The sequence below is a fragment of the Impatiens glandulifera genome, chromosome 1, assembly GCF_907164915.1.
Source record: "Impatiens glandulifera chromosome 1, dImpGla2.1, whole genome shotgun sequence".
NCBI lineage: Eukaryota > Viridiplantae > Streptophyta > Magnoliopsida > Ericales > Balsaminaceae > Impatiens > Impatiens glandulifera.
The window spans coordinates 159,771,565-159,843,060 of NC_061862.1; the positions used below are offsets into that span (position 1 = coordinate 159,771,565).

At 27.7% G+C, this 71,496-nt stretch overlaps 9 protein-coding genes across 11 annotated transcripts; 4 read left to right on the forward strand and 5 right to left on the reverse strand.

The window, feature by feature from the left end:
- Positions 1-16,928: 16,928 nt before the first annotated feature.
- On the reverse strand, positions 16,929-20,995 carry LOC124920462 (putative glucose-6-phosphate 1-epimerase). The gene is made up of 8 exons (XM_047460955.1): positions 20,797-20,995; positions 20,326-20,400; positions 18,938-18,994; positions 18,696-18,856; positions 17,750-17,890; positions 17,467-17,569; positions 17,287-17,386; positions 16,929-17,199 (listed from the first exon to the last, which is right to left on the reverse strand). Exons 1-8 carry the CDS (start codon positions 20,887-20,889, stop codon positions 16,985-16,987), a joined length of 945 nt encoding a protein of 314 aa, XP_047316911.1. The 5' UTR covers positions 20,890-20,995; the 3' UTR covers positions 16,929-16,984.
- Positions 20,996-24,489: 3,494 nt separating this feature from the next.
- Positions 24,490-26,963, forward strand: LOC124920464 (ABC transporter I family member 17). Its single transcript, XM_047460957.1, has 3 exons — positions 24,490-25,020; positions 25,091-25,278; positions 25,368-26,963. The coding sequence occupies exons 1-3, from the start codon at positions 24,660-24,662 to the stop codon at positions 25,620-25,622; spliced, it is 804 nt and encodes a 267-aa protein (XP_047316913.1). The 5' UTR covers positions 24,490-24,659; the 3' UTR covers positions 25,623-26,963.
- LOC124920463 (fasciclin-like arabinogalactan protein 14) lies at positions 25,383-26,899 on the reverse strand. The gene has a single exon (XM_047460956.1). It carries the CDS (start codon positions 26,897-26,899, stop codon positions 25,889-25,891), a length of 1,011 nt encoding a protein of 336 aa, XP_047316912.1. The 3' UTR covers positions 25,383-25,888.
- Positions 26,964-29,171: 2,208 nt separating the features above from the next.
- Positions 29,172-32,884, forward strand: LOC124920465 (ubiquitin receptor RAD23b-like). Of its 2 annotated transcripts, XM_047460958.1 has the most exons (13): positions 29,172-29,246; positions 29,324-29,397; positions 29,843-30,004; positions 30,101-30,139; positions 30,229-30,368; positions 31,079-31,256; positions 31,337-31,483; positions 31,547-31,612; positions 31,786-31,833; positions 31,917-32,026; positions 32,130-32,211; positions 32,306-32,427; positions 32,503-32,884. In XM_047460958.1, exons 2-12 carry the CDS (start codon positions 29,332-29,334, stop codon positions 32,420-32,422), a joined length of 1,155 nt encoding a protein of 384 aa, XP_047316914.1. In that variant the 5' UTR covers positions 29,172-29,246; positions 29,324-29,331; the 3' UTR covers positions 32,423-32,427; positions 32,503-32,884. The 2 variants fall into 2 exon arrangements, with proteins under 2 accessions (XP_047316914.1, XP_047316915.1); XM_047460959.1 differs by having other exon boundaries at positions 29,174-29,397; positions 30,232-30,368.
- Positions 32,885-34,090: 1,206 nt separating this feature from the next.
- LOC124920467 (nudix hydrolase 3) lies at positions 34,091-42,233 on the forward strand. The gene is made up of 21 exons (XM_047460960.1): positions 34,091-34,264; positions 34,479-34,658; positions 34,742-34,819; positions 35,167-35,263; positions 35,640-35,773; positions 36,349-36,430; positions 37,049-37,135; positions 37,904-38,010; positions 38,430-38,601; positions 38,728-38,975; positions 39,102-39,183; positions 39,334-39,399; positions 39,898-39,975; positions 40,080-40,175; positions 40,440-40,546; positions 40,683-40,851; positions 40,929-41,012; positions 41,127-41,221; positions 41,308-41,398; positions 41,483-41,629; positions 41,723-42,233. Exons 1-21 carry the CDS (start codon positions 34,173-34,175, stop codon positions 41,786-41,788), a joined length of 2,358 nt encoding a protein of 785 aa, XP_047316916.1. The 5' UTR covers positions 34,091-34,172; the 3' UTR covers positions 41,789-42,233.
- A 140-nt stretch (positions 42,234-42,373) lies between these two features.
- On the reverse strand, positions 42,374-44,693 carry LOC124920468 (AP2-like ethylene-responsive transcription factor At1g16060). 2 transcript variants are annotated; one of them, XM_047460961.1, is made up of 8 exons: positions 44,468-44,689; positions 44,310-44,392; positions 44,178-44,186; positions 44,006-44,097; positions 43,857-43,930; positions 43,726-43,776; positions 43,457-43,533; positions 42,374-43,141 (listed from the first exon to the last, which is right to left on the reverse strand). In XM_047460961.1, the coding sequence occupies exons 1-8, from the start codon at positions 44,605-44,607 to the stop codon at positions 42,582-42,584; spliced, it is 1,086 nt and encodes a 361-aa protein (XP_047316917.1). In that variant the 5' UTR covers positions 44,608-44,689; the 3' UTR covers positions 42,374-42,581. The 2 variants fall into 2 exon arrangements, with proteins under 2 accessions (XP_047316917.1, XP_047316918.1); XM_047460962.1 differs by lacking the exon at positions 44,178-44,186 and having other exon boundaries at positions 44,468-44,693.
- An 11,109-nt stretch (positions 44,694-55,802) lies between these two features.
- Positions 55,803-57,747, reverse strand: LOC124920469 (aspartyl protease family protein At5g10770). The gene is made up of 2 exons (XM_047460964.1): positions 57,349-57,747; positions 55,803-57,274 (listed from the first exon to the last, which is right to left on the reverse strand). Exons 1-2 carry the CDS (start codon positions 57,656-57,658, stop codon positions 56,007-56,009), a joined length of 1,578 nt encoding a protein of 525 aa, XP_047316920.1. The 5' UTR covers positions 57,659-57,747; the 3' UTR covers positions 55,803-56,006.
- Positions 57,748-62,278: 4,531 nt separating this feature from the next.
- On the forward strand, positions 62,279-64,745 carry LOC124913449. The gene is made up of 6 exons (XM_047454026.1): positions 62,279-62,371; positions 62,432-62,776; positions 62,854-63,027; positions 63,148-63,254; positions 63,668-63,993; positions 64,080-64,745. Exons 1-6 carry the CDS (start codon positions 62,279-62,281, stop codon positions 64,565-64,567), a joined length of 1,533 nt encoding a protein of 510 aa, XP_047309982.1. The 3' UTR covers positions 64,568-64,745.
- A 297-nt stretch (positions 64,746-65,042) lies between these two features.
- LOC124918671 (protein HEADING DATE REPRESSOR 1-like) lies at positions 65,043-65,966 on the reverse strand. Its single transcript, XM_047458706.1, has 3 exons — positions 65,776-65,966; positions 65,333-65,634; positions 65,043-65,248 (listed from the first exon to the last, which is right to left on the reverse strand). Exons 1-3 carry the CDS (start codon positions 65,873-65,875, stop codon positions 65,063-65,065), a joined length of 588 nt encoding a protein of 195 aa, XP_047314662.1. The 5' UTR covers positions 65,876-65,966; the 3' UTR covers positions 65,043-65,062.
- Between the last annotated feature and the right edge of the window lie 5,530 nt (positions 65,967-71,496).

Sequence of the window (71,496 nt, forward strand, 5' to 3'; positions counted from 1 at the left end):
ATATAATTTATACATAAAAATTTTGAGTCCCTAAATTATTTGAATAGGTGAGAAGGAAATCGGAATATAGACTCTATACGAACTTACTATCTTTTTTCGGTTTAATGTTTTTTTATCCATAACATATTTGGAATCATACAATTCTGAATGTTATTTAAAACTTGGGGGTGAAGTATTAAGAAATGAATGAGAAAAAAATAATAATTTTAAAAAAAAAATTGTTAGAATAGTCACTAAAGTATTATTATCTTAAAAAAAGTGATATTATTTTTAAAAAGTTACTATTTAAATATTATTTTTAAAAAGTTGAGGTATATATTGATTGATAATTAAAAGATTTTACTAAAACTTATGTATATTAGTGTATATTAGGTTGTACATCAATCAACAATTATAAATTTATTTTTTTTTAAATTGACACATATGCATGGTTTCAAAATTAGATATTAAAAATTGACACATACGCATAGTTAATAAATAAATAAAAATAATAATAAAATGAAATATATATGATCATTTTAAAAATAATAATAAAATGAAATTTATATGATAATTTTAAAATTTTACAACATATATATATATATATAACCTATAATCTTATGAAATATTTATTTTGAGGAAACATATATTGTTTGTGTCTAAGAAAGATTTATATATATTAAAATATAAAATTAATAATTAATATCGAATTTTATAGTAGAAGTTATTTTTTATTTATAAAGAATAAATAATATAGAAATTATTATTTAAAATTAATTTTATGTATTTAAAATTTTTAATTTAGGTATAAAATAATTATGATAAAATATTTTTTATTTAATTTATTTTTTTAAAACATAATATTTATTAACTAATTATATAATATAATTATTTTAATTTATTTATATTTTTTGAATCAAATATTTTATAATATTAGTTCATTTAAAAATTTAAAAAGAATTAAAATATAATAATAAAAATTAAAATTTTAAAACATTAATTTAATAACTATTTAATAATAATATATTTTTTTAATTATTATACAATTTTTATTTATTATTATTTTTTAATTCTCAAAACATAGTTATTAAATATTTATTATATATTATTATTACTTTAAAACATAAGATTTAATAGCGATATATATTTATTATCAAATATAAATATTTAAATTCAAATTAAATATATTTTATTTAATAAATATTTATTTCAAATATAAATGAAATTAATAATAAATAATTTATTTATTTATAATTAATTTAATATTAGAGGTAAAAATATGTAAAAAGTAATAAAATTGGGTTTTAAAAACATATTTTAAAATATAATATTAAATATTAATTTAAGATTCTAAATAAAAATAACTTTTTAAATATTATTTTATTAGGAATTTATTAAAATATTTAACTTAGTTTGAATTCTTTATAATATTATTATTTTATTTTAATTTATTTATATTTTTTAAATAAAATATTTTATAATATTAGTTATTTTGATAAGAATTAAGATATAATAAAAAAATTAAAATATTATTTTTTTTAAACTTTAATTTAATACTTATTTATTATTATTATTTTTGTTTAATTATTATAAAATTCTAATTTTATATTTACTTTTTCATTTTCAAAAATTAATCTAATATATTAAATAGATATTGTTTTAAATAAATTAAAATTTTTAAATATTTTAATTTAAATAAAGTATAATTTATTTTTGTAATATTTTGTAAAAATAAAACTAATTAATAAATATCTTTAAAATGAAATATTATATAAATATAGAATTTTAAAATTAAAGTTATTAATATAAATAAAAAATAATATATATATATATATATTTAGTTACTAAATATATAGTTTATCTACTATACTTATTTTTTCATTTTCTATAATATTATTATATAAAATTAATTTTGTTATATAGTTATTAATAAATAAAAATATATATTAATACTGGATAAAAAAGAATATTAATATATATATTTAAATTAAATTATAATTAATTTAAAACGTTGTATTTTAATTAATATTAAGATTTAGTTTTAACAAATATTTAAATATGAAAAATTTAAATTTAAGATAGATAAGTAAATTTAAAATAAGATAAACTACATATATTATTAAATTAATTAATTACAAAATATTATATAATTAAATTAATATAAACTTAAAAAATATATATTATATTATTATTTATTTATTAAATAAAAATATTTAAATAATTAATAAATATTTTGAAATATTTAATTTTAATTCTATTGTAAATTTTGTAACTTTAGTAATATAAATATTGTTTTTTAATATTTTATCACCTAATAATTCAATTACTAATTCTATTTATTTATTTATATTTTGTTATAAATTTCTGAATTAATAATAATATGGTTTAAAAAATAATTTTAAATTATAATATAATATTAAATTAAAATAAATAATTTAAATAAAATAGAAAATAAAATTATATATATTATTATATTTTTTAATAATAAAAATAAAATTTATAAATTTATAAAATTTATACAAATTAATATATTATTAAATGTATTTTGTTATAAATAAAATTAATTAAATTTTATATAAAAATAAATAAACCATTCATATGAAATATATATAATATTATTATTAGTTATTTATTTCAAATATATTAATTATTAAGTATTTTTAAATTTATTAATTATTTTATTATACTTTTTATAATATTAGTTTATTTAATTATTTTTCTAAAATATTATTTTTTTTCTAATTTTTTCAAACTTAATAAAATAATAATATTATTATTGTTTTCTTTTTTATATTATTAGTTTATGTAATTTATTTTTTTTGTTTAATATATTGTTTTTGTTTATAATATTTATTTGAATTATTTAATTTAGAATATTAAGTTTTAATTATATATAATATATTTATAAAAAACAATATATACGTTATTTTCATATTTATTTAATAATATTATTTTAATATTTTTAATTAAGATTATTTAAATAATAAATAAATAGGTTATAATATTTGTTTTTAATTTCAAGATAAATTAATATAAAGATTTTATTAAAAATATTATTTATAAAAATAAATTAACATATAAACGTGTTAACATTATTAAATAAAATTCAAATTAAAAATTTATTTATTATTTTGAAATATAAATTAATTAAAACATAATATTAATTTTTTTTTTAAAAATCTTCCTTATTTAAAAATACTGTTTTTATTTTATAACTTTAATTAAATTAACATTTAATAACAAATTTATGATCTAACAATTTTATTTTAAAATATTGATAATTTTATTTTTTTTATTTTAAATTAAATAAATTTATTAAAGTTTGAAAAAAAATGTTAAATATATAATTTTATTATTTATATTTTGTTATAAATACTTGAATTAATAATAAATTTGGTTTAAAAAAAATAAAAAAATATAATATTAAAAAATAAATTATAATAAATATTTTATTTCAAATATTTTATAGACTAAATAATTTTAAAAGAATAATATTTTCTATTATATTATATAATTCATATATATTTTAATTAAGTAAGGTTATTTAAAAAAATAAATAAATATATTTTCTAGTTTTTAATAATTAAAATGATTTAATTTTTAAATTAAGTTATTGTTTTTATAATAAAATATTAATTTTCTTATAAATAAAATAATAAGTATTATTATTGTTATTATTATATTTTAATAGTATATATTTTTTTCAAATATAAAGTTTAATAATTTTCTCTTTTTTAAAATGATTGTTATTTTTTATTTTATTTCATAATCTTTTATTATATATTTGTAGTATAAATAAAATTTAATTAATTATATTTTACAGAATTTGTTTTTTAAAATATATTTTTAAATTTTATAAAATATAATCATAATTAATATTTTTAAATATATAAAATAATAATAATAACCTAAATTTATGATATTTTTAACTTTTTATAATATTAGTTTTTATAAGTAATTTTATAAGATATTATTTTTTTCCTAAATTTTTTCAAACTTAATAATATTATTATTATCTTTTTATTTTTTAAAACCTAAGTTATTATAAATTTTAAAATAAAAACATATTTTTATCGTATTATAATTAATTTATAAAGTATTTTAATATTTTAGTTAAGTAAGGTTATATAAACTTATAAATAACATAAAGTCTTGAATTATTTAAATATTATATATTTTATAATATATTTTAATTAAATATATTAATGATTTAAATTTTTTTTAGTTAGAATTATTTAAATAAATCTTAGTTTACTTAAAGAATATTATCAGATATAATTTTAATGAGGTTGTATTTAAATGGATTAACATAAATAAAAAGGGAGTTATAATCCAAGGAGTTGTCCCTCGTAGCTTAGCACGTGTTTGGATGACACGTGACAATACCGGAAAATCATAGGATGACTTGAGGTTCGATGAGTTTCAATTTTGATTTGCTAGGCATCTTTTTAAATTAAATGAATAATATTTTAAAAAAATTTTAAAATAGAAATTCATCATATAAAAGTAATTAATTTGAATGGTACCAAATAATAATTTAATTCAAATCCGATTTAAATTAATCAAACATAATTAATTTAAAAGATTATTTATTTGAAAAAGAATCGTTAAATGATTTTAGAAAAATCAATAAAATGTACGTGTAAAGTTTCTATAAGGAGTTCATATTTTGGTTACGCTTGGGAAATGACTTTCAAGTTGTCTTATATGCCCGTCAAAATACGGTTTTATTTTTTAAGTAAAAGTCTGGCTATCGAAAAATTTATTTATAACATTTATTTCCTTTAATTAGTAGTCCAAGGGTCCTAAACAAGGATATGTTTAGATTACGTAAATAATTGTACAAAATTATTTAATAGGGCGTACATATGATTGCGATGATATAAGATTAAGTATAATACCTGAAATGTATCAGAAAAGTGTTAGAATTTAAAAAATAAATTTCAAACGGAGTGTTAGTCAAAATATTTATTTGGGAAATATCCCCAAAATATTTAAATATCATTTTCTGACCTTTTCGGGATTATTTGAAAATGAATTAGGGTTCCAAAATTACTAAAATAATTTTGAATTTTAAAAAGTAGAACCAAACAGGCCTTAGGACTGGAGTCCTAGGGCTTGGGTCCATTTTTACCGATATGGGCTTAGACGGGCTCGGTCTAGACCAGGGGTGGTCTGGATTAGGGCTCGGGATGCTCGTTTGAGGGGCCGGAGGGCTTGGTCCTAGGGTTTAGGAGGCTCGGTCCTAAATTTAGGAGGCTCGGTCCCAGGTCTAGCTTCCTCGGTCATAGGACTTAGGAGTCTCGGTCCTAGGTTAGGATCCTCGGTCAGATTTTTTGGTCCTTTCTCAAGAACACCGGTCCTAGGGCTCGGTTCTATGTCAATTTTATCGGTTCTTGGTCTCGGTCAAGACCGATGATTCTTGGTCCTATTTCTCGGTCATGATCCTATAGGACTCGGTCGTTGTGGACCGAGTGTTCTTCATTTGGTAGGAAGAATTTCAGGTTTTACCTTTTAATACAAATAATGAAAACATGATTGGTAAGTTGCAAACAACTCATATGAATGTAAGGATCATAATCACCCTAAAGACGATCATAACCTTTTGATACCAATAATTTTAAAAGATTAATATTTTCTATTATATTATATAATTCATATATATTTTAATTAAGTAAGGTTATTTAAATAAATAAATAAATAAATATATTTTCTAGTTTTTAATAATTAAAATGATTTAATTTTTAAATTAAGTTATTATTTTTATAATAAAATATTAATTTTCTTATAAATAAAATAATAAGTATTATTATTTTTATTATTATTATATTTTAATAGTATATATTTTTTTCAAATATAAAGTTTAATAATTTTCTATATATATATATATATTAGAAACTCAACATGTCCGATGCGAGATAATACTGGTCCGCTATATATATATATATATTAGAAACTCGATAAATTAATACTCGATTATTTAATAAACTCTCTAAGATAATATTTTTGGTCGAGTCCGACGGGATAGGGTGCTAAATTAATAATTCGCTAAAATTATAAGATAATACATTTTTGATAATTTCTTTAGAACCCCGTATAAATTATAAATCAATAATTCCTTATATATAACATATTACATGAATGATTTATGAAGGTTTCTTGAAAAATGATTCAATTGTATTTGTTTTTTTTGTTGAAATCAATTTTCCCTTGAATGTCGTCTCTAATTTTACTTAGCATAGTAAAAACTTCTGGTGTTGTTTTTTCATAGCTCAACAAGAAATTGTTGAAGGGGGCTCCATTGTAGAACTTTCATCATCTTCTTTATCGATATCATCTTTATTAATTCTAATAACGCTTTCAAATTGGTCATTCATTTGATATATAATACATGCATTGTAAACAATAATTAAGTGAAAGATTAAAGGTGTTTGTAAACTATGTATTTTCTTATAAATTAATAAAATATTAATTAATATATAAATTAATAATTATTAATTTATAGATTAATTAATAACTCTTTTAATTAATAAATTTTAGTCATCCTAAATGTATTATTTTATAGAGTTTCTATTTTATAGTATGTACACAATCAACAATTATATATATATTTTTATAAATCGACACATATACATGGTTCAAAAATTAGACCTTTTATACAAATAAATATTTAATAAGTAAATCAAAATAATAATTAATTTAAATATATATAATATTTTTAAAATTTTATAACACATATTATGGAATATATATATATATATATATATATATATATATATATATTATAATTTGAGTCTATACTATAATAATAAATATATATAACCTATAATCTTATGAAATAATTATTTTGAGGAATTATATAATATATGGTGACGTACTTTGAGGAATTATATAATATATGGTGACGTATATTGAGGAATTATATAATTATTTTGAGGAATTTATAAAAGAAGTTATTTTTTATTTATAAAAATATATAATATAAAAAATATTATTTAATATTAATTTTATGTATTTAAAATTTTAATTTAGTTATATAATAATTACGATAACAAAAAAAATTCAAAACATAATATTTATTAACTAATTAACTAATTTTATTATTTTAATTTATTTATATTTTTTAAATCAAATATTTTATAATATTAATTCATTTAAAAAGAATTAATATAATAATAAAATTTAATTTTTTTTTAAACTTTAATTTAATAACCATTTAATAATATAATTTTTTTTATAATTATTATACAATTTTAATTTAATATTATTATTTTTTAATTTTCAAAACTTAATTATTTAATATTTATTATATATTATTATTATTTTAAAACATAAGATTTAATAACAATATATATTTATTATAAATTAAATATATTTTATTTAATTAATATTTATTTCAAATATAAATAATATTAATAATAAAATGTTTATTTATTTATTTATAATTAATCTAATATTAGAAGTAAAAATATGTTAAAAGTAATAAATTTTGTTTTTAGAAACTTATTTTAAAATTTAATATTAAAAAATTAAATTAAGATTCTAAATAAATTTTATTTTTAAAATAAATTTAATTTTTTTAAAATATTTTAAATTAAATAAAGTATTATTTATTTTTTAATATTTTTGTAAAAATAAAACTATGAAATATCTTTAAAATGAAATAATATATAAATATAGAATTTAAAAATTAAAGTTATTATTAAAATTAAAGTTTTATGGAATTTTTTATTTTTAAAAATTATTTTAATGGAAATTTATAAAATAATATTTTAAAATATAAATTAATAAATCAAATATATATATATATATATATGTATACATAGTTTTTATATATATAATATAATTATATATATATATATATATATTATAATTAATTACTAAATATAATATACTATATTTATTTTTTCATTTTCAATTATTATATTATTATATATAATTAATTTTTTTATATCATTATTAATAAAAACAATATTATTATTATTATATATATATATAAATTAAATTAAAATTAATTTAAAACGTATAAAAACTATTTTAATAAGTATTAAGATTTAGTTTTAACAAATATTTAAATATAAAGAATCAAAATATAAATTAGATATATTATTAATTTAAAAGAAATTTAAAATAAAATAAAAAATATATATTAATAAATAAATTAAACACAAATTATTATATAATTAAATTATTATAAACTTAAAAAATATATTGTATTATTATTTATTTATAAAATAAAATAAAAAAATATTTTTAATCAAGAGTATTTAAATAATAAATATGTTTTAATATTTATTTTTTATTTTCAAGATAAATTAATATAAAGATTTTGTTTAAAAAACATTATATATAAAAATAAATTAACATATAAATGTGTTAACATTATTAAATCAAATTTAAAAAAAATACTTATTATTTGAAATATTAATTGATTACAACATAATATTAATTTAAAATAATTTTTTTTATAATATTAATTATTTAAAAATAGTATTTTTATTTTATAAATTTAATTTAATAACAAATATAAACATATATTTCTTATTAAAAAATATATAAAAATTCAAAATATATTTATTTAATATTTATATAAATATTTTTTAAATTTTATAAAAGTTTAATACATTTATCACTTAACAAAGAAAGAAGTTGAAATAATAAATATTTTTTATAGTTTTTTTTATAATTAAAATGATTTAATTTTTAAATTAGTTTATTGTTTTTATAATAAAATGTTAATTTTTTTCATAAATAAAATAATAAGTATTATTATTTTTATTATTATATATATTTTAAAAATATAATAAGTATTATTATTTTTATTATTATATATATTTTAAAAATATAATATTTTTTAAATATAAATTTAATAATTTTATATTTATAATGGTTGTTATTTTTATATTATTCTATAATATTTTATTATATATATATATATCATTTTAATATAAATAAAATTTAATTAATAACAGAAATTATTTTTTAATTCTTTTAAAATATATTTTTATATAATCATAAATAATATTTTAAATTATTAAATAATTAATTAAAACTGTAAAATATATTTATTTAAAATATTACTAATAATATAATAATATCATATTAATCAACTTACTTTCTATATTACAGAATAATATAGATTCTCAAAAATAATCTTGTTAATTTTTTATTTAACTTTCTATAATATTAGTTTTTTTCTAATTTTTTTTAAATTATTAAAATAATATTTTTTTTAAAAAAACTCAATTATAAAAAATTTTAATATAATCTAAAATAAATAAATAAATTAACAAAATAAATTAAATAAATTATTAGTGTGTGAAATAATTGTTAACAAATATAATTTTATTATTTATATTTTATTATATAATAAAAAAAATTATTTATTTTAAATATTTATATACTATATTATAATAAAATTAAAAATAATAACATATTTTTATTAATTATAATTAATTTATAAAAATAGTTTAAAAAAATAATATTTTATTTTATTTATAAATAGAAGATTTGAAAGGTTGGATGAAAAGGATGACTAAATTCACTTATAATTATGAGCATGGACAATGCACGAAATTCAATGTTCTTGTTGTCAACTATTGATGAAGATATATAAAAGAGCCAATGTTGAAGGAGTCGTTGAAGTGCGGTGTTTGATATACAGACGACAATTTGTAAGATACCGATGAAGGAAATTTTAGAAATCTTTTTTAAACTAATACCAGCCCCACTCGTGATAAATTGTTTACGGAGTTCCATTTTTGACGAATCAAGAATATTATCAATTTGTTATTTTTTATATTAAATATTATAAACATAATAATATATAAAATTAGATAATAATAATTATTTTATTATTATATAAAAATAATTCTATTATATTATTATTGATAAATTATATTAAATAAATTAATATGAGAAAAATGTATTAATATAAATATTTATATATATTTAGAATAAAATTATAATTAATTTAAAACATTTATAAAAATATTTTAAATAATATAAAGAATTATTTTAAAAGAAATATCTTTATAAATATAAAAAATATATAATTGTAAGATTAAATAATATGTTCTTTAGTAAAAATAAATAAATATAGAAATTTAATTAATAAAATATTACAGAATCATAATTAATAATTTAAATTATTAAATAATTAATTAAAACTGTAAAATATATTTATTTAAAATATTATTAAGTATATAATAATATCATATTAATCTAGTTCTTAGTATTTACTTAAAAATAATATATTTTTTAATTTAAGTAAGGTTATTTTTAAATATTTTTTTATATAGATTTTTAATAATTAAAATGATTAAAATTTTAAATTAAGATATTATTTTTTATAATAAATAAAATAATAAGTATTATTATTTTTATTATTATATATATCAATAATATAATTTTTTTTCAAATATAAAATTTAATAATTTATCTTTTTTATAATTATTTTTATTTTTTATAATATTATTATTATTGTAATTTCTTAAACTTAGATTGACTGAAAAAATATTTTTAGTATTTTATTTTGGAGCTATGAATAAAATTTAATTAACTATAGTTATATATTACATAAATTTTTTTTTGAAATTCTTTTTACTATATTAAAAACATAATTTTGTAAATAAAGTCTAAGTTATTAAAATTAAAATTTATAAATATAAGTTTAAAAAATAATTAATTTTTTTCAAAAAAAAAAATAAAGTGAAATGATTTTTATTTAGTTATGTAATTTTAATATTTTATTAAATTATTACTTTGTGTTAAAATTAAATTAAATATCATAAATTAAGTATTTTCAAATATATTTGTTAAAAATTTGTTTTTTATATCTACTCTTTTTAATGTGATGGGCATGCGTGATAAACTTGTGATTTTCTAGAAAAAATAAATTTTTATAAAGTTATTAATTTTTTTTATTTTTTATAATATTAAGTTTTTTTTTAATATAATATTAAAAATAAGTAAATTAAATTAATTTATTGCTTTAATATTTTAATTTAAATAAAGTATAAGTTTATTTTTAATATTTTTTTAAAAAAAGTAAATATTTTTAAATCAAAATAATATATAAATATACAATTTCAAATAAAAATTATTATTAAATTGAGTTTTAAAAATTGGTAGAGAATATTATATCATATATTTCTTTTAAATTATTTATCAAAAAAATTTATATGATGTTATTGGATTTTATAAATTTTATTATTTTTAGAAATCTTATAATTATAATAAAATTTGGTTTTAATAAATTAATTTTTAAAATATAATATTAATCAAAACAAATTAAAATAAATTCTAAATAATTTTAATAATTATTTTTTAAAAAAATATATTTTTATTAAATATTTTAATTTTAATAAAGTATAATTTTTTATAATATATTTATACAAATAATTTCAAAAAACAATATTATATAAATATAGAATTTAAAAATAAAAGTTAATATTTTTAAAAAATTTATAAAGTTATTAATTTCGTTAATATTAATTATTTTTTAAATATAATATTTAAAAGTTATACATTATAATTATGTTTTAATATTTTTTTTTGTAAATAAATAAATAATTTTAAATCGAAGTAATATATATAAAAAATTAAAATAATAATTATTAATAAATTAAAGTTTAAAATTTAATTACATTTTTTCAAAAAAATAATCTTTTTTTACTTATTTTTATTTAAATATGTAATTTTAATATTTTTATTAAGTTATTAATTTGTGTTAATATTAAGTATTTTCAAATATATTTGTTTTTATAGAATATTTTGCTTATTATAAAATTTAAAATAAAAACATGTTTTTATATTATAATTTATTTATATATATATATATATTAAAATATTTCATATTTTATTTTAGTTAAATTAAGGTTATTTAAATAATTAATAGGTAATTTATATATTTTTTAATAATCAAAATATTTAATTTTTAAATTAGTATTATATTTTTATATAAAATTTATTTTTTTTAATAAATAAAATAATAATAATTAATATATATATATTATTCACTACTATATTTTCTTTCAAATATAAAATTTAATAATTTAGTTGTTATTTTTTATATTATTATTTTTTTTAATCTCTTATTATATATTACATCCAATTTTCTTTTTCTAAACTTTTTTTTAATATATATTTTTTATATTTAAACAAATATTCATAATTAATATTTTAAATTATTAAATCTGTAAAATATATTTATTAAAATTTTATGTATTAATTTAAAATAAAATAATTTTATAATAAATATAATTATTTATATTATTAAAAAGTGTTCTTCACTTTTTAATATCTTGTAATAAATTTTAATTTTAAAGTTGAAATATCACTTATATAAAAAATTTTCGTATTAAATATTATAAGGATAATAGTATATAAAATTAGTTTTATTATATTATTATTAACTGTAAATATATATTAAGTAAATTAATATGAGAAAAAATTTATTGGAAGTAAAATATAGAAAAATATTTTTTTTAATAAAATTTTAACTAATTTAAAATGTATATAAAAACATTTTAATTATTATAAAGATGTGATATTGAAGAAAATGAGAATAAGAAGTTAAAAAATTAAACTAAAGATTTAATTAGATGAATTTAATTTTTACTATAATTTTTTAAGTTGTTGTATTAACTTTTTATAATATTAGTTTTTCTTTAATGTTTTTCTAAATTATTACTTGTTTTTGTTATAATATTTTTCCAAACTTAATAATATAACATTATTTTGATTTTTATTTTTTTCAACAATTATAAATTTTAAAAAGTTATAATTATTTTTTATAAGAAACTAAATAAAAAAGTTAAATTTAAAAAATATTATATTTTTTTACGTTTATATTTATTTATTTTATTATGTTTTATTATATGAAACTAAAATAAAATGTTAAATTTTAAAAATAACGTTTATATTTATTTATTTTATTAGGTTTTACTTGTATGAAACTAAAATAAAAAGTTAAATTTAATAAAAATTTATTTTATTAAAGACTATGCCATTAAAGAAACCCACTTAGTCTCTTAGTTTTCATATTCCATCTACTAAGTGTATTTTAAAACCTTTACACATTCTAACCTTTTAGTTTCCCTTATTTTTGTATAAATTCATATTCTTGTAATTGTAATAACACACATAAATAAATTCTTAATCTACAGCAAGTTCTTCTTTACTTATCTTTTAACTTGGTATCAGAGCCATTATTCGGTTTTAACAAACCTCTGTATCCATGGCCTCTTCTTCATCTTCTTCCGTTTCAACCACTCATCTCTTCCACAATCTCACATCCATTAAACTCGATCACAAAAACTTTCTTATTTGGAAATCTCAAATCTTACCTACCCTTAAAGGTTATGTTCTCTATCCATTTGTTACTGGAACTAATTCTGTCCCTAAAGCTTTTCTCCAAGTCGATGCTGCTGACGGATCTAGTGTCCTCACTCCAAATCCTGCTTTTACCATCTGGGAGGAGCAAGATCAGAGAATCCTTTCATGGCTTCTCTCCACCCTTTCAGAATCCATCCTAGCCCAAGTGGTTGGTGAATAATGCACTACATCTAAAGCCCTTTGGTCTGCTTTAGAACGCACATTCGCCTCTCAATCTCAAGCTCGTCTAATGCAGCTTCGTCTTCAACTTCAGACGGTAAAAAAGGGCTCACTCCCCCGATGGCCGAATATTTACAGAAAATAAAATCAATCATCGATAGTCTCGCTGGTGCTGGACAAAACATATCTCAACAAGATTTCAACAAGATTATTTAAATAATAAATAAATATTTTTTTTTATAGTTTTTTAATAATTAAAATGATTTAATTTTTAAATTATGTTATTGTTTTTATAATAAAATATTAATTTTTCTTCATAAATAAAATAATTATTATTATTATTTTTATTATTATATATTTTAATAATATAACTTTTTTCAAATATAAAATTTTATAATTTTCTCTTTTTTATATTTTTTACAACGGTTGTTATTTTTTATATTATTTTATAATCTTTTATTTTATATATATTATTTTTTTAGTATAAATAAAATTTAATTAATTATATATTACAGAATTTATTTAATATGTTATTAAATATATAATAATACACATTAATCAGTGGAAATTTGGTGATTCATTAATATACGAATTCTCATTCTATTTAAAATAACAGAAATTTAATCGTAATTTTATAATGGTTGATTTTTTGTTGTGAATTTCTTATTTATTTATTTTTCTAAATTTTTTCAAATTAATAAAATAATATTATCATTATTCTTTTTATATTTTTTCATAATTATAAATTTTATTATATTATACTTATTTTTATATAAATTAAAATAAATAAATAAATAAATTTTACCAAAATAAATTATTATTTTTAAGTTTATATAATAAAAGTCAATTATAAATTTATTATATTGTGAAATAATTACTAATAAATATAATTTTATTATTTATATTTGAACTAATAATAAATTTGGTTTCAAAAATAATTTTAAAATATAATATTAAAAAATAAATAATTTATTTATTTTAAATATGTATACTATATTATTATAAAATTAAAAATAATAACATCTTTTATTAATTATAATTAATTTATAAAGAAGACTTTTAAAAAATAATATTTTATTTTATTTTTTTTAAGTATAAGTAAGGTTATTTAAATATATATTTTTTATAATTTTTTAATAATTAAAATGAGTTAATAGATATTATTTTTTGTAATAAAATATTATTTTTCTTAATAAATAAAATAATAAGTATTATTATTTTTATTATTATTTTTATTATTATATATATTAGAATAATATTTTTTCAAATATAAAATTTAATAAAAAAAATTTATAATGATGGTTATTTTTTATATTATTATTATTATAATTTCTTAAACTTTTATTATATATATATATATATATATATATATATATATATATTATTTTTATTAATCCATTTAAAATGTCTGAAAAAAATATTATTTTTGTTTTTGGGTACTTAATTCCAAAAAAAATTATTTTTGGTATGAATAATTTTTAATAAGAAAATTTAATATTTTAATTTAAATAAAGTATAAGTTATTTTTTTTAATATTGTTATTTTCTTTAAATGATACATAAATATACAATTTAAAAATAAATGTTATTATTAAAATTATATATTATAAATTTAAGTTTAAAAATTAATTATATTTTTTCAAAAAAATAAATTGTCTTAACTGATTTTAATTTAGTTATGTAATTTTAATATTTTATTAAATTATTAATTTGGGTTAAAATTAAATTAAATATTATAAATTAAGTATTTTTCAAATATATTTATCTCTATAATAGACTAAATTATTATAACTTTTAAAATAAAAATATTTATTATCATTTTATAATTAATTTATAAAAATTATAAAATATTTTAATATTTTAGTTAAGTAAGGTTATTTAAATAATATATAAATATATTTTTAATTTTTTTAATAATTAGAATGATTTAATTTTTAAATAAGGATATTAATTTATAATAAAAATAAAATTTCTTAATAAATACTTATTATTTTTATTATTATATATATTTCAATAAAAAAAATTCAAATATAAAATTTTATAATTTATTCTCTTTTTCTATACAATTATTAATTTGATTGTTATTTTTATATTACTATAATTATCTTTTAATATATATATATATATATATATATATATATTTATATATATATTATTTTTGGTAAGAATAAAATTTATTTAATTATAGTTATAATTTACATAAAGTCTTGAATTATTTAAATATTATATATTTTATAATATATTTTAATTAAATATAATTAATGACATAAAAAATTAGTTTAAATTATTTAAATAAATCTTAATTTATTTATAAAAAAAATATTATGTGATGTAATTTTAATGAGGTTGTATTTCAAAGTAGTAATAGAAATAAAGAGAATTTAAAGACAAGCAGCACACATATAATATATAAAGATATTCTACTAATGATATATAAAATTTTAGAATATAAATAAATAAAAAAATACTTGATATTGTAATGATTAATGTAGGAAAAGAAAAAGTGAAAGATTAGACTTAATATTAAATCGGTGTAAATGATATTATATATTTTATTTAAATATAATTAATGATTTAAACTTTGTTTTAGTTTGAATTATTTAAATAAATTTTATTTATTTAAAAATATGCAGTGACTGTAATTTTGAGCAAGTATATATTTTTTGGAAAAAGAAATGTAAAGATTATTGATATATATGATGATAAAATGTATTTTGTTAATTAAATTAAATCATGTGAATAATGAGAGTGAATGAAATTATTCAACCTTTTTAAAGGAAAATTGGTTCAGTAACTATAAATGAATATATGTATGTGACTTTTGATCTCTTTAAAAAATAAATGAATATAAAATACTAGCAACCATTATATCTATTTAATAGTTCGTAAATACACTCGAACTCAGGGTTAACTCAGGAAAGGAGGCCAAGATATCCACTTAATTTTGCCAAACTAGAAGAGTTATATTTTTTTTTTTTATGTGAAGTGAAAATAGCATTAGGACCACAATATTTCATTCTGTTATAAGAATAGGAATATGTGATGATAAATAGGAGCTGGATTGACATTTTCATTCTCGTTTGTATATATTTAATAAATTATAACATTTCATAAGTTTAGTTTGTAGCTTGACCAATGTCCTATTCGATTACCAAGTTGTATTTCAAAGTAGTAACAGAAATAAAGGGAGTCTAAAGAGAAAGAGCACACATATAATATATCATAAGATATTCTGCTAATGAATGAATTTCTGCCTCCTTTCAAAAACCATGGCCAGAATTCACCTCTCAGCATAGCAGTTCAGATCATGAACAACCAGGCCTGTCAAATTTGAAATGGCTAATATAAGAAAAATGGGAGGGTGGGTGGTTTCAGCATTATATAATATACCTGTACATGTGCGCAATATTAATAATAATGTCACCGGCTGCCAAGGAAGAAGAATAAAATTAGCCACCCAAAAGCACTTTCCTCGGATCAAGTTGTCCGCTACAGTAGCTGGAAGGAACTGCCGAAAGCTCTTGCCTGCCTTTCCATTCTTCACCCGGTTTTAAAGTGATTGTCTTTTCTATTGCAGCCGCTTCCACACACAGCATGTGCTTGTATTCTTCGTCCCCAAGATCTGCAATTGCCTTCGCCTTCTTATCCCAAGGATTCCACACAACTGTACATCAAATTTCACACAAAACAAAAAGTAATATATATTTGTCTTACAGTTACTGAATCCTAAATGTTTCAAAATCTCTCTTACCTGCATCGGGAAGACCGTCTTTCCGCAGTACAAATGTTCTTTTCTTCTCATGATCCAAAATTGCAATCTTTGTTGGTGTGCGGACATATATTTTGTCCACCTTTTTCCACCATGAGAAATAGTTAGTTTATTACACTCAAAATATCAAGGAAGAAACCAGTATATAATTATTATACTAACTTCTGATTCGAAAGTAATCGCATCCCCCTGCTCTGTGAATCGTTGCCTATCCTTCAGATTATCCAGATAATCAACTGTCTCCAGCCCCTCTATGCGTACTTCGCTGATCATAACAACACATCTTAATATTAAGGACATCAATTTTGTCAAGTGATATCAGGTTTTAATATGGTCTCTATTTCATTCAACTATTTTTATCATCTTTTTCTTGCAAGTAAAATAAAAAAAATAACATCCAAGACTCCAAGTAATAGAAGTTTTGAATATAAGAATTTTGTAGAACCTTATATCAGAAACCAAGAAGTAGTTGTGATAGGCAAAAGTGAATGAAAATGATTTTCCATCACTGTTGGTATTTCTTATTCGAGATGTTAGCATGAGATCCCCTCCAGGTCCAAGAGTGACTCTCAGGCGATATTCATATCTGCGTGCAAACATTTCGATCATACAAGCAGTGTTAGACTACTAACAAATGGAAAACAACAGGGAAGAGCAGCAATAAATGGGAAATTTCAGTATAAATCAGGAAGGAAATCCAGTGAAATCCAACAAGCAGAAAAGACAAGCTTCCAGTTCTGCCAATAAATAACCAAACAAGGAGAATGCTAAATATTTGTAGAAAATGTTGAGTATATCTGATTTGCAAGTGTCTCGTGCATTTTTTTCATTCAATTTAACTAAATGAATTGCCTTTCCCAAAAAAAATATGCTTGATAAATAAAAGTGGCTTCACAAATGACTCAATTACGACATAATAAAAAGATAAGCTTAGAAGTAACCATTCTAATGCTAGCACCCATCTTCACGTGGACCAGACCACTTGCGAGATTCCAAAGATGGATCTGTATAAGACGATTCTTTAGCTGGTATATTTGAGTGGTTTTTGTTTCTTGCTGCATACACTTATATGTTTCTAAGCGTGTAACTTATGAAAAACACTGTCAAGAGATGTTTTAGCTGGTTTTGTTACGCATGGATGATGCTGCTTTTACTTTTGACTGAGGTGGTAATGATAATTTTCGTTTAAAATATATATATATATATATATATATATATTATACAGATGCTAGGATTTCTAAAACATATGGTGCTATAACTAAAGTTCTCCTTTCACCCAACAAAAGAGAAATGGGGAACCCAATTGCAATAGATAAATAAAATGCATTCTAATGTAAACTGTAACGGCTGTGTATCTGGATTTAACAGAATTAAAAGATCATATTTCACACCTGTGAGGCCATGTTTTGACATCTTCATCAGAAGGTTTAAGTATTAAATCAATGAAAGCCTTATTGGTGCTGCTTGTTGGGAAAGGTTGTGGATCGGGATCTTCAACCCAAATCTTATTCCTTGCAAATCCATGTGCTTCAAGAGGGCCAAGATTCGAGAACTGCAGAAGCACAATAGCACCTCTAATATAATGCTATCAGTGAAATGTTAATATGGAACAAAAACAGAAGCTTGCACGTGCCTGAGGAAAACAGATAGGAATACCTCCACGTATTGCTTTTGGAGGCTGAAAAATAGCCTGTGTCAAACAGAAAATGTCATGGTAAGAGAAAATGACAAATTGATTTGTGGTCAGCAGTATAATCATATGTACAACATGTATGCCCTTTTAAGTAAGAGTAGATATAGTCCTTCACAAATTGTTAATTCAGATATTGGAACATGTGCTTCCTCCTAATGAATTCTAGTTTATGATAACCTTGATCTCCATTTTCTATATAAAACAGGCATCCTATCAGTTTCACTAATGTTAGTTGTTAACCGTCTCCATCCTCTAATGCATTGAATTCTCTTGTTCTGACATCAAAATTTGGAAAATGTGCTTCCTCCTAATGAATTCTAGTTTATGATAACCTTGATCTCCATTTTCTATTTAAAACAGGCATCCTATCAGTTTCACTAATGTTAGTTGTTAACCGTCTCCATCATCTAATGCATTGAATTCTCTTGTTCTGACATCAAAATTTCTTACCATGGTTTTTTTTATTCCTATTCTTATTTCCCATTTCTTTGGGACAACCCTATGGTGCATTAATATGTCCACTATAAATTTTGTTTATTTCTTACATCTTATGAGCCCAACATTTCTGTTCATGAAGTACTATCTAAGAGTGAAAAAGTGCGCATTAAAGCATCTATGGATCACAAAACCACAATTATACCCTTAAACCATTACTCTCCCGCCAATATGGGAGACTCACAATTCTCTACATTTAGCGCATGTTGAAGGATTTTTGTGTAATACCAGTTTTATATCCCCATACCTGCAAAAACCAAGAAGCATATGCAAATGGAATCCATAGACACCTCTTACAGTAATCACTTGTACCTCTTAAGAAGCATATCCCTCATGAACACAAACATACAACTCAATAACTAGGCTTCTATATCACTATTCCTTTCTTCCACTTGTGTGCTAGACTTGGCAGAAATCTTTCATCAAAATAGAACTGTCACTAAGTTGTTCCTTTTCTCTCATCTCACTTCTATTGGTTGATCTAACACATAAAAATGTCCCTTGCAAGAGTTGCCAATTCTAAAAAGTATACACCATAATTCATATGTTGATACATTTTAAAGGAATCAAAGTTTGGCTCTAATTGTTATCTCACATGTAACTCCCCTGCACTAGTCCATAGTTGAATATCATTAATAAATAACACTCCTACTGACTGACTGGCATACTCTTTCGTTATTTCATCCATAAGTAGGACACTGTATATCACCACACCGCATTGTGTTACCTTGTATGGTATTCTTATTATGGAAACAACAATGTACATCTTTGCCACATTCAGCATACCTATTGCTACAAATTTTCCTTCTAATACCAAGTTGAGAAGAAAATACCTTGCTACTAAGAAAGAGCAACTCTTCCCCATGATCATTTTTCCATGAAGTAACATGACCACCATAAAAATACACCTGTTTAAGAGTGACATAACTTATTAGTTTTCTACATCATGTATACATTATCAAGTATAGAACAAATCCATGAAAAAGAAGCAGCAGTGTAGATCAAAGAAATGTCATTAAACAAAGAAAGAACAACCGATCAATAACCCTGTAATGACAAATCAATCAAGTCTCGAATCTATCGCTCTCTGATTACAATGTTGAATCGGCGCCTCATGATTTACCTTAAAGAATCTGTTAATCATTCAATTCAAGTGAAATTTCTAACTTTACAAATGCAATTATCCGTATTGTACGGCTCATTTTCAACCAATCTGACTACATCGCGTATGAAATAAAGGTATGATCGAAATCAGATAGATGTAGCCATGTAAGATCGAAATGGGTTACATCTAGGATGCATACCTCGGCAGAACTACCGCGAACCTCTCTTAAGATCACCTTTTCGAGTCCATTAACGCCCTTACGGCGTTCAACGTATACTATCTCGGTCGACATCGCATCACCTCAAGCAAGTGGTACGCCGAATATTTCTTCCAATTTCTCTCTCTTCTCTCTCTCTCCTCACTCTCTTTATGTGTGTAATTGAATCGAATGGGAATCCTAAACCTCCGTTTCTGTCCGTTTATACCGATAGGGTCCCGACCAGGAAAAAGACTGCCACTTTTTTGGCATCTCAAAGCTAAGGTGGATCATTTTGTTTATTTATCTTCTTTAAGGGTATCATTTTACATTTTACATTACTTTGGGTACTCATTTCATTAAATTTACCTTCTAGCTTTTAAAAACAATGAATAATTTTATTTATTTATTTAACCAAATATCTCTAAATCTTATTTTCTAGATCGTGTTAGGGATGGGTGAAATATGAACATACATATATGGAAATCAGTAATATATGCGGAAACGTTTTATCATTTATAAAGAAGTGGTGCTACAAAATTCGGTCTTTTAAAAACAAGATACGGTCCTTTACTACAAAAATACGGTCTTTCAGACTAAGTCTCTACATTTACTCGGTCTTTACATGATACGGTCCTTCAATCTCGGTCCCTCCTTCCACACACATCCCCTAAGCTACACCTTGCCCCATTTCAAGTCTTCTTTCACCTGTCAATTAAAAACTATTATTATATACCTACACCACACAAGCATAGTGAATCTAATGACTCAACAAACAATTAATATTTCAAAAACCTGGTGTGGTAAAGTACATGCATAAAAAGTTTATATAAAAGACATTTAAAAACTTCTTTGAATCCATGTGTGGGTTTATAAAGTATATCATCATTAGTGAAGGTACGGTAACATCTTGAGCACATATTTGGTCATTGACCTTGAGAGTTGATCCTAAGGTGAGAAATTCGTTTTGAGCACATATTTGGAAAGACACTCTTCGGAGTTAATCTCTAAACTCCATAACCTATTTAGACATTTTTCTGTGTGGGTAAGATCTTCCAGAGCTCATCTCAGAAGTCCAGTCCCATATAACCCAACCCATATTTTGGAATTAGACTACTAGAGATCAGCTTAGTTAGCCGTCCTTCCATATCCGTCAATTCCTTCATCAGTATGTACTATGATTCCATAAAAAAAATTCATACTTTGGAAAACAGATCATACTTTAGAAAACAGATCATACTTTGGAAAACATGGTTTCATCTTTGTTCATCATTAAAAACATGGATATACAATGAAATCATACTTTAAAAACAGTATGCATCATTCATAGAATATACATGAATTTGAATTATATAGTCTTGTGTGAGTTTTTAAAGATTGGTTTAGAAAAGAGTTTGTCTTAGGTTGATCTTGCTATAAGGTTGAATGTTCTTTAATGGCTTCTAAAGTATGACTTCTATTTCTTAGTAAAGAGGGAGATGGATATCATGAAATGAATGAGTTGGTGAATTATATATATGATTCAGGTAGGGTCGATTGAGGTAGCATGAGGTGGGTTTCTTACTATTTAAGATAGTTGGTCATAGTATAGGTATAGCATGAGATGGATAACTTAATAGTTAAGAAAGTTGGTCATAGCATAACCAATTTATAGCATGAGGTGGATAACCTTATTACTTTAAGATAGCAAGGCATGGGCAGATCCTAGTATGAGGTGGTAAGAAGCATGAGGTGGTGAGAAACATGAGCAAGACATATTATCCTCGGTCGGACCTCTCGGTCCTACACGGATTTCCTCAGTCCTAATTCTCGAATTTCCCTTGGTCTTGATTTTCTGATTTTCCTCGGTCCTTGGTTTTGTCCAGGATCGAAGATACTTGGTCAAAGATGAATTTTAGGGTGTGACAATTTATTTTTGTTTAAGAAAAAAATAAAAACAATTTAAGCCGGACTCACACATTTCCAATAACAAATCTCATAATTTTTTTTAAAGGAAATCAATGGTCAATACAAGTAGGTCTTCGTCCATTTACGGATATCACTCCATTCATTAATCGAAATACTAAAATATTCTTATTAATTTTTTTTAGTATTATCATAAGTATAAATGTAATTGACATAAACCAGTTACATTTTAACTATGTGAAAAAAAAATTAAGTTATATAATAAACATGAATATTGCACCAGACAAATAATAACATTTTTTATTGAATTATAAATACTTAATAAATAAATAAAAAGCATGGTTGCACATAATACCCAAAAAAAAAAAAAAAAAAAAAAGTAATATCATCAAAAGTATTTGACAAATTCAATTAAATGTTATTTTTTTCAAGCATAGTTAAAATCAATGAATCTTTTAATCTGACCCTTAACCTTATTTTCTTATTCATTTATTTTATCTTGCTACACGGATGATCTCTTTGTCGTTACAAAAATAGACATAGAAGTTTGACGTAGCAACTCTATTACCTCTCGCAGTCAAAGTGCTCAAAATCTTGCTCAACATCTGTGTCAAGATAACAACCAACTGTTGGCTTCAATCCGACATATGAGTTCTTGTATCATCAAAAAGTATCCATTTTGAGTGTACACCTTGCTCGTTCGTGTAAGATTTTTTTTCATTATCGTTTTTATTGAGAACCTTTTTCATAGGGTTAGATGCACCATTGAGAATTGAAAAAAAAAACAATATACCAAGTAATTGGAAGCTGTGAAAACAACATTAGCAGCATCTACAGTTGCGAAGAGGTTGGGATATCCTTCAAAATCAGTGTATTTTAAAAATAAAAAATATATGTGATCTTCATGTAAGTTTTTAAAATACACTAATTCTAATTTTAATTTTGAAAATGACTCAGTCTTTGGAACATCATTCGAGACAGTTGATTCTCCGCCAAACAACATGGACCGGATCTGCTGTTCTAAAGATGATCAAAGGTTAGGTCATCCTTCAAAATCAGTATATTTTAAAAACTAATTAAAATAAATTGATTTTTGAAGGAGTGAACTACTTGATTTGTAACTAGTGTTTTATGAGTTTTGATTTCAAGAATCGAGTTCTCTATTGCTAGGACCGAGTGAAAATATATAGTCAAAGTGCAACGGAAGAGTTTTGTAACGAAGAATTTGAGATGAGAGGAAAAGAAGAATCAAAGATGAGAAGAGAATATTATTGGTCTATACCAAACAATCCAAACAAAGGTTCAAAACATAAAATAAAACAGGGTGAAAACTTTCACAAGGGATTTCATATATTCATTCATTAACAGGTCCTTGGGGAATAGAGATTAGCCTTATATAAGTGCTGATTTACCCTAGAATATTCGGTTACAACAACTATTAGGAAAAACAGGAAAAAATACAAATTAAAATATTAAAACAAAAAACAGAAATTTAACCAAGTGTACACCAAGAACTTAGAGCTTAGAGGATAGAAATTTAACCAAGTGTACACAAGAACTTGGAGGGTGCTGAAATTATACTGAGATAGTGATATTTATTTCTTTACCGTATTACGAAACTGAGGGTAGAATTTGATATTTTTAGGATATTTGGCTTATTTGAAAATAGACAAAAAGAAAATCTTCATGCATCATCTGGTCTGATCTGATCCGCGTTCACTCCATCAGCCAAGTTGTTCTTTGAGTGGCCACGTTTTATAGAATAATGAAGTAAGTACCTTTTCAATGGGTCGAATCAGCCATGGGAGAGAGAAAGAAAGAAACATCATTTTCATGTTTTCTTCAACTGGGCAGCTATTTACCAGCCATAACTATCTGGTGAAGGCATTTATGTTTCCGTCTCTGTATACAAGCAAGCAAGGTGAGACAACAATCATAATCTACCCAGTTTCAGTTCCTTCATGGGTTCTCTAGAAACAGATGGACTGCAGGAGCATCTGCTGATGGTAGATGAAGATAAAGAAGAAAATGGTTTTGATCATGAAAAGAACTCCAAAATTCGGATTAGGGAATTGAAGAGATCTTCAGACAAGGGAATACCAATTCTAACCAAAATCAACCTGGATATACCCAAAGGAATAATCATGGGTATAATCGGCCCGAGCGGGAGCGGCAAGTCAACCTTGCTCAGAGCACTCAACCGGCTCTGGGAACCGGCCGCCGGCACCGTCTTCTTGGACGGCGACGACATATGCGATCTCGACGTTCTCAGCCTGCGACGGAAAGTCGGGATGCTGTTCCAATTACCTTCTCTATTTGAAGGTATGCCAAATTTCCTCAAACCCAGAGGACCCAGATCCCAGTTTTCTCAGAATGGAAAATTATTTTGCAGGAAGTGTTGCAGAGAATGTAAAATATGGTCCACAACTGAGAGGGAAGAAGCTTAGTGACGAACAGGTGCATCAGCTGCTTAGTCTCGCAGATCTCGACCCATCATTTTTCAGTAAACCGGGTCGCGAGTTATCGGTTGGTCAAGCGCAGAGAGTGGCCTTGGCTAGAACTCTAGCAAACGAACCGGAGGTAATGAAATCACTATAAACTAAAAAAATCATGCAAATAAAGAAAGACCCAGATGAAACCCATGTTTATTGTGCTTTGTGTTGAATTAGGTTTTGTTGTTGGACGAACCCACAAGCGCTTTGGATCCAATATCAACGCAGAACATAGAAGACGTTCTTGTGAAGCTAAAGAATAACAGAGGGATCACCATTGTCATCGTCTCCCACAGCATCAAGCAAATCCAGAGGATCGCTGATCAGGTGGCGCTTGTTGTCAATGGAGAGATCGTTGAAGTTCTTAAACCTAATCATCTCTCTCAGGCTAAACATCCCATGGCTCAAAGATTCCTTGAGCTCAGCTCTTAAAATTGCATTTTAATGAAATGAAAGTTACAATTTTTATAAGATAGATAATTCGTGTAAATCTGCTTCTCATTAATTATTGTAATTGTTGATGTTCAACAAATGGAATTTCTCTACAACATTGTCCGATCGGTTCGATGGACATGACATGACAGACTTATCGTCAATTGAAAAATTGAAAGAATAAACAGTTTCACCTACAAAAGATGCCCTGAATACTTCCAATCTGTTGGAAGGGGAGGCCTTATTCCGGCAAATCCTAGCTCAGATCAACCCAGAGTTAGCCACGTGCTGATCGCTACAACCGTCAGGATTAAGCCACCGCCGAACCGGACAGTAGAGCTACCCGCTTTATCATCAGCTGCCACTGGCCCATCTGCTAAGGGTCCTGGAGCCGGTGCGCTACCCAATGACGGTGTGGCAATTGGACTTTTTGATGGTGCGGTTTTAGATCCAAACGGGGACGGGGCCTTGCCTGGTCTACCCGGACTGGGTGCTGGAGATTTCGATTTGGTTGGAGGGCTTGCAGTTGTTGGTGAAGGTGGGCTAGTTATTATTGATGGTGATGGTGGGCTTGTTGAATTTGTTGCTGTCGGTGGGCTTGTTGTGTTTGTTGCTGTCGGTGGGGTTGTTGTGTTTGTTGCTGTCGGCGGGGTTGCGGTCGTCGGTGGTGGTAGTACGCCTGGTGATGATGGTGGTGGTGGGGGTGGCGGCGGTGGGGGTGGTGGTGTTGAAGTAGCGCCATTCCCATTCTGAATACCGTTAGGAATTATGAATCCACTAACTTGCAAAACCGAAACATTGTAAGGCTGAGCGACAACAGTCTTAACCAAACTAGCACGTCCAGACCCTTCAGCACCGGAGGCAAAAAGAACAGCACCGCCGGTTGTGATGGTCATGTTGATAAAACCCTGTTGGTTCATCGCCCTGCCGGTTGTCTGAAACAGAGTCGGTGTCAGAGTGCTACCACCAGCCATACTCCTAAGCTTGGCAACATCAAAGTAATCAAGAAGGACATGAATAGACATGATTGTACGAACATAGTCGGTTGATTGGCCGGAAAGTGAGCCGGTGCCGCCGTTATCAACAGCCAAAATGGTGATTGATTGTCGGGAGTTAATGTCGTTTACCAATTGGGTTTGGGTTAGGTAGTTACTGAAGGTGCTTAAATCTGAGTAACTAGAAAGTATGTCGGTGATGTTCATGGCTTGAGATTGTTGGTAACAGAAACAGAACATGAAGATGAAAGAAAGGATCAAACTGTTCTTGATGAAATCCATTGTTTGTTTGTTTTTTGAAGTGAAGTGGGATATTGTATATGAAATGTGATTTGTGTTCTTCAAATGGTTGGAAATGTGGTGAATTTAAATCAAAATTAGTGGAGAGTAGATAGAGGAGTGTTTGTGGGTGATGATCAATTATGTTCCTCATTGAAAGGAGAAGTGTTTGTTTCTAATATTTTTCAACACTTGTATCTCCAAATAGTAATTTCATCCTATTCTTATGCTTCTTTCTATTTTAATACTTCATTCTGTAACTGTTTGTGATCTCAATTATGATTTTATATCAAATCAAAATATTAACTAAAATCAAATCAAAATGATATTATAAAGGCTTTTGTTTGTATATAATAAACAATGAATTTCTAGTATACAAACAAGTTATTTCAAGATAATAGTTTTAAAATAATCATGTTTATTTTCAAAAAGATAATATGTATAACATAATGCATTTGATCTTAGGGAAACCAAATAATGTAGAGTAATCAAAAATAGTACAAAAATCTAAAATTTAATCTACTCTAAGTCAAATTTGAGGGATCAAGTCACCTCTCCTTTAATTAGCTATTCACATGTTAAACCAATTAGAAATATACAAATGAGTTTATTTTATTTTTTTCTAAATTTTAATATTATAATACTATATATCTTAATTTTAATTTTAAAAACTTAAAAAATATATTAAAAATATATATTCATGTATTCTATTTGTGATTGGATCTATTAAGAACTTTAACCCGCCTCGAATATATATATATTACGCTAAAATATGATATAATTCTTAATCTTATTTTTTTTTATTTACTTATTTAATTTAAAAGGTAAACCTTATATTTATTCACTCCTTTAATTTATAATTTTTCTCTCATCATTTTAAAACCTACTCAATCTTTTTTAAGCCACCCAAACTCTAAAATGTAGAGATTAATAAAAATTTGAAAAAAAATAGAAGGACATGTTACCATCTTTAAATATGTATATTGTAAAATACAATGTTAAGTTCTCAATTTTAGTTAGGATTCGTCTAGACTTGCAATTAGGGTTGTGCAAAAATTCGGAAAACCGATAATCGAACCGAATTGATAGTTTACCGTTTTATTTTATCAATTTTTTACCGGTTAAACAGTTCGATTTATGAATAACTATTTTTTAACTGTATAATTTAATTATATATTTATATTTTATAATCTATATGTGTTATTTTGTAAATATTAGATATATTATAAATAATATTTAATAATATATATTTTATTTTTAAATTTTAAATTATAATTTATATAGAATTGTTTTTAAAAAAATCTAATTTATATAGTTATTAACTTAAAAATGAAACTCTTCAAAAATATATTATATTGTTACAATAATATAATAAAACAATATAATATAATAATATATTTCTAAATATATTATAATATATTATATTATAACATAAAAAAAAGGAAAAATAACCAAAATAGAACCGCGCAAATAAGGATTTTGAAAAAAAAAAATTATTTAAAAGTTTTAATACTTAATATAAATAATTGAATTATCGATTCTCGGTTAAATCTGGTTAACTGATCGGAACAAATTGAATCAGAACCGGTTTTGATATCATTATCGGTCGATTAATCGATTTGTAATATAAGAGGTAAAATCGAATTTAACCTAAGCAATTAACTAACCGGTTGAACACCCTACCCACCACCATAATAAAATAATAAAAGTTATTACAATTATATTGAATTATATATATATAGTTTGTTAATTATAATACAAAATTATTATATGTTTATAATATAACATAAATATATTAAGATAAATAAAAAATAAAAATATGTATTTTTGTTTCCCAAATAAATTCAAATTCAACTAAGCAACAAATTTTTTTTATTGATTATAAACAATTTGAGGTTACATTAAATTCATATAAGATGACAAGTGAGAATCAAAATTAGCAACTAAAAAATTAGTTATAAACATTTCAAGAAGTTATTAAATTTTATGGTTAGTCACTTAAAAAAAATATATATTTGATTTAAACAAGGATTGTAATAATGTAAAAAAAGGGTCAAATTTTACATTTAGTTCTTTGGGGACAAAATTATACATGAAGTGGATTTATAAAAATAAAATATAATAAAATAATATATGTGGTGGATTTATAAAAATAAAATAAAATAAAAGGGATAATTAAGAATTTAAAATTTATTGATTCCTCTCGTATATTCTATCACGTGCTCTTCACGCACTATTGCAACATACACTTTGAAAGGCCCAAACCTGCATCATACAAAACACAGCCTTTCGCCCTTGTCTCGCTTTCTCTATCTCTGAGAGATCGAGAATTCGAGATTCATCTGCAAAAGTAATTTAAGGGTTTTTCTCTTCTTCACACTATATCTTCTATCTATCATCGATTGGAGACTGGAAGCCATTTTACAGATCGAACAATGAAGCTCACTGTGAAGACTTTGAAAGGGAGCCATTTCGAAATCAAGGTTCAACCCACCGACACGGTATTCCCCTAATATTTACATACGGAATTAGCGAATATACCCTGTATCTTGTTGCTATCAACTTTCTTTTCTAGTGTTATAACCTATTTGCGCCGTTTCTTGTGTTTCTTTAAGGACTAGGAATTGTTTCTAAGTATTCAGATTTTGGAGAACCCAGAATCATAGGGTTTGGAAAGGGTAAACAGAAACTATATGATTACAATTTTGGGTTTGATTCAAATTTCTTGAATTTAGGTTTTTGGACAAACTTTTATTGGAAAAAGGCCATGTTTAAGTTCTTTGAATTTTCATATTTTATGGGGGGATGTTAGGAGCCATGGAATTTTTGTTTGGTTGCACTCAAAATTTATATTTACTGTTCTCCCACATTGTACACACATATGTTATAATTCTATGAAGAACTAAAGGCGAAAACTGATTAAAATCATGAGCTGTATTTTCTTAGGTGATGGCAGTTAAGAAAAGTATTGAAGATGTGCAAGGAAAAGACAATTACCCATGTGGACAGCAATTGCTAATTCATAATGGGAAGGTTTTGAAAGATCAAAGTACTTTGGTGGAGAATAAGGTTTCTGAAGATGGTTTTCTTGTAGTAATGTTAAGCAAGGTTGGGCCTTTTTAATTCAGAGAGTTTTATTTATAATGACTTTGTCTTTGTCTTTGTTTATGATGTGCTTAATTGTTATTTTTGTTATCTTGGCAGAGTAAAACTTCAGGTGCAAGTGGATCCTCTTCAGCTCAGGTATTTTTTATACAACTTTTGCTGTTTAGCTGGTATAGTTTTTCCTTTGCCTTTATCTGGTGATTATAGTAACTTTGTCTGTCTTTTAGCAGCCTGCATCTGCAGCTCCACCGCAATCTAGCCTCCCTCCCGTATCTGCAACTCAACCACAGTCTAGTCTCCCTCTTGCATCTGCAGCTCAACCACAATCTATTCTCACGTCTGCATCTGAAGCACCAAATCAAGCAATGTGAGTAAATAATCTCGAGTTCTCCCCTAAATTCATTGAGAAATCGTCAAATATTGTGCTGTACTTTTTTTCCCTATTTGGTAAAAAGTAGTTGGGTAGGATCACAACTTTATTTGGCAATAATCCATCTTACCGTATTCATGTGCCAAATACAATTTGAATCCAGATAAAAAAAATTGATACCTCAAAGGGCCAATAAGAAGTGTTCCCCCAAAAAGCAGGTTCCCAAAAATCTCTTATCAAATGCAGCATGTTCCTAGTATGTTCTGCTTGTGTAGCATTGGAAAAGTTATTTCTTGAGCTTTGTGTTCCCATCTTAACCTTGATATTAAGTAGTTCGATGTTTAACTAGTGTTTATACAAAATTCACTTTTCTTTCATATCTTTGGAGGCAGTTTTCTTCCTTTCGGACCTGTATGTGATCTTTATGCATCCCAACTAAGTTACTGTATCCCTAAACCCTAAATCTTTAACTTTTGGGGATACAACTGACCTTCAACCACATGTTGTCTGTTCTATTTTGAAAATGAATTATACAGAAGACAACTGTATTGGTCATAAGAAACATTAGTAGGATACACAGTATGTCTACACAGTTTCTTATGATTTGTTTATGCATTTAATGGTGGTTATTTTTCTCATTTCAAGTTCTGCAACTGCAGAAAGCATGCTTACATGCATTTATAATTGCAGTTACTTTGTTCTTGCAGTGATTCATCAAATACTTATGCACAAGCTGCTTCGAATTTAGTTGCTGGTACTAATCTTGATCCGATCATTCAACAAATAATGGACATGGGTGGTGGAAGCTGGGATAGAGAAACTGTCTCTCGTGCACTTCGAGCTGCTTACAACAATCCTGAACGAGCTGTGGATTACTTATATTCAGTATGAAACACTATTCCCTAGATACACGTGTCATGTTCCTTCACAATTCAATCATTTATGATGTATATCATGTTTTCCAGGGTATTCCAGAAACAACTGAAGTTGCTGTGCAAGTGCCTCAGTTTCCTACTAGTCAAGTTGGCTCAGAGGGGACTGGAATAGGTGCAGATGCCAATGCTCCTGCCTCTGGAGCACCCAATTCATCCCCTTTGAACTTGTTTCCACAGGTTTAACATTTTTTCAGATTCTTCATTTTCTTTTTCATTTCTTATATGGTCCAAATTAAACAGGAAGCAACACATGGTGGAGGGAGTGGTGCACTTGGTTCTCTTGATTTCCTCAGAAATAGCCAACAGGTTAGTTCTTTTTATATTGCTCAATTAATTAAAAGTATGTATTTGAGAGGTCAACAAGGTTTAGCACTTGAATTTGAATGCATTCACCAAACTTTCCTTCTATAATAACTTTAGATAACAATTCAGTGAAGATTTTATTTTATATCACATTTCTTTATGTAATTTATTTTCAGTTCCAAGCATTGCGCTCCATGGTGCAATCAAATCCACAGATTTTACAGGTTTGTGAGATTTCATTTGCTTTATTATTCTTTTTGCTTGGATTCTAGGTGGTTTTGAAAAAACCATATGATTTTTTTGGCAGCCTATGCTTCAGGAGCTTGGGAAGCAAAATCCTCAACTATTAAGACTCATACAAGAGCATAACGCGGAGTTTCTTCAATTGATAAATGAACCCCTTGAGGGTTCTGAGGGGTCAGTATGTTATCTTAAGTAGTTTAATCCTTCCAATCTTACTGAATCTATAAAGTAATTCTTGCTGGCCTTGTTCATGCTGAACGTGATGTTTTTGTCTCAGGGATATATTTGATCAGCCTGAGCAGGAGGACATGCCACATGCTATTAGTGTTACACCAGCAGAGCAGGAAGCCATTTCTCGTGTATGGATTATTTCCCAAATTTGATGCTGGTCCGTTTCCTGTAGTATATATGTCAAAATGTTTTCTAACTTGAGATTTTCCTCTATTTGCCCAGCTTGAGGCAATGGGATTTGAAAGAGGGCTTGTAATTGAAGCATTCTTTGCCTGTGACCGCAATGAGGAATTGGCAATCAATTATTTGTTAGAGCATGCTGGAGACTATGAAGATTGAAGAAGGTACACAACCTTAATGAATTGTCCTATTTGTGTGAAATAATATGTTTTAGAATATTTTCTGATTATTCCTTTTAGGAAATCTTGAAGATCATTGCTGCCCTGAGTTTTTAAGCGGCACAGTGTGATCCAAATTTCATGCAAAATGGATTTATGCTTTTTATCTGAATGGTCATTCCGCCAGCCTGGTTGTTATGGATATTGAAGGAGGTTATTGATTGGTTTGATGGTTTTTTCCTAACAGAGATTAATTAGTTTAGAACTTTTACTACTTTTGTGGTTACCATTTTTATTGCCTCCCAGTTTGTTCATATACATATATTTAATGGTTTTGAGTCATTTCATGTATGATTCTTGGGTTTGGTTGTTTTACCTTTTGTGTCCATTCCTTCATGATGTTTCGTGTTAACTAAAAATGTTATTGAGCCAGACATTCAGTGTTGTGGTTTCTCTTTTTGTTCCTCTTTCGGGTCTTTTTTCTCATATGTTTCATTCGTATTGATCTTGGTCTATCGAAGAAGATTCCACAAATTTAGTCGACAAAAGATTCAAACAAATTATTGACAGTTTGTATCTAGATACAAAGGCTTATCTCCTGGCTATTTTAACATAATTTAATTGTTCATTATTTAAGTACCAAATTACAAATATTAGCCAAAAAAATTGTAATATTTTTAACATAAGTTTATTAATTACATGTGATTGTATTGTTTGTATTATTATACAATAATTTTATTAAATTTATATTTTTATTAGCTTTTATGCTGTCAGACATTGTTTTGCAAGATTTACTGAGATGGTTATAATTTTATATAACATTAGGAACTCTAATTATCTTGCATTATTTTTAGAATTTAAAAAAAAATTGATTCATAAAATAATGGGTTTTTAAGATTTAGTTAAAATAAAGTATTAAAATATTTTTAATATTTAAAATTTAAATTTAATAAGAGTATTTTAATTATAAATTAGGTAATTTGATAAAAAAAAAATGAGTTATATGATAAAATAAATAAAAAAAAGAATAAAAACTAAAGTACCTGACATCAAATTTTTGATCTAGTATTTTGTAAATTATTTTAAGTTAAAAAAAGGGTAATGACTTATTGTTTTTTTTAGAATCGTTTTTACTATCATTTTTTATATATCATATTATCTGAAATTCTATTATAAATTTATATAATTATTTTCTATATAATATATGGTAATATATTAAAATTTTATATTATTATAAAATTAAATTTAAAATTATTATATATTTAATTTTATTTATTAATGTTGGAGATGAGAAGAAATAGAATGATTCTGGTGAACAAAATACCATATATATTCCATGTCAGATTAAATACAGGTCAAATCATAGAAAAATTGTCCAAAACGAAACTAAACCATTCATATCAAAAACTTCTTATCAAAAACTGCGAAACAATTTATAATTGTTGTCCTAAATTTTAAGTATCAAATTACTCAATAAATTAATTAAAATATTTTTACTTTATTTTTATTAAATTTTAATTTTAAATATAAAATAATATTTTAATAATTCATCTTATAATAATCATCTATTTATTTTTATAAAATAATTAAAATAAAAAAAATTCAAAGTACCACTTTAATAATGCGAAAGAATATATCCCAACTATGAATAATAGGTTGCTAATATTCCGATTAGCTGCTAAACAAAGTCAAGGATTGCTCCAAAAATCCTCTCTTTTCTCTTTTGTAGTTTACAGATTATCGAACCCATCATGGCGAAATCGGAGACTGATCACCTCAAGGAAGTAGAATACTTCGACATTCTTAACAAAGCAGGTCAGAAAACCGGCATAGCCAAACCAAGGTAACCTAGTAGTATTATTCAATCACTGCTCCTCACGGTCATCTTCATTCCATACATTACTTATTTCCTCAATAAACTTTATAATGAGAATTCGTTCTGATTTGAAACTGGGTTTGGGGGAACTCTTCTTAATTCTTATGCATGGCAAATCATTCTGACCTTCCAGTGTGTTTTTTCTTTCTTTCTTTCTTTCTATTCCTTGTGCATAATTTAGGGAAGTTGTTCACAGAGAAGGGGATTACCATCGGGCTGTTCATGTCTGGATTTATTCAGAGAGCACACAAGAACTTCTTGTTCAGCAACGTTCTGATGGCAAAGATTCGTGGCCTGGGCTGTGGGACATCTCCAGTGCTGGCCATATTTCTGCTGGCGATTCATCTCTTGTCACGGCCAGGTAGTTTGATTTAGGAACTTTCTCACAATTTTGGTTGATTGGAGAAGTTGGATTCTGACTAAAATATATGTTTTTACTTACAGGAGGGAGCTCCATGAGGAACTTGGTATAAATCTCCCAAAGGATGCATTTGAACTCATATTCACCTTCTTGCAGGAGTGGTTGGTATCTGTCCATTAGGCTCTGATTTATGTAATAGAACTAGGTTTTCTCTGTTCACCTATTTGTTGTTTTCTGGATGTGTATGGTCTCATGTTGGAATCATTTTTCCAACTATTTTTAGCTGTCCTTTTTACTTGATCTGTAGCTTTTATTGAATATAAAATGAATATCAGTTTCCATTCTTGTTTGTTTTCTTTGACCTGGTCTTGCATCTTATTGCATGAGTTTTTCTTTTTATTTTAACTATCAAAATGATAACTGAGCTTTAGTTTATCTGCCTCATTCTTAGCAGCTTTATTGCAATTTCTTTTAGTGCATTTACATGTCATTATTATATTGGTTGCAGTGTTACAAACAACGGAAAATTCATCAACAATGAATTCGAGGATGTATATTTGGTAACTACTCTAGCTCCAATTCCTTTGGAGGCTTTTACTCTGCAGGTGCGGACTACATTTTGAATGTGCTTTTTATCTTTTTTAAACTAATGTTTGCTTTTGTCCTTTCAAGGTAATGCACTTAAGGCCAGTGCTAACAGATTGTGAATCAGTTTAATGTCAAGATAGTTTTTCTTGTAGTTTAGTTTTGCTTACCAAACATCTTAGTTGCACAAACTCTGATGTTCCTGAAACTACTTTGACTTTTCTTTTCAATTGCCAGAAATGATGGAAATCTATTGCTTTTCAATAACTTGGAATTTTTTTTGCATTCTAAGATACCTCACTGTGTGTAATCTCTATTAAAGCAATAATTTTATAGGAAGTGTTAGGTAAATGTCTTTGAAGGTATGATGTTTATATTGATCATTCATCTCTGTAGGAATCAGAAGTCTCTCATGTCAAATATATTCATTTTGAGGAGTACAAGAGTTTTCTTGAAAAAGAGGATGCGAATTATGTTCCTTATGACGTGCATGGACCATATCGCCAACTTTTTGAAATTATTGCGAAAAGGTATGGCTTTTATTTACAGTTATCAAAACATATGCCTTTCACAAGTGGAGTGATGCATACCTTGGCTATTGAACAGAAAGAACTATCATGAGAGACTTTTGAGAAAATTCATCATTTATGTCTTCCAATTGGTTTTTGTTACTTAAGTTCCTGAAGTTATAACTTTTTTATTGAGTGACATTATACTGTATTTAATTTGACAAATACTGAGTATTTTGACAAATACATGTTCCAGTCTAGTGAAAATGGGGACATAGCATGATTTTTTTTTTTTTTGTAGAAAAGGAAATTCTTTTTATTAAAATTAGCAGTAACAAATGTATCTGAAACATATGAACATGAAGCTATTACTTCTAGTTACATCCACAAAGACTATGTATTTAGCACTCTACTTCTTCATTCCTCAAATCAACTACTTTATCATCATTCTCGAAGGATCAATACTTCATTCCTTGCATAGTAACTCATTTTTGAACGAGTTTGCTTCTATGCTCTGAGTTCCACTTTGAGAATAACACATTCTTGTACCTCTCTCCATATTTCTTCATGCTAATATAACCTGTTCTATTTTGAAGGTATACTGAAAAAACGGAGGCACGGAGTAGGGCTCTAACAAAGCAGCTTTCTCGCTATGCACCCATCTCTCTTGAGGCTGAGGTTGACATCTTCTTTTCCATTATATTAAATTAATCTTGTGGTTTTATGTCTTGCAATACTTTGTTTGTAACCTTAGAAATGAACAAGTGATAATCTAACCTAGTAATCATATATGCTTGCGGTTGCTGTCTGACATTGGATTGAAATGCAAAGCTTCCTTTTGTCAATCCAAGTTCAGTTGTCATTATGAGCCAGATAAATTTTTTCAAACTTCCGTTTCTTTTAATGTTTACTAATCAAATTCAGACTTCATGATATAGAAAGTTTCTTTAATATATCACATATGAGTTAGGCTGATATATTTTTCTACTAATAAGAGATAAATAGTAATGGCCTAAAGAAAGCTTTTATAATGACTAGATTACTTTAGTTATTGCATACAAATTGAAGCAAATATTTTCCCTTTCTTTTATCTGGGAGAAATGAAGAAGATCTTGACAATGTTGTGTCCTTGAGTTCAAGCTACTGGCACTTCATTTGTATCATTAATAGTCAGTAAGAGGAGATCTATGTTCTAGATATTTATCAAATTTTAATGTAATGGACGAAGGGTTGTATGATATTGATTACCATCCTTACTAATGAAGTTGGCACTGATAATTTCTTTATGTTATGCAGTTGGCAGGGCTTACTGATGCAGACATAGAAGCCTTGGCACTTCTTGTGAAAGCTGGGACTATCATTGATGAAAATTATCACTTGCAGGTTTGTGCAGAAAGAGTTCTCAGTTTACCTTCTCCATATATAGTTTAATAATCTTCAGATATGCTATTGTATTTGATCATTATTCAACTTTTTCCCGTAGTTTAGTATATGCCACTCCTGAATCTTCTTATGTTAATTTAGGTGTAGGGTAGAATGTCAAGTCCTTATGTAATACTGAAACATGGATAGAAGTTGCGTGGAAAGATTTGCTATATTTTTTATGCCTTGAGCTTGTTTGATGCAGTTTTTTTCTTTTTAAAATAATCCATTTTTTTTAAGCTTTGTTTGATGGAAAGTGGATTATTTGGGTTAATGACTAAACTATCCTTCGTATTTAATATTTAAATTTTTATAAAGAATAAAGTATTCTTGGTATTTTAGTTGATGATGGGATAAGGATAACCTTCATCAAACAAGGTCCTTTTATGCTCATATACATAGCTTTAGGGCTGGGACAAGTAAGGCGGAACAATCAAGGATACACTGATACAGAACGTGTATTTGATATATAAGTTCCCTAGAATTTTGATGGAATTCAGTGGGTACATGTCATGAATATTAAAAGCTTTTACTTTGGGATCCAAAAGTTTTCCACTTACATAACTTCTGTTCTTTGCCAGTAGAAGGTATAAGTGTAAGACATGTTTGGTTCTATTCTATTTGAGATATAGGTTTAGGTATTTTTGTTAGCTTCACATCTAGGTCTTAAATCATTATCTGCTTTCTTTATTATGTTGGTTCTTCATCTCATTATCATTCCATTATTAGGTCTGGTGCTGCAATCCTTCCTTAAGGGATTGGTTGAAGCAGCATGCAGAAACATCTCAATTAGACAAGTTAAAGTGGTTGTACTATAGCATCAACAAATGCCCATGGTAAGTATAAGTATTTATGGTTTCTGGCAATCTATTTTGGCGATTTTTTCTTTCTCCCTTCTATCACTTTTCTAAATCTTTCTCGATGTATTTTTATCTAGAAATTGATTTGTAAGGAATTTAGTTGGAGGAAAAAGGGCATCATGCAAACTGTTCATCTACTGTTAATTGATTTAAGCAAAACAGGGACAAGGGCAGCAGCTATAGATCTTTGATGTGCTGCTTTTATAAATATATGTGCTAAGTGAAACATTCTTTGTTCATCTGAATAGTTAAATAAGCATATTATGGAAGGAAGCATAATGCCTTAACCTTTCCTACCTTTTGCACACACTCGCTGATTCTGAGTTCTCTCAAGTATTTCTCTTACATATCCCTACTGGATTCCCTAGCTATATAATGTTTGCTGAAACCCTCAGGTCTTGCCTGGATGAAAATGAGGCATTTTTGACAACTGCAGACTCAGCTGTTAAGTTACTGTCTAAGGCTACAAAGCCAGTTTTAGGATGGAAGGGAATCGAATATAAAGCTGCTTTTCCTGTAACAAAACCACCGACTGCAAATTTTTATCCTCCTGATATGGATAAAACGGTATAGGATCTAAAATTTCCACATCACTATTATTCCAGGAAAAAAAATGATTTCCTCCTGGGTAGGCTTATTTATGTTTTATTTCTTTTCCCTTCAGACTAAGATTGACAAATTGTTTCTCTTTAGGAATTCGAATTATGGGCTAAAAGTCTTGGAGAGGATCAGGAGCAAGATGCAAAGGGATTCTTTAGTGTCATCAAAAGACATAGCGAATCCATCTTAGACAATGTGGCCCCTATTAAGGGAGATGGCGCTAGTGTGAGCAGGGTCACTCATGACCTTTACTCTTCTCCTTATTCTCACGAGTATGCAAATTTCCTTGGGAGAATTGCTGAGCTATTACATAAAGCAGGAGAACTGACAAGCTCACCTAGGTATATACTTCATGTAGTTCCTGTTGTTTGATAATAATGTGTTTGCTTTTAGGCGGTCATAGTTGATATTTAAAGACTTCATGGAGAAACCTCACCTGCTGACTTGATGTTATTTTTCTTGTATAGTTTGAAGAAGTTGTTACATAGCAAAGCTGATGCCTTCCTGTCAAATGAATACTATGATTCAGATATTGCATGGATGGACTTGGTTCGTATGTTATTAATTATGTCTTTTCCAGTTGTTTTCTAGTATGTATTGCCTTTCTTGCATGGATGGACTAGGGATCAATTATTTTTGCATTTATGTGAAAAGCATCATTCATTAATAATTATAATCTTTGTCTTTCTGTTTGTCTAGGATTCGAAGTTGGATGTTACGATTGGTCCATATGAGACTTATGAAGACTCGCTTTTTGGATACAAGGTAGTGGTTCTGTGAACTTGCATTCTCCGTGTAGCTTATCTCACCACCTATCTGTCTAGGTTACATGATGGCTATTTGACTGGACCTGCAGTTTCTATAGACACTTCTTGGATGCACTTTATAACCATTTTTGGATACTAATGTGGCCAAATGTCCATGTTAAATTCCCCCTAGCTTAAATTAGTCATCAAATATCCTTATCAATAGTGATGCTTTCTAAATGAGGTCGTAAACATGAACATTCTTTGCATATGTATCTTCTTAGTCTTGTTTGATGAAGGGTTATTTGGATTTAATCCCCAACCCCATCATCAATCAAAATACCAAATTACCCATACTTTCTCTTATAACATTTTAAATATTAAATACAAAGGACATTTTAGTCATTTAACCCAAATACACTTTTTCATCAAACATTTATTTTCCACAAAAAATTGTATTATTTATAAAAAAAAAATCCATCGAACAAGCCCTGACTGTGAAGCATTTGTGTCGCAGGCAACTTTCGAGATGTTTGTTGGAGTTAGGGATGACAAATCCACAGCTGACGTTAAGCTTTTTGGTGATAACTTGAAGGTCTGTTTCCAGATTCATACTTAGTCAACTTATGTTTGCTCCTTCCACCGTTTTCTAATCTCTCTATATATCAAACCTTTCCTTCTCTTCTAAAATTGTTACAGGTTTTGGAACAAAATCTTCCAATGGATGACAAATATAAATCAGAAACTGTGATTGCTGCTCCTATTCGTGTAATTCAGCTGATTTACAATTCAGGGGTGAGTCCTTGAATAGATTTAAACATTCTGGTTTGCAAATTAATTACCTAATTTTACTTCCTGATTGACAATTTGAATTTAAGAGAGGAATGGTGATAATCACCCCTAATTCTAAGCAAAAACTCAACTGGAACCTAATTAAGTCTTTTCAATAGATTAACTACCATTTTCAAGAAGATCATGAAACTAAAAATGTTGCAATGCAACGGAATTTCCAAAAGTTCGAAAAATATGGAATTACTTATTTGGGACTTCAACTTGCAGGATGTAAAAGGTCCTCAAACAGTTGCATTTAATCTCCCAAATGATGAGCGAATAGTGAAAGATCGTGGAACATCAATGGTCATTCTCAAGAATGTCTCAGAGGCAAAGTACTGTATTTCTCTCAGCCCATGAACAAGTGTTTATATTAAAATTTTGATCTCTCAGCAAAACATCTATTTATATATATACATACACATATACATGTTCATAGCATTTGATTCTGTTATCCTTTGTTTCAAACAGATTCAAACATATTCTCCAACCTATAGCTAGCGTATGTATTACGAAAGAGCAATTCCAATATGTAGACTTTGACTCTTTCTTCACTCACACAATTTGCCACGAGTGCTGCCATGGAATCGGACCACACTCCATAACTCTTCCAAATGGTGAACAGTCTACCGTCAGATTGGTAGGTTTCAATTTTAGCCTTTTTCTCTCATTTTTTTTCTTTTTACTTGCTTTTCTAACTGTTCATTAAGAATGTAGGAGCTGCAAGAGCTACATTCAGCATTAGAAGAAGCTAAGGCTGATATTGTTGGTCTATGGGCTCTAGAATTTCTTATAACCCAGGTCTGTCGCGAACTCAACTTGTATATATTATATGCGTTTTTCTTAAAATTGGTTTTGGTTTGTATATTCTCTTTGTATGGTCAACATATTTATCGTTTTCTCGATGGATCCCAGAAATTGATTCCCAACGACTTAATCAAGTCTATGTATGTTTCATTCCTTGCGGGATGCTTCCGATCAATTCGTTTTGGATTAGAGGAAGCTCATGGGTGAGTTTGAGAGCTTTTGCAATGACTTTTTTCTTTCTTTAACTAACGAACCAACCTGATTTGTTTTTACTGATGATCATTATCAGGAAAGGACAAGCACTGCAGTTTAATTGGCTATTTGAGAAAGGTGCCTTTATTTTGCATCCAGATGACACATTTTCAGTTGACTTTGATAAGGTATATATTATTATCTTGTTTAAAATCTTCTGCATTAAACTTAACTGGATTTGAAAAATGATAAATGGATGATTTTGTTGAAAGGTTGGTGAAGCTACCAAGAGCCTGAGCAGGGAGATATTGACAATACAGGCAAAAGGCGATAAAGCAGGTGCAACTGCTCTTCTTGAAAAGTATTGCACAATATCTCAACCATTGAAAATTGCGTTAGAAAAACTGGAAAACGTTCAGGTACGATATCTATCCATATTAAAATGAAGATACTTCTTCGGTTAGACACTGTTTGTCTTATCAATGGTTATATGTCATAAAATAATTTTCCAGGTTCCAGTTGATATAGCTCCAAAATTCCCAATTGCTGAGAAATTTCTGGGAGGAGCAGGCATCTGAGATTTGGTTCTAGCAATTTCTCATAAATTATTTTGGTAAACTAGTTTTTTTTTTCCCCAAATAATGAATTTGAGTTTTAAAATGTAAAAGTTTGAATTCAAAAGTATTTAATTTTGAATTGTTTTCAAATAAAACTTAACGATGTTCTGCTTAGGAAACATTGACTTAAGCTAGCACGAATCGCTTCAGTCATGCACCCCACTTCAATTTAAGGTATTCATCGAATCCGAGACTTTTGATTTCGTAGTCAAGACTATTGAGTTAGGAAACATTACAATAGAAACAACTTTTAAGCCTGCTTCCAAACAGGTTTTGTAAATTAATGATGAAAAATGGGGCAGTGACCAACTACTAGCGGTCGCCCCCACCTTCCATTAAAAATGACTTATTGATTGTGATGTATTCCTTATCCTCTTTTATATTAATACCATTTTGCTTTCTATCATTTTTAGTTTGGGACAGCTGCTAGGTAATAGGTATAGAATTCCTTTATCTTTATTTATTTTTATAAAAAAAAACTATTATCTAGATGATGCTTATTAGATTTTGCATACATTGACTAATCCTTATATCATCAAATAAAAGGGGAATTCAATGTTATTATCTATTCATATTTGGAGAAGGAAATTGAAAATACATGATAAAAAATATGCTAAGGAAAACAAATTTAATGTAGAATGCCCCCTTTCCAACTTGTTGTATATGGTCTTGGTCTTCTTCTATACCCCTTTAATTAATTACTCACCATAAAAGAATGTACTATCATATATATAAGTATTTTTTTGACGTACCATTATGCATCTAGTAATTCATAGTGAAACAAGGGCGATGCTAATGAGTTTAACTCGCCGAAGATGCTGATGTCATCTCCCTCGGTGTAGTTGTCGGAGTTCAAACATTCAAAAACTGTTTGTATCTCGTGAGGAAAGCTGCTCTTTCGTGGGTCTGAGTTTGATGGAGTTGTAGGAAAGTCGTCAGTGAATGAAGTCCTCTCGAGCATTTCCTTGAACTTCGAGGATTGCAGAAGAAGGCCTAAAGCTGATGATGTTGTGCCATCGTGAGGTGGAGTTGTAACCGGCTCTTCATTTATACTAGAGCTAATTGCGGTTGGTTGTTGTAATTGGAGGCGACGTTGGTGAATGAAACTAAAGTCCAACTCTTGTCTAGGGTTTACAACTTCACTATCATTAGGGGTATGATTTATTATTTCATGATCAATGTTTGTGTCGTTTTGGTTCTGATCGGGTCTTAGCCACTTGATGTAACGATTGAGATCAAAGTTTGTGACAGCATTGACCCCGCGATATTCTATAGCCGCCATATCGTATGCAATTGCTGCCTCTTCTTGAGTGGCTGCAACGATGTAAATAGTGAGGGTTTTTAGGGGCAAATTCAAAATCCTAAAAAGATATAACATTTAAATTTGCTTGAAGAATTGGTTAGTGATTAATGTTTGAAAATATGAATGGGGGAGGCGTGGTAGTTATGGTTTGGTCATCCATAAATCCACCTAGAAACAACCAACTATATCTTAGGTTTTAATATGGCACATGATAACTGTCCTAGGGGTATTTTAGTCCAAAATACTTTCATGCAAAAATTATTCAAATTTTTCATACAATAGGAACAAGAGCAAATAAATTAACGAGCCTCTAAACGAGATATTACCGAATGTTCCGAGATATAGATATTTGTTACCAAACACCCTTCCAATTCTTGCTTCCCACCTTCCATTGTGATGGTGCCTACTAATAACAAGCAAATTAATAATGTTGCTATGGGAAAATGAGTAATTGACCACAATTATCTAATATGGTGAGTTAATTTAATCCTATTAAAATAAAAATCCATTTAATTCTATAAGGATTTGAAAATAAGCCTAACTTAATCAGTTACACATTTATTAAATAGGCTACCAATTAATTAATAGAGTATACCTTGCCACCCCCCTATATTTAGATACACCTCTTGAGAAGCCACTACTTTTTCTGCATTATATATATAATTTAATTAATATATTACTTTTAAAATAATAATAAATAAAGATTTATATTTAATTAATTAATACCTCCTCAAGGATCCAATATATTCTTCTTTAGATTGATCCTCCATTTCTTTTAGTTCCCTCTCATAAGTTGAAACCTACAATATAAAGTTTTTTTTTATAATTAAAATTAGAAATAATTAATAAAAAAATGAAAAAAAATATAAATTTACAGGAAAATTGAGGATGGTGTCTTGTTGTCCCCAGTACTTCAATGCAGCCAAGTCATAAGCATGTGCAGCTGCTTCTTCATCATCATATGCCCCTAAGAAATTAAAATAAAATCAATTAATTTGTTAAATTAATTAATTAATTAACAAAGTATAATAAATTTGAATTAATTACCTAAATATACTGAATGAGTTGATGAATTCCCCAATATAGCCATGCATTTTTTTAACAAATAAATTTAACTATTAAATCACTTAAATTATGAATTGATTAGAATTAATAATAAGTTCATAACTAATAACTAACCTTGTCTTCCTTTCTTGTTCTGAGATTGATTCCAACAATTCTTATCCCATAAATGTGCTTCATATCTTCCGGTCCATCTATGTCTAATGTAATACAATAAAAACGAGATTCGTTTAAGCATAAAACACGAGAAAAAGTGATATAAAAGAAGCTTATACCTGGTAACACCTCTAAAGATGGAACTGCGTTGGATAGGAGAATCCCTTGGAACTGTTTTCCGAGTCCTCTTTTGAATGATCTTCTTCTTTTTCTCATCCTTATCGATCTTAGCATGGGTTTTTTCTGAGATTTTCGCCATTAATAATGGACACCAAGCTCAAGTTGAATTGGGTATTATTGGATCGATCTTAATTTATTAGAGAATTGAAAGAGAGAGAAAGGTAATATGATCAATGGGGGGTGGGAAATTTAAAGGAAGATATGAGCCGGCGGATAGTAGAAGAAGGGCCATCTGCAAAATGGATTTGTACTTTCTTCCAACTGTTTCCTTTCTGCTGTTTATTTTATAAGAGAATTAATGTCAATCTTTTACGTAATAATTCACAATAGTAATTTTGTGTAATAAACTAACGTAAAAAAAAAACAGAATACGGGGTCTATGTAATATACCTTAATATAAGCTAAATCAAATTTATCGATCTGATATACCTTTAATACCCCTTATTAGTAAAGGATTTTTCTCTTGAGGCTTGATTGAAAAAATGATTTTTATTTTTTTTTTAAAATAAATTGTTTGATAATAGTTTTAAAAAATTGATTTTTTTTGTTTAAATTACTAAAATATCTTTATATTTTAATTTTCTATCTCCTTTTTAAGTTAATAAAAGGTAATTTTGATATTTAAATATATAAAAAAAGTGATTATATAATTAAAATAATAGACGAAAAGATTGTTAAGTTTTGAGATAAAATTCGAAAACAAAAAAACACTAATCAAAGCCAGCATCTCAATTTTGTCCTCCATATCTAACTTCCACCCTATTTATATTTTTTTTAAATAAAAAAAAACTCATTATTAATTTTAACACAATAGCTTTTGAATGAAACTATGAAAGATGGGTAAGAGTGCATGGAGTGGATATATTTTTGATCAATAATATGAACCTCTAACACTTATTATGGGTAAGGATCACAAATATGTAATCCATTCAGCATAGATGTTTGATCCATTTGAGGTTTTTTTTGGTTTGATTATTAGAGCATCTCCAACGCATGACCTGTGCCCGCATCGGACAGCGTGGAAAAGGGCAGGTCATTGATTTTTTTCATTTTTTGCATTGTAGATAAAAGGAAAAAGAGGGCAGTGCCCTCTATGCCGGTCATGCCCACTTCTGACTTTTTTTCTACTACATTATAATAACATTAAATAAATATATATTTTAAAGTTTACTATAAAATAGGAATATTAATTATATATTAAATTATAATAATATTAATTATATATTAAATTATAATAATATTATAATATATTTTAAATTATAAAAATATTTTATATTTTATTATAATATAAAAATATTAGTTATATATTCTCAAATTTTTCTATAATATAGTAATATTATTTATATTTTATTTATGTATGTCATTTTCAGTTTTTATGTAGGTCATTTTCAGTTTTTAATATTATAATATATTTTAAATTATAAAAATATTTTAAATTAAATTACTTATATATTTAATTAATAAATATATATTTTAAATAAATTAATATTTTTTTTATTAATTATATTAATACGTTTTAAATTTAAATTCTTAAATTTTCCTATAATATAGGAATATTAGTTATAATAGTATAAATTAGTTATTTATTTAAAACACCTTTAAATTATTTAGATAAGAGGGCGGGCAGAAGCATTGGAGTGTTTTGCCCAAGTTCAATATGTGCCCGCTTTATGCTGAGGTGGAACATTAATTTGACAAAATAAGAGGGCAGAGGTCATTTGCGCTGCTGATGCTCTTAGTTTATCAGGGATGGGGTTGGGTTTATCGGGAATGAGGCAAAGATAATATTTTTTTTTGTGTCCCCTCCCAAAAAGGTATAAATACAATTAGATATATTTATATTCTATCAAAGTTTTAATTTTTAATTTTCATATTAATATGAATTTTCATCGTATTATAGAATATATATAAGATATTACATTATTTTTCTATGATAAAACTATAAAATTCCATTAAAAAAAATTAATTTATATAATTTTGTTCAATTTATTTTTAAAATATGGTATAAACGGTATCCCATAAAAAATTTTCAAAACCGAATTAAACTTGAGTAGTAATAAAAATAAATCTAAAACTAGCTCGCAAACATACTTAACTAGCGCAAAACTTGTCATCTAACTTATAGTTAATATCCACCTGACGGACTCGAATCTAGGAACTTAGAGTTTAGTATCCACCTCTTATTGCCGCTAAACTAAAAGAGAGGATATAAATCTAGAACTAAAACAATACAAAAATTATAAGTCCATTCATCGTCCTCATTCACCACATTGTTATTCTAGTTGAGTTTGGCGGTTACATTAAGAATGTAATAAGTATATATTTGGATCGGTAATATAAATTTTAAGTTTTTCTTAAAAAAGAATAAATTAAGATATCTTAATGATGATGTTTTAATTGGACGAGCAACAATCTCAAGTTAGATTTAAAGTAGAAAAAGACTTGAGGAGAAGTGGATTAAGATAAAAGAGGAAGCAAACAACTAAACCATCTATATTATCTAATTTATACTTAACCCAAAATGATTTTATCGAATCGTTTATCTAATATATTATACACATTATTATGGGTTGAGTATGACTTAAGATATATACGAGTTGAGTAATTCAAACTAATTATAGAAAATATATATAAAGTTTGGACTGTTTTTCTCTTTCAAATTATTTTGACAAATTAATTTAGATTATTTACTTTTACATTTGTTAATCACTTAAAATTTGTATTCAAATTATTTTATTTATTATATTGTTACGAACTGATCATCTAGGTTAGAATCATATAGTATGCAGTTAATACACTTAAACAACATTTAGTTTTAATATTAAAATATTTTATATAACAGCCAAGGTTCAAATCTAATACTGGTGAGATTTTGTTGAACAAATAACTATACAAGCAACTATGCCATAAAATGATCTTATTTGGGCAGTAGTGGATAAGGGTTATTTCAATTATTTGAGAAATAATGATTGGTTGAGGGTAAGAATGACAATTTGAAATAATGATTGGTTGAGGGTAAGAATGACAGTTTGAAATAATGATTGGTTGAGGGTAAGAATGACAATTTGAAACACGGTTATTGAATCGAATTGTCTTGTTTTGGGGCAATTTTTTCAGTTTGACCGGAGATGGGACAGAGATGGTATTTGTGTCCCTCGCCTGGACTCGCTTCGATTTCACCTCAATTCTGTCTCGAACATTATAAACACAATTAAATATATAAAATCACCAATCTATTTATTTATTCATTATATTTTATAAAAATTGCAAGTTATTTCTTTATAATATAAAATTTCAATATATATATATATTATATTAAAAAATTCGTTTATATATTTTTTTTAAATATGGTATAAACGGTGCCTCGCGGGATTTCTCAAAACCGAACGGGACAGGAATGGTATTAAAAGAATTCACGAAGTAAGAAAGGAATGAGAATGGTAAATGCATTCCCTACTTCGAACCCTTTCATTGTCATTCATAGTTTTGAGGTTGTTTGAAAAATAATAATTGGCTGTGTGAGTTTCAAGAGATATATATATATTTTTTTATAATAAAACTTAAAAGATATTAATATGTAATAATAAAATAAAAAATTATAATTTAAAATAAAATGTATTTTAATATTTTAGATGATTAATTTTCAATCGAGTTACTTGAGTGAAATGATGTTTTTTAAATTTAGATTATTAAAATAACTCAAACCAATAAAGGCATTGAGTTATTAGTGTAAAACTTATTTAACCAAATTCAACCTGAGCTTAAATTTACCCTAATCCAAATCGAATTTCTTAATTCAATTTCTTAATTCAAGTTAGGTTAGATTAGGTTAGGATTGGAGATCCAATAAACCCACTTTTTGCTTGAACCCTAGTTAAGCTTTGTGGTGATATGTGACAATTTTTTATTTAAATTTAATTATAATTAAAAATAAGTCAAAGATAAATCAAAATATGGTTGCACCTAAACAAACCAAACTTAGGAACCCATGAATCGTACGAAAATAGCATGTGCTAGTGGGATGGGAAAATATGTAAACCGTTGAAATGATTGGTTTTTTGCATTAATTATTTATAAGCAAATCTTTTTCTAAAGGCTAGCTAGCTACCCTTTATAATTAACTAACAACTAACAAACAACAAAGTACTTGTCTTCAACAATTATTATTTTATAGAAATTATAATATATATAAATTCTACGGAAATTCGGTTGGTGGACAAAATTTATGGAAAGCCCAGCTGTAGCGGGCTCTCATTTAATGGGCCATACATTTAAGACCGCCATCCATGTGATCAGTGAGCCTCGTTGTTAGTTAAAATTCAACTTTGTAATAATATCCCATCATTTTTTAGATAAGTGCTAAAATACCCCCAATAATTATTTTTAACTTTAGTTATGATCATGAATTCATCAATCTCACAATTCTTCTAACATAGAGAAGCATAGAGATATTGTCCCTTAAATTACTCATATTACCTTCAAATCGTGAAGGCAAAGGACCAACAAAATTCTCTAATTTTGAATTGGGTATTCACGTTATAATTTAGAATTTGCTATTATATCTTTACTCTTATTTTTTTATTTTATGTTGAAACGTTTTTATTTATTCATGGGCAATGAATTTCAACATATTGAGTCTATTCGTATTTATAAAGTTTTCATTTTTGTGTTTATCTTAGTTATTGGTTTAGTTTATGCGTGACAAAAAAGAGCATTGAAATGGTCTTGGCCTCTAAATAATAAAACAATAAAAAGTTTTTTTCTTGAGATAGTTTTTCTTTGAGTTTTCTAACTTGATCAAACAACCCAAATTTCAATTATTCCAACTACATTAAATGATATTTTAAATTGATCAAGACTCTCTAGGTTTATGTCCACTTCTCTACTGTACTATTAGTTGTTTGAATATTTAGAGTCACGAGTCATTAGTTAGGAACTCAAAAGTGAAAATGGTTGTAATTGAATATATTAAGTTGTCAAGTTTATGATATATATGAAGAGGAAAGATGAAATATGAATGATGGCCAGTTAATTAGTTATCTTCCTCCAAAGCAAAAGCAGACAAAACATTCGACAAAAAATGTTGGGTGATTTGGTCTTGTCCTTTGAAATTCTCTCAAAGTCATTTGTCCTTGTTCTTATTTATTGTTCAGCTTGGCCTGCCTTTTTATACTCATCCGTACGCTGCTCTATTCCAAATTTTTAACTATCCACCATCCTCACCCCTTCTCTTTCAATCTGTTTTTAATTTGTAGGGTTTAAAGCACCATTCATACCATACCCACTCCACTATATGTGTTTTCATCCTATTCATGTATTCATTCATAATCATCATTGGTTGGTGACTCCAACTTCGATGACATTCCTATTTAAAGATATATTTTCTTTATTTATTTCAATTATATTAATAAATCTTTAAGACTTTATTAATATCATTATTTCATTTAAATTTATTATTTGGTGAGAGAAGTCACCAGATATAACGAGTTCAATTTTAAATTAAAACGACTTATATTAAAAATGAAATTCACCTTCCAACATTAAAAATTAAAAATTAAAATTAAATGGGATTATTATTTTCCAATAAAAAAAGTGTGAAGGGTTCAAGGATACTTAGGTTTATGATACCCGACAAGACCACGGGTTAGGGCAACCCACTCCCTAGAGCAACCCATTTAACAAAACAAATATAATTTTAGTTAAATTTATTAGATTTTTAACATAATAGTGTGTAGCCTAGTGATTTAAGATGAGAAAAAAAGTTGTTATTGGTTATGTGTTCAAATATTACCAAAAATACATTTTTTAATAATTTTTTAAAACTAAAATTAGGACATCAAAAAAAAATTTCACGTTTTTTATATGGGGATGGGGCAGCCCAATTTCCAGGGCTGACACTGGCAGAGTCACACAATATTATTGTTGTGACTGAGGAGGACGATATTAGTATTGTGTCTGAGGAGGACGAGATTGAAGTTGTGGTGGTTGAAGACGATGGAGTTGTGGTGGATGAGGAGGACAAGATTAAAGTTGTGGTGGTTGAAGACGATGGAGTTGTGGTGGATGAGGAGGACAAGATTAAAGTTGTGGTGCCTAGAGTTGTGGTGGCTGAGGAGGACGAGTTTCAAAATCAATTCATAGAATAAACTTATGGACACGAATTAACACGACACGAAATAGTTTGTGAATTATAATATTTTGAGTGGGTCAAGACACGACACGAAACACAAAAGATTAAGACATAATATAGTTTGTAAATGGGGTGGATAGGGTTCAACACTTCCATATGTCTTTTCGTGTCGTCACTAATTATATTGATATATATATAAGTATGAAAATTTGACCCCGTTTGGAATTTATTTTTAGATTCTAATATTTTTCTGATATTTTTTTGGACGGTGTTTGGATTTGTCCAAATATGTGTCTATCTATATTACATGACGCCACTCATACATGTTGTTGGACTTGGTGATCACGGAGGAGTCGCTGATGGGGCCGAGGAGGAGGAGACGATTCATGAAGTTGTGGTGGTGGAGACTGAGAAGGATAAACCAATTCATAAAGTTGTGGTGGTGAAAGCTGAGGAGAAGGAGGAGCCGATTCATGAAGTTGTGGTGATGGCGGCTAAGAGGAGGAGGAGCCGATTCATGAAGTTGTAGTTGAGGTGGCTTAATTAGGTAACCTTATATTACATGACGTTACCCACACATATTGTTGGACTTGTTGATGGAGGAGTCATTGATGGAGTTGTTATGAACGTGGCTGAGGACGACAATATTGTATTTGTGGTTAAAGATGAGAAAAAAATATTTTATTTGGTTATGTGTTCAAATATCATAAAAATATATTATTTAACAATTTTTTAAAACTAAAATTAGGAAATCAAAAAAAAATTCCATGTTATTTTACATTGGGATGGGGCAACCCAATTCCCGGGGTCGTCATTGGCTGAGGATGTCAATATTGTTGTTTTGGCTAAGGAGGACGATATTAGAGTTGTGTCTAAGGAAGACGAGATTGAAGTTGTGGTGGTTGAGGGTGACCGAGTTATGGTGGCTGAGGTCGATGGAGTTGTGGTGGCTAAGGAGGACAAGATTGAAGTTGTGGTGCCTGGAGTTGTGGTGGCTGAGGAGGAAGAGTTTCAAAATCAATTCATAGAATAAACTTGTGGACACGAATTAACAAGACACGAAAGAGTCTGTGAATCATAATATTTTGAGTGGGTCAAGACACGATACGACACACAAAAGATTAAGACATGAAATAGTTTGTAAGTGGGGTGGATAGGGTTCAACACTTCCATATGTCTTTTCGTGTCGCCCCTAATTATATTGATATATATATATATATATATATAAGTATGAAAATTTGACCCCGTTTGGAATTTATTTTTAAATTTTAATATTTTTTGATATTTTCCAGAACGGTGTTTAGATTTGTCCAAATATGTGTCTATCTATATTACATGACGCCACTCATACATGTTGTTGGACTTGGTGATAACGGAGGAGTCGCTGATATCACAAAAATATATTATTTAACAATTTTTTAAAACTAAAATTAGGACATCAAAAAAAATTCCATGTTATTTTACATTGGGATGGGGCAGCCCAATTCCCGGGGTCTTCATTGACTGAGGATGTCAATATTGTTGTTTTGGCTGAGGAGGACGATAATAGAATTGTGTCTGAGTAGGACGAGATTGAAGTTGTGGTGGTTGAGGACGATGGAGTTGTGGTGGCTGAGATCGATGGAGTTGTGGTGGCTGAGGAGGACGAGATTGAAGTTGTGGTGCCTAGAGTTGTGGTGGTTGAGGAGGACGAGTTTCAAAATCAATTCAAAGAATAAACTTTTGGACACGAAAGAGCCTGTGAATCATAATATTTTGAGTGGGTCAAAACACGATACGCATAAGATTTAGACATGATATAGTTTATAAGTGGGGTGGATATGGTTCAACACTTCCATATGTATGTCTTTTCGTGTCGCCGCTAATTATTTTGATATATACAAGTACGAAGATTTGATCCTGTTTGGAATTTATTTTTAAATAATAAATTCTAACTATTTTTCTGATCTTTTTTAGGACGGTGTTTGAATTTGTCTAAATATGTGTCTATCTATATTACATGACGCCACCTATACATGTTGTTGGACTTGGTGATCATGGAGGAGTTGCTGATGGGGTTGAGGAGGAGGAGTTGATTAATTAAGTTGTGGTGGTGGCGGTTGAGGAGGAGGAACCGATTCATGAAGTTGTGTTGGTGAAGGCTAGGAGGAGGAAGAGTCGATTCATGAAATTGTAGTTGTGGTGACTTAATTAGGTAACCTTATATTACATAACGCTACTCACACATATTGTTGGACTTGCTAATAGAGGAGTCGTTGATGGAGTTGTTATGAACGTGGTTGAGGACAGCGATATTGAATTTGTGGCTGAGGATAGGGCCGACCCTGGGTAAACCCGACAAGCTCACGGGCTAGGGCAACCCACTCCCTATGGAAGCCCACTCCCTATGGCAGCCCTTTTAATAAAAAAATATAGAATTTTGATTAAATTTATGAGATTTGTACTATAATGGCGTGTAGCTTAGTGGTTTAAGAGTAGAAAATACATTTTATTTAGATTATGGGTTCAAATCTTACCAAAAATACATATTTTTATTAATTTTTTAAACTAAAATTAGGGCATTAAAAAAATAGCCACATTTTTTATATGTTGATGGGGTAGTTCAATTCTCGGGACCGACACCAACTAAGGACGACAATGTTATTGTTGTGGCTAAGGAGGACGATATTAGAGTCGTGACTGAGGAGAACGAAATTGAAGTTGTGATGGTTGAGGACGATGGAGTTGTGGTGGCTGAGAACGATGGAATTATGGTGGTTGAGTAAGACGAGATTGAAGTTGTGGTGCATGGAGTTGTGGTGACTGAGGATGACTAGTTTCAAAATTAATTCATAGAATAAACTTGTAGACACGAACTAACACGACACGAAAGAGCACGTGAATCATAATACTTTGAGTGGGTCAAGACACGACACAACACGTATAAGATTAAGACATGATATAGTTTGTAAGTGGGGTGTATAGGGTTCAACACTTCTATATGTATTTTCGCGTCGCCTCTACTTATATTGATATATATATAAGTATGAAAATTTGACCCCGTTTGGAATTTATTTTTAAATAATTCTAACATTTTTTTGATATTTTTCAGGACTGTGTTTGACTTTTTTCCAAATATGTGTATCTATATTACATTATGCCACCCCTACATGTTGTTGGACTTGGTGATCACGGAGGAGTCGCTGAATGGGCTGAGGAGGAAGAGCCGATTCGTGAAGTTGTGGTGGTGGCGATTGAGGAGGAGGAACCGATTCATGAAGTTGTGGTGGTGGCGGCTGAGGAAAAGGAGGAGTCGATTCATGAAGTTGTGATGGTGGTGGCTAGGAGGAGGACGAACTGATTCATGAAGTTGTAGTTGTGTTGGCTTAATTAGGTAACCTTATATTACATTGTGTTACCCACACATATTGTTGGACTTGCTGATGTTATGAACGTGGCTGAGGACGACGATATTGCATTTGTGGCTGAGGATAGGGTCGGCCCTGGGTAAGCCCAACAAGCTCACGGACTAGGGCAGCCCATGGGCTAGAGCAACCCACTCCCCAAGTTAGGCAATTTAATAACAAAAATTAATTAGATTTATGAAAATTTTAATATAATAATGTGTAGCTTAGTGGTTTAAGAGTAGAAACAATATTTTATTTAGTTATAGGTTTAAATCTCACCAAAAATACATATTTTTAACAATTTTTTAAACTAAAATTAGGGCATAAAAAAAATCCACATTTTTTTACATGTGGACGGGGTAGTCCATTTCTCGGGACCGATACTGGCTGAGGGTGACAATATTGTTGTTGTGGTTAAGGAGAACGATATTAGAGTTGTGACTGAGGAGGACGAGATTTAAGTTGTGGTGCATGGAGTTGTGTTGACTGAGGAGAACGAGTTTCAAAATCAATTCATAGAATAAACTTGTGGACACGAATTAACATGACACGAAATAGCGCGTGAATCATAATACTTTGAGTGGGTTAAGACACAACATGACACTCATAAGATTGAAACATGATATAGTTTGTAAGTGGGATGTATAGTGTTTATTATATAGTTTTAAATTTACATATTTGTTAATAACCCTTATCATTGTATTTACCGAAGTAGGTGATTCAAACCCACAATATTGAGTTTATGCTTATAACTTTAACTCTAACCATAACTGCAAACGCTATTGTGTAGTTTTTTTATGGATACTTTTTAAAGGAAATTTTTATCTTGGTTAGTAACTCAAATAACAAATATAAAAATATTATTTGCAAACTAGAGATTAACTCATGATGTTTTATTTGTTTTATTTCTTATTTTTAATTTTCAAACATGTTCGGGGTGGTGTTTGAATTAGTCCAAATATGTGTATATTTATATTAAATGACGTCACTCACACATATTGTTGGACTTGTTACGGAGAAGTTCTAAACGTAGTTGAGGACGATAATATTGCAGTTGTGGCTGAGGACAGGGTCAGCCCTGGGGTAAGGCCGACAAGTCCACGAGCTTCCCCAGAATAGTCCATTTAACAAAAAAAAATACAATTTTTTTAGATTTTTAATTTAATAACCTAGTGTTTTAAGATGAAAAAAATATTTTATTTACAATAGTTTCAAATTTAAACAAAAATATATTTCTTTTATCAATTTTTTTTAAACTAAAATTAGGACATAAAAAAAAATCTAAAATGGGGAGCCAATTCTTGTGGCCGCCGGCACTGGATATAGAGATTTAAAATTAATTTAAAAAATATTAGAGATTATAAATTTATAATACATGACAAATCTAGAGTCTTGATTACTTATTAGATTGACTAATTGTATTTTAATACTAACATATTTTAATGTTTTTTAATACTAACATATTTTAATTCATAATTAGTTAAATCACATTATAATTTAATTCATTAATAAAATAAAATAAAAAAATAATATAAGTTTTTTTAAAATAACACTTTTACACCCATGCATCATAATTCTTTTCTTAAAAAATAATAAATAATAATTGCAAAAATCAATCAAATAAAATGAAATGGACCTGCATTTTAGAGAATGTTGGTTCCAAATTCAATTTAATAAGATGCATCAACAATCACCAGCCTTTGATTATAGCTATTGAAATAATCATATATAATTAAAGTAATCCTTCCTCAAATTAAATTAAACAAAAACAACATGTCTTCTAATTAATCAATAATTTTTCCAAACAAAAATAGAAAAAAAAGATATGAAGATCATAGCTATACCCCCTCCTTCTCCTCCTACCTTGCCACCAATATCTTCAAATTAATGGCTTCTCCTTTCAAACTCTACATATTCACATCCACCACCTCCGGCAGCTTTCAGCTTTTCCGGCGACGTTTCTCAGGCGTAATCGCAGCTCTCCCTTGCAAATCCCAACCGAGACTCCACCGTATCATAGACCACTCTCGTATTCCTCTGCTGAAAATTACCCAAAATCGGAATTTGATCCTCATACGTCAAACTAGCCAGGGCCAAGCAAACTTGAGAAGCATCCGATCTCACAAAATAAAACATACCCATTACATCCACTTCAAGTTCAGAACCACCCTCGAATTCCATTCTTAATGTGGGTATGTTCACTTCCCGGTAACCGGAGAGATTGAAGCAAACGTCAAGGATTGAGAATCCGGGTGCGGAAGGGATGCCGGAGAATTGGTTTAAAAATTCAGTCTTGATTGATCTGTAAATTGAGGGTGGAAGTCTGGTGATGACAGTACCGGAATCGATTAACACCCCGCCGGTGCCGAAACTCGGTGACTGTAAATTCACACCTCCGACGCTAGCTCCGGTGAGATTGATGAAATAGAAAGATGAAAGTTGAGGATTTTCGACCATTCTTGTGTAGGAAATCGGAGTTGAATTACTGAAAACAGAGTAGTCACCGCCGAATGTTAACGAACCGGAGGATTCCGAATCGGATGAAGGAAGACAATAAGAAAAAACTCCACCGAAAATTGAATTCGTTTGAGAAACCAAAGAAAGTTCACTTCTTCCAAGACCCATTAATCCCGACGCACCGCCGAACAAACCCTTATTGTTTCTTCCACAGCCAAATACGAAATCTTGAACTGGGGTTGCTCCGAGATCGATCTTCTCCGTCGCTAAATCTCCGCCGGTGAATGACCCATCTCCGTAACTGACGTAGTAATTGCACGACGACGTTTGCGGCGAGCCACCGCAGAGACCGTATTTTCCGGTCGCAAAAACCAACGACCGGCACGGCTGAGAACCGCAAGGGACGGCTTGGTAAGATTTAGATAGAGAAGGATCGAAGATTGGACCTTGTTGATTGTAACACATTTTACAAGGCTGACATTGAACCCATGTTAGGTCACTACCGGTGTCGACGATCAAGGTCATGTTTTTTCCACCTAATTCGATAGTAACGATGTAGTTTAAGGTTTGGAGTTTGATTCCTGAGGTAAGTGGAATCTGGGTCTGTGAAATATCTTGAACTCTGGCCCCCCTCTTGAGTCTAGATTGAATCGATTGGACACGATAATTGTCGAAGATTATTCGTGTCTGAAGTCTTTGATTCCAATCCTTAATGGGTCCCGAACAATAATCTTTGTGCTTCATTTCCAAGATAGTCGCCCCATTCTCTCTCCCTGTATAGAAATCAAAATCAAAATAATTAAAAATTGAATCTTTTTTCTATATATTGTTTGCTTAAACAAATTACTTGATGATTTCCTAGAGAAGCAAGTTGGGTCGTCATCAGTGTGTTTAGTTTCCCATCGGAATTGGTGTAGATTGAGTAGCTTGATCTTATTCTCTCCTCCATTAAAAGCTTGACCCAAATCAAACATCAAAACAAGGAAAGAGATTCTTGCTGCTAATAACTTCACCTTCACCTTCACCTCCATTGTAAGAAGAAGATGAGAGAAATGAATTGAAGATTGGTTTAGGGAAAGAGAAGAAGGGAACAAAAGAGAAAAGGCTGGCTGGCTGGCGAAGAAGGAGGAGGAGCCCACAAAAGGGTTTTGGTGCATGAGAAATAATTGGTGGATTCACGTGCTTATACTTGTTAAAGAGAGTCAGTCCTCTCTCTTTGTGGTGGGCAGCTTAGCTTCATCACATTCTCTCTCTCTCTCTTTCCTTTCATAATAATAAGAAGATCAGATCATTTTTATTGGCTGCCCGGTCGATGTCTAGACAAAGATAAGGACTCTCCTCCTTCACGGAATCATTTCTCACAAATTTACTAAGAGAGAAGAGAGAAGAGAGAGAGAGAGAAAGAGACAGAACTAGAGTCATTTGTTTCCTGCGGTTGGACTGCCTGCCTGCCTTTAGGTTAAAACATAAGTTAGTAAAAGGAATATTTTAAGTATACCGGTTTCAATATTTGAAAACTGATCATCCTCCAAATGGTGATATTCTTTCTTAATATATAGTGTTATTCAATAGGGTTAGGAATTATGAACCTTGAATTAGTAGACCAAAATCACATTTTATCCTAGCTTTAATTAAGGATTTACCAAGATATTTAAACTATGACATACTTGGCCTGTTACATATTGGTTATTTTAATTTTTGTTTTTGTTTGAGTGTTATCTAAAAAATACATTGTTTTTTTTACATGGGGAAGAGGTTATTTGTGTTTTTAATTGGTTAAATTAATATATTGTTTTTTATTTAAAATTTATTTTATAAAGATAAATTAAGAATATTTTAGTGGATGAAATTAATGATTGGGTGGTTAAAAAATAATAGTGATGTGCTATAAAATATAATTTATAAGGAACCAAATAAAATTATTTAAAAATTGCCTTAGTTTGAATTATTTGAATAACCCAAATTTAAAAAATATATTTAAATTCTACTTTTATTAATAGATCACTCAATTTATTAATCAAAATATTAAACTATCTTTTATTTATCATTCTATATTAATAACCTTTAAGCTTTTTTATTCAATAATATTTTCATCTTCTCAAAATACCACAAATCGATATTTTTCAAATAATTTAAATTTCTTACAAAAAAAATCTTATTCGAGGAAGGTCCGGATCTTCTTTGAATTAATTGTATTCATGTTTATAAAGGACTAATGAGACAATTAACTCTCAAGATTTAATGAGTTGAATTTTCTTTTTCTTACTTTTTTTTATTATTAATATTGTTATCTGACTTTTTTATTGGGTTTCGTAAAAAAATAATTAAAAATAAAATAAAATAAGTTATTTAAAGTTTTAATTTATTAAATTACTATAATATATTTTTATATTTAAAATTTAAATTATATAAAGATAAAATAAAAATATTTTATTTGAGAAAACAAGTGATTGGATAATTATAATGATAATATGTAATAATAAAAAAAAAATTCAAAAAAACAATATAATTCAAAAAAAAAATATCTAAAAAAACCCACATCACAATAACTGGATGAATTAGTACTGTGTTCAACATATTGATAAAATCCAATCAATATGTTGTATTGATTGGATTAATCCATTGAATTTATAACATCCAAAGTCATAATTATTTAATTGATTTGATTTCTTATATCAATATATTTCTTTTTCTTTTTTAATTTTAAACAACTAATAATAGACCATTCTTTACCATCCTATTTCAATTTAACATATTTATAAAAAAAAAAAAAAAATAGGACATAAGATTCTGCTTCAACTTAAGTCAATTTTAGGAAGATTAATCAAACCTAAGAATTTTGTTTTTCTAGATAAGAGTATTGTCACATGATTAGTTATAAACAACTATATATATATATATATATATATATATATATATATATATATATATATATGTATGTATAACCTAAAATGTTTATTTAAAAAGTGTTTTGACTTTAATAAGCAAACCAACATTTTAAGACTAAATGATTAATTTAGATGCACGGGTTGAAAAGGTTTTAATAGAGTAGTATCACCACTAACATTAATTTTCATTAGAATTATCCAAACAATTCATTTATAAAATAATGGGTCCTACCTGCAAGCTGTAATGAAAAAGAAGAGACGAATGAGACCTAATCATTTGGGAGATTTTTCTCTAATTAAAATAGTTTGGGAGGTTATTTGATATTTGTGAAATATTTTTCTCAATTTAAATAAGAAAAATAAATGACAGAGACAAATAAAAAATAAAAAATTAGGATTCTATTTATTTATTTTTTGAAACTGAGTTTAACAAAGCTATTATCCTAACTGCATGGTCAATCATGAGGTTTGAGGGTGCCACAAGCCAAAAAAAAAAAAAAAAATTTATTAGGTATATTTTAGGTTAGATTAATTAAATATATTGTAGTGTAATTAAAATAAAATAAAATATAGTCTTATTGATTATATGTTAAGTATATATTGTAGTGTAATTAAAATAAAATAAAATATAGTCTTATTGATTATATGTTAAGTTGATATATATTTTTTTAGTCTAATTTATTTATTTATTTATTTATTTTATTTTAGGGGCATTCGAAGGTAGGTTGGTAAGCAATTTGGTTCGGTTGGTTTATAGACCAAAATATACAACCAAATTGTTTGGTCGGTTTGCCTAAATCACAAACAATCGGTTTTAGTTTATTGATCGGTTCAGTTTGATTGGTTTGTTGACTGGCTCGGTCGGTTTATTCGGTTAGGTCGACTTTTAATAAAATAACTAAAACTTAAAATTGATAAAATAGTTAAAAATCCTTTTTCAAGATATGTATTAATTACCAATTACACCTAGTAAAAAAAAAACTATACCAATGAACAAAAATTCATTACCATCTCAACAAATTAAAAATAAATCATACCAATTTTAGTTTTTTAATAATTGAACAAAAATCCAATTAACAAACAACAGTAAAACTCAAAACTAAAATATTGAAAATAAAACAAACACCAACCTAAGATCCATCGATTAATAAAAGTGTTGGAAAAAAAAAGGAGAAACTTTCTCTGTAATCGTTTAATTGAACGAAAACAAAGTATCCCTGAAAAAATGAATGAAGACTCATACTACTTCAGTTCTTCACTCTCATAATAATAATAATAATAATAATAATAATAATAATAATAATAATAATAAAGCCTTTCTTAAGTAAATTAATGTTAAAGCATTAAGATAGGGTTAAAAGAATCTAATTTTTTTGTTATTAATTTGGTTGAGAGATTTTCTTTTGTATTGGGCTAGACGTGTTCTTGGCCGGCCGAAACTAGTGGGCTTATTTCGGCCTAGCACACAAGCTAAATGACGAAGTCCAGTTCCCCAGCCCAGTCACTCATTTTTCATTTATAGAAACTTTTAAATATTAAACCAACGACCCATTTGTAAATCTGGTCAACTTTGGCAACTGAAGGAGAAATAAATATATTACTATTTTGGGATATAAAAGACACACAATTTAGGGCTGGTTTGGTTAAGGAGATTCTAGTTAAAAATATATAGAGAATATTTATTTATTTTTTATTTTGAAAAAGGTTAATACAACATGATATAAATGATAATTGTTTAAGCATAACAATAAAATTAATATAAAACACGAATGTTACCAAATACAACGAGATCAACAATTGGAGAGCAACAATGAAAAAAAAAACAAAAAACTCCACCAACGAACAAACATAATATAAAATCAAGTTTTAACGAGTTCAAAGATTTTAAAAAAGATCAATAAGTTTATCGATCGCCTCCACCAGTTTTCCAAAAGAGATCTCTTCAATCGTAATAATAATAGCGTTGTGCAGTAAACGCATCAATCGACCACGTTTTCTTTAAAGCCAAATAGTACATCAGAAAATAATCGGGATGAGAATTGAGAACCCATCGACTCTATTCGATCGAGCTCCTAATTTCTATCCAGACATCTCAACCATCAACGATTGATCCATGAATCATCATTCAATGTCAATTGTATTTCAATGTGTAGACTTCAAATCGCATATGTTCATTTGCAATATAAATCAAGTGAGGTATAATATACAAAGACATCTTAACAATCTTAACAATCAACGATTGACTCATGAATCATCATTCAATTCAATATCAATTGTATTCCAAAATAGACTCCAAATTGCATATGCTCATTTGCAATATAAATCAAGTGAGGTATAATATACAAATTTTAAAGATAATATTTATAATTATTCACTAATTTGTTATATATTCTCTTTTCATTTTTTTTTTCAATTTAATATTTAATAGTATAGAACTGTAGATGTCAAACAAGGCCTAAGATGGGCCTCTATTCTATCCATAACATTTATTTAATATATTAAAAAAATTCAACATTATCCATAAACTTATTATTCTTCCAGCTCATTCCATGCATGGATTCATGTTCCTGATATTTCCACGTGTCCCCACAATAGATCATCACCGTCCCATTATAAGACGAATTATACGACTTTAAATTATATTTATTCAATATATATATAAATATCTTCAATTAAAATTATTTATATTCCAGTTTTTAATATTTATTAATTTATTTACCGGCGGCGCTTCTATTTTTAGCAGCAATTGGAAATCTAGCCATTTTTGTAAAGCTCTTTCATTTCCTAAATACGACGAACTTCTTGACCCTTTTCTGATTCGAAATCCTGCTAATTTAGATGGTTCATTTGATGAATTCCAGGCAGAAATTCAATACAAAGCGCAGGAAAATGGCTCCAGTGAAGCGGGAAATTGTGGACGATGCTTTTCCCGAAGAATACAACCATCTCAGCAAGAGATCTAAGCAACCCTCTTCTCTTTCGGTTCGATTACTCGATTTAGTTCATTTATCATTTGTTTTTTCAATTTCTAGCTTTAATTAGAGAATTGGGTTGACTAGAACGGTTCGTTTTGATGAGGAATTATTGATTTTGTTGATCGTTAATCGTCATGAAACTGTTTATTTGCAGAAGAAAAGTTTAGAAACAGGTGGGTTTCTAAACCCTTCATCTCAGTACAATCCTCTTGATGAACCGAGTCCATTGGGTTTGCGGCTAAGGAAGAGTCCTTCTCTTCTGGATTTGATACAGATGAGGCTTACTCAAGGGAATATTAATAAGATTGGATCATTAACTAAGGAGGAGCAAAAGGCTGCAGTATCTTCTACATCTGAGAAGCTGAAAGCTTCTAATTTTACTGGTTCTTTATTGAGGATTGGTTCCTGGGAGGTATAAATTATTGAGGTTTATTGGATTTAGTTCTTACTTTATGTTGTGGGTATTTCATTGGTTTTGTTTGGATGCAGTATAAGTCAAAACATGAAGGGGATTTGGTGGCGAAATGTTACTTTGCAAAGCATAAGCTTGTATGGGAAGTTCTTGATGGTGGTTTGAAGAATAAGATTGAAATTCAGTGGTCAGATATAATGTCATTAAAGGGTAATTACCCAGATGATGGACCTGGGACTTTGGATTTAGTGGTAATTAACTTGCTTCTTTAGATTGTTGTTGTTGGTTGGTTTTGTGTTTGAATGGATCTTGAACTACTGTTGGTGAACTTTTGATTTGTATGACAATAGTCTGTACCTTTGTTTATGCAGCTGGCTAGGCAACCTCTTTTCTTTAGAGAGACCAATCCACAGCCTAGGAAGCATACTTTGTGGCAGGCAACTACTGATTTTACGGATGGGCAAGCAAGCGTGCATAGGTATAAACTAGCATTGTAATGTATATATGTTGATGATCTTCTTAAATATTCAACTTTTTTAGTGTCTAAGTTAAATACTGATTGGATGTTTTGTTTCTTGACATGCTCTGTATGGCATTTGAATATGGATAGATCTTTCTTTAGTGTATAATTTTGTGGACATAGGTTAAATATGGACAATGTTGAAGAAATCAGGTTTTGTCATTTCATTGGGTAGAATAGTTTTTAAATACTTTTCTCACACATTGTTTCACACTTAAAAAATTCAGTATTCAACAATCAACACCTAATTTCAAGTTTTATGGAACGCCCCCTAGATATGGACATAAGACAAAATTAGCGTGTAGTTCTTTTTAGTTTATGTTTTGTCTTTCCATTGGAGTGGTATTGATGTGATTTTAATTCAATTGCAGGAAACATTTTCTACAGTGCCCACCGGGCTTGCTAGGCAAGCATTTTGAAAAACTTATTCAATGTGATCCCCGCCTTAACTTCCTAAGTCAACAAAAAGAGGTTGTTCTAGAATCTCCTTGTTTTGAACCCATAATTCCCATGTTTGATGATTCAAACAAAGCAAACACGACATTTGGTGGGCAAGGCCAGGACTACTTAGATTTGAGCAACTGTGGATCACAATTTCTTCATGTTCAAACTTCTCCTGCAAAGGAGGAGAAACACAGTCCTACTTCTAGACATATGAGAAATTTTCCACATTATGGGCCTTCTCATAGTTCATCAGGTAGAGTGCAACTATTATAGTTTGTAAAGTAATTATTTTGTTGTCCTTTCATTTCATCAATTGACAAAAATCTGGTCATAATGTAGTAATGGACAGCAATGCAATAGAAGAATTCAGGGGCAAAAAAGCCGAGGAGCTGAAAGGACTTTTCAAACAAGATCGATTCAAGATGTCTGGTCTCAATCCCTCCATGTCAATGAATGATCTAGTGAGCCATATTGAAAACCAAATCTCAGAAAAAAAATCATCATCCTCACTTTCCACAGAAGAAAGGCAAAGCTTAGAGATTCTGGAGGAAATTAGTCAATGCTTATTCAGCGATTTCCAATGCACATCAGCATCAGAACAATCTATCATGAAAAGGGTCAATTCCCTTTGTTGCCTTATGCAGAAGGATCCTCCTATAGTACAGGCTAAGGTTAACAAACACAATAATAATATGACCAAACCTGCTCAAAAGATGTCGAGAATAGATTCACTTGGTGAGTTGCTGGCTAATCTTCCGAAAATTGCTTCTCTCCCACAGTTCTTGTTCAACATTCCAGAGGATTCCAAGATGAACCAAACTAGATAACCTTAAATTTGTTGTCGGAAAAACTTGTTCTAGTAAATGAATGGTTGTTAAAGGATTCTGAAATCGTTAAGTTATGTATAGATAATAGGTTCTAATGTTGCTTTAGTTTTAAATGTACAAGGAATACAGTATGTATAGTTTCAATTGTAAAAATATAACGGATGGCAATTTAAGTAGGGAAATGAGTTGAACGATTCTAACAGAAGCTGACCCAAAATCTATAACCTGACTTACCTAATTCGAACCAAACTCAACATATTTTTTCGTGTTTGAAAACTCAGTAAAATTCAAATTTCAAATATTTATAAAATTCCCAATATAGGGTGACCATTATTGAGTAATGCCTGATTTACAAACCAATGTAATTACATATTTACTTACCCATCTATGTGATAATATCATAAATTTTCTACAAAGAAAGAAACAATTTATAAAAGATAGTATAAAGACACATATCATCTGATCTTCATAAAAGAGATCGATCAGATCCAGAAACTAGGGTTCTTCGTCGTCATTTTCCTGCACCAAACTGATTAACATGTCGATCTGACTCTGCAATCTCACGTTCTCTCTTTCTACATGAGACCTCTTATTTCTCTCCTCCAACAGCTGAACTTGAAGGTGTTCAACACATTTTGCATCCTCTTCCAATTGCTCATTTAATCCATCAATTTCTCTATCCTGAGTTTTCAATAGACAATAGACAATTATTAGAGTTTTTGGATATTCCTATGTATGATACTAGGAAGAATAACTGTTTTACACCTTTCTGTTCATTTCTTGAACAGCGATTCTCCTCATGCTTTCTACAACATCAACATTCACAAGCTTGCGTTTTTTACCTATCAACCACCCACGTGGATACGATGTGGTCTCGAAATCCGGTGGAGGAATTAGCAGATTTTCATAATTATTATTAGATGATAATAATCGTTTACCGTTGATGTTGGGTTCTAACGGTTCAAACAGAGCTTTCCTCTTCTCAGAAAGTTCCACCGCCATTGTTGAATCTTCTTCTTTCTTTTCTTCATCTACCTTCTTAACTATTTCCATGTTCTGTCTACTACCTAACAAAACCAAACCAAACCAAACCCATCAATTTTTAAAACACAAAATCTTAACTGGTCAGTGAAATCCAATCATTCAACTCAAATTAACCCAAAAAGATCAAATTTTTTTAAGAATTTTTCTCTATACACATAAATTACCTGCTGATCTTCTACGGGATTTCCAAAAGACAGGAGTAGATGAAATTGGGGAGAAACCAGTTAAAACCCCATTTCCAATCTTTGCCTTGGGATTTTCCATCGGATTGATCAAAGAATTGAACTTCTTTGAGAGAGAAATCTTAAATAAGAATTATCCTTTGGGTTGTTGTTACCTGGAGAAGAAAATGATGAGAAATGAGGTTGAAGATTGAAGATGAAGGAAGACGGAATCATCAAAGAAAACGAGTTTCAACGGTCCAGATTGATTTAGACAAGTGTTTTCTTGGAATGTGTGGTGATAGATTTAAGATGACGCTTGTTTTTTCGTGGGGCCCGTTTATTTTCTTGCTTAATCTGGTTGTATACTGTAATATAAAGTTTCAAATTTACTCTTCTATTTAATGCATATATTTCAAATTAACCTTTTATCTTCTATTTCTACAAAAAGATCCTCTATATCATAATAAAATTAAAATATTTTTTTCATTTACCAACTACTTATATAATATTGTATCAAATTCAATCATCAATGTGAATGAAATATTAATTTATTAGACCAAAAAAAATATAAACAAAGATGACACAATATAGAGAAGCCTAGATCAACTCGAAAGGAAATTGTCTTTATCGAAGCGACGGTGATGATGATCGTCTACCTCTTAGTTTTATAGGCGGCGGAGGAAATATTACTACTAAAAATTTGTCAGAAAGTAAATACATGTACAGAGGATAAAATGTCTATTTTTTAAAACACATATATGAAATTGTTTTTATCCCTTAAAAAATAAAATAAAATTAGTCAATAAAAAATAAACTAATGAAACGAAATAAATAGACAAAAAGTTTTTCAGCACGATCAATTTTGATAGGACCATACATAAAATGTCACCCATGATCAAAGATTTTAGCTTCTTTATGTTTTGTTTACTATTTTATGTGATATTTTTTTTTTTGTTGGAGTGTTGTAGGAACTTCTATTATTACTAGCTCAAAATCTATATAGATATTTTGTTTAGAAATTGTTCTTTTGACATATTATATGCTATAAAATGTGAAGAGAATAATCAACAATTAAAAAATAAAAAGATGCTGCACGTACCTTTTAAATAATTCCTCCATCACCTAGGGCTAGTAGATAGCAATATAGCATATGTTCTATTTACTTTTAATATTTTCATTGAATAGACTATTGATATATGATGCTCTGTTTCTTTTCACGTGATTCTTTCTTTCTACTGATATTTCTCACTTGAAAAAGAAGTTGATGCACTCAAGAACATGAAAACAAACAGCACCTTTTGATCAAACAATTGAAAAAGCTATTAAGCATCTTTTTTCTTCTTTATGTAAGAGAGAAAAAAAAGTTGTATCTTCTGCCAAAAGATTATTGCCAAACAGGGACTTGAACTATGCATTATCCTTTAATCCTTAATATAAGTATAACCTTCTCACTTACCCTTGTTGATACATACATAGACTAGCTAACTATGCCTTAAAAAGGTAAATTAAAAAGGTTTCATCAATCAATCAATCCAAGAACATGGATCATGTTTATTATAAAATACTTGGGTTGATGATGATCTTTTTATTTGTTAATTGTTTGGCCCTTGAAGAGGAATTTGAAGAAAAACTCATATCAAGTTCGGGGCATTTCAGCACAAACACGAGTATTAACGACAGCGTGGTGGTGGTGGTGAGAGCCGGAAGGAGAGGAAAAGGGGCGACGGTTGGCGGTCTGAACACCGTCCGTCCACACAATGAGAAGTCTTCATTTGCGCCGCCTTGGCCAAAGACTACTCCGTTTGCTTCCTTGTTGGTTTGCTTGCTAGTGTCGTTTTTTTCTCCCTTTATTATCATCATCAATTGATCAATTCAAACCAAACCTAGCTACTTAATTCCATGCATGGTTTTCACTATTCACCTTCATTTGGAGTGTTTTTTTTTTTTTGAAAAAAATATTTCGTTTTGATTGATCATCATAGCTAAACTCTAGCTCCTTCCATTTGAAATAGGGGTGGTTTTCGATTTTGTAAGTTGGCTTAAAGGTTATACCTTTGTTTCTAGGCCTATATGGGTGGGCCTTCAAAATGTTTATTAATTGCTGATAGTATATTAATGTAATGTTTATTTTGTTTTTTGTTTGTTACATAATGCCTCCTTCTCAAATAAATTGATCAATGGAGGATGTATCTTTATTTCAAATAATGATTTTGATTTTACTTATTCATATCAAATCAATTTCTCACCTGGATATGTAAATTCTAATTTATAGATTGATTTTGCAATAAAAATTATAAATTCAGAGGAGAAGATGACATTTCTTAATTTATCCAATAACCAAACTTGATTATTTTCATTTTACAAAACCTTCTTCAATAGATTGTCTTAAAGCAAAAAAATAAAACTGTTCTTTCTAAGAAAGTTCACTCATTCAAATAAAAATAAAATAAAAGAAGAAGAATCAAGAGGTAATAAAATAAAGGAAAAAAGCTCACTTAGACGTATGTACTTGTACAACTAGCTCATTTAAACGTATGTACTAATAAAAGGTCATTTAAACGTATGTACTATCAAAAATTAGCTCATTTAGCCTCTTTTAGTAACCATGGTTAACTTTTATTTTTAAATTTATATATTTATTAATTAAATATTAATATATTTTCTCTCTCTTTCTTTTTCATTAATTAAACTAGGTAATTTATTTTATTTTTAAATTTTTTTTATTTTAATATTAATATTTATTTTATATTTCATCTTTTTTTATTAGTTTTTATTTCTCATATTTCTTAAATTCTCATTTTTTTTAAAAAATTTAACAACTTATTTATAAATTTTTTGTTTTATTGTAATATTTTTTTGAAAAGTTTTTTCTTATTTAATTTAATATAATAAAAATGAAAAAGAGTTTTTTTTTGTTTAGTTTAATATAAATAAAATAAAATTAATAGTTTTTATTTAATTTTTATTCACGACTTATATTAGTAGTAAATGAATTGTTTTGTCTAATATTTGATTATTACTCTTTTGGTGTTTGATGAATGAGTTTTTATTATTATTCAATTCTTAATTCTTAATTAATTTATTGTTGAAAGAATTTTTATTATTATATTCAATTATTGGGATAAACAAATTTAAAATAATTAATAATTAATGTAGATATAAAAAAATATATATAAAAAAAAGAAGAAGAAATATAGAGTTAAAATAATTAATGATGAATGCTCGTGTATATATATAAAATTAAATTAAAATAATCAATCATAAATACTCATATAAAAATAATAAAAAATAATAAAAAAGAAAAAAATAAAGGGTCATTTATTAGTAATAAATGAAATAATAAATAAAAAGAGAGGAGAGAGAAAATATATTAATATTTAATTAATAAATATATAAATTTAAAAATAAAAGTTAACCATGGTTACTAAAAGAGGCTAAATGAGCTAATTTTTGATAGTACATATGTTTAAATGACCTTTTATTAGTACATACGTCTAAATGAGCTAGTTGTACAAGTACATACGTCTAAGTGAGCTTTTTTCCTAAAATAAATCATTAACAATACATTATTTACTATAATACTCTATTATATTATCAAGTACTAATTTTGACTAAAGTTTTTTTTTTTTTTTTTAAATTCTTAAACATCATAATCATAATATATGTATATAATTCTACAAATTGGATAAAAATAAATAAAAGAGCCCATCTTTGGGCTAAAGATGATTCTGTCGGGCCTAGCACTTCATTTTGGCATGGCTGTCCGCAAACTGAACAAAAATGTATCCGCACGCCTACCCTTACCTTCTATCTACATAATAAGTTTTCAGATCCTCAATTTTATTCGTATAACCCTATGACTCTAAATCAAGTTTTAGGATGGACATGCATGGCAATGCTTTGGTCTGAAGGTATCTCACTGAAAAATTTTCTTACATAAGTTTGGGAGATCAATCTCGTATTAAAAGATTTATTGTGTCATCAACTATTTTGGGGTCGGCAGAAGCCTTTGACTGATCGGGCACATTCATCCTATCCAAAAGTTGAATTACCGAATGAGAACTTTTGTTTTAGACCTTCCTTCAAGAACATTGCATGTAGCATCACCACTTCCTACATACGCTTGTGTTACTATTAGGCTTTCCTCGAGACAAAACTTCGGTTGGTCTTGTTTCGATTGACCCAGACCCAGAGCCGAAGATCGGGACAAAACTAATCTGAAAAAATAAGTCTTATAGATTAATTGTGAAAATGGAATACAAATTGGATTTAAATATCAATTAATTATTCAAAATTGTATAAATGTTAAAATAAAATTTTAATATATATATAGCACCAAAAATCAACCCTTTCTAAAAAAAGGTTTTTGTGGATAGTTGTGCCATATAATTTATCTTTCTCTCGATTTTCGAGTGAGATTAGAAACCAAAATGGTATACGTGACTATAATATATTTTAAACTGTCGATTTAGATTAATTTTGACAATTTTAGAGTCATCGCATAATTTATTCATCGAGACATTAAGAAAGAAAAATATTGCGCGTGTACAAACGCGTTTTAAAATTCCGTTATAAGTTCGGTGTTTGGTTACACGTGAGAAAAGATATTGATGATATGTCTCATGTGTCAGTCAAGTAACGGTCTCTACTTTAAACTCTTGACCATATAAAAATATCGTTTTACACCTTATTTATTTATTTCATCCTAAAAATGTATTTAAAGATGAATCTAAGCATAATATAGTGTATAGTTTAGGTATCCATATGTTTCTAAATAATTTTAAACTAATTTCATTAATTAAATGAAAATGAGAATTTGGATAAATAAAGTAAATATAATTTAATCCAAATAAATATAAATTCATACCAAATTCAAATATGAATTTTTGGTGAAATTTAATAACAATGGATAAGATCGAATGTCAAGAGTCTAGTAATGGCATCGTTGTAGTGATAAATGAATTTATTGGGATGATTAAATGTTGGAACTCTTTATATTTATATTTATATATATATATATATATATATATATATATATATATATATATATATATCTTGAAAAGTTTTTTCTTTATTTTCTTGATTGTTCTTCGAGTTTTTCACTCAATTGAGTGTTTTTTGAGTTCTTGACTCGGCGTATTTTCGTTAAAATCCGGTGATCGATTCGGGTATTTTGTCAAGTTTGTTGCGTAGTGATTCTAGTGCTGAATCACTACTAGATTTGTTGTACCCTGAGAGACAGTCATCTGCGATAAACTCCAACACAAAGGGAGACGGTGGAACTGTTTTAAGGGAAATGTGTTAAACACATGTCTCGAATCAACATTGTATTCTAGTGATTTCGTTCATTGTAACATTGTATTTAATTAATTTCTTTATTTCAAAACAAGATATCTAACATTGTCGTGGATCATAAACCTAAAATATTAAGAAAATTTTAGGTACGTGTAGGCGAGTAGCAATGCTCAAAAGTGGTACCAAGAAAAAAATAAAATGTTAGTTTAAAAAGAAAATAAAATCCAAAAAAATCCTCATTCAAAATTATTTTTTATTTCGGTTAGAAATAATATTTTTGGTGTTTTATATATATATTTTTTTAAAGGGTTTAAAATTAGTTAAGGCATTTAAATAAAAGAAATTGAGAAAAAATAAACAAGATCAAAACAAACCAGCCCTTAGGCTAGCTGGCAGGCTACCAAATTGGATAAAAATAAATAAATT

Coding starts and splice junctions, on each gene's coding strand:
- LOC124920462 (XM_047460955.1), bottom strand. CDS start 20,889: ATGTCGACCGAGATAGTATACGTTGAACGCCGTAAGGGCGTTAATGGA. Junction 18,857..18,937: donor TTCCTATCTGTTTTCCTCAG/GCACGTGCAAGC, acceptor GTGCTTCTGCAG/TTCTCGAATCTTGGCCCTCT. Junction 17,570..17,749: donor TTCTTGGTTTCTGATATAAG/GTTCTACAAAAT, acceptor TGTTATGATCAG/CGAAGTACGCATAGAGGGGC.
- LOC124920464 (XM_047460957.1), top strand. CDS start 24,660: ATGGGTTCTCTAGAAACAGATGGACTGCAGGAGCATCTGCTGATGGTA. Junction 25,021..25,090: donor ATTACCTTCTCTATTTGAAG/GTATGCCAAATT, acceptor ATTATTTTGCAG/GAAGTGTTGCAGAGAATGTA. Junction 25,279..25,367: donor CTCTAGCAAACGAACCGGAG/GTAATGAAATCA, acceptor GTGTTGAATTAG/GTTTTGTTGTTGGACGAACC.
- LOC124920463 (XM_047460956.1), bottom strand. CDS start 26,899: ATGGATTTCATCAAGAACAGTTTGATCCTTTCTTTCATCTTCATGTTC.
- LOC124920465 (XM_047460958.1), top strand. CDS start 29,332: ATGAAGCTCACTGTGAAGACTTTGAAAGGGAGCCATTTCGAAATCAAG. Junction 30,005..30,100: donor TTGTAGTAATGTTAAGCAAG/GTTGGGCCTTTT, acceptor TTATCTTGGCAG/AGTAAAACTTCAGGTGCAAG. Junction 30,369..31,078: donor GAAGCACCAAATCAAGCAAT/GTGAGTAAATAA, acceptor TTGTTCTTGCAG/TGATTCATCAAATACTTATG.
- LOC124920467 (XM_047460960.1), top strand. CDS start 34,173: ATGGCGAAATCGGAGACTGATCACCTCAAGGAAGTAGAATACTTCGAC. Junction 34,820..35,166: donor TTCACCTTCTTGCAGGAGTG/GTTGGTATCTGT, acceptor TATTGGTTGCAG/TGTTACAAACAACGGAAAAT. Junction 39,400..39,897: donor ACTCGCTTTTTGGATACAAG/GTAGTGGTTCTG, acceptor TTTGTGTCGCAG/GCAACTTTCGAGATGTTTGT.
- LOC124920468 (XM_047460961.1), bottom strand. CDS start 44,607: ATGGCGAAAATCTCAGAAAAAACCCATGCTAAGATCGATAAGGATGAG. Junction 43,777..43,856: donor TATATTGGATCCTTGAGGAG/GTATTAATTAAT, acceptor TATATAATGCAG/AAAAAGTAGTGGCTTCTCAA. Junction 43,142..43,456: donor TCTATATCTCGGAACATTCG/GTAATATCTCGT, acceptor ACATCGTTGCAG/CCACTCAAGAAGAGGCAGCA.
- LOC124920469 (XM_047460964.1), bottom strand. CDS start 57,658: ATGCACCAAAACCCTTTTGTGGGCTCCTCCTCCTTCTTCGCCAGCCAG. Junction 57,275..57,348: donor CTTCTCTAGGAAATCATCAA/GTAATTTGTTTA, acceptor ATTTCTATACAG/GGAGAGAGAATGGGGCGACT.
- LOC124913449 (XM_047454026.1), top strand. CDS start 62,279: ATGGCTCCAGTGAAGCGGGAAATTGTGGACGATGCTTTTCCCGAAGAA. Junction 62,372..62,431: donor AGCAACCCTCTTCTCTTTCG/GTTCGATTACTC, acceptor AGCTTTAATTAG/AGAATTGGGTTGACTAGAAC. Junction 63,994..64,079: donor GCCTTCTCATAGTTCATCAG/GTAGAGTGCAAC, acceptor GTCATAATGTAG/TAATGGACAGCAATGCAATA.
- LOC124918671 (XM_047458706.1), bottom strand. CDS start 65,875: ATGGAAAATCCCAAGGCAAAGATTGGAAATGGGGTTTTAACTGGTTTC. Junction 65,635..65,775: donor ATCCCGTAGAAGATCAGCAG/GTAATTTATGTG, acceptor TGGTTTTGTTAG/GTAGTAGACAGAACATGGAA. Junction 65,249..65,332: donor TTCAAGAAATGAACAGAAAG/GTGTAAAACAGT, acceptor TTGAAAACTCAG/GATAGAGAAATTGATGGATT.